A 72,089-nucleotide genomic window follows, 5' to 3' on the forward strand; every position below is an offset into this window, starting at 1 on the left:
ACCCCCAAGTGATGTGCAGGGGTGCTCTCAATCACCTCTTCACCTTATCTTTGGCATAAGAAGAATCACAGGCTCCAAATAAATAAATTTAATGGGAGCACAAGGAATGCAGATATCTGAATTACAAATATCTTATGTGAGATTTAATTGATGAAAGACAGTTAGAGAAATGTAATGTTAGAAAGCTAAAAGAGACAAAAAGAAAAACAAAGGACTTTCTAGACTTCTAAGGTAAGTTTGGTATTCAGAGCAGTTAAAACCAAATTACTAAAACTAGATTAAACTGAAACTGTTTGGAGTTCAGTATGTCTTGCAGGCTGTTCTCAGCCTCCATCCCTATTTCAAAAAATCAAATCTTCTGTTAATTAAACAATTTGACCTTCATTCTTCTTAGGCAACAACTTTCAGTTTCTATGGGATAATGAAAAACAAGTGAGTGGAACCAATGGCACTTCATACTCTACAGGCAAGAATGGAATTTAAAAGCTGGAAGATGTCAGAATTATTTGAGATGACACAACTACATAACTTATAAATGAGAAGGATGATATAAACTCAACTGGTACCTCCCTAGTTTTTAAATTTTATTGAACTCTATAACCTGGACTAAAATTTGCCATGTTTGTATTAACCACTTTTATTCTGATTTCAAGCAGAGCAGTTAGACATTTCCAAGAATAGGACTAAAGGACAGTATTTTTTTTTTCCCACATCAACAAATTCCTACAAGCTTTTCTTTGAGACATGCCAGCTTGAAAGGTCTTGAAATTTGCACTAGGGAATTTTTTAAGGATATAAACTGTCCCTGGAAAAAGTAATTTTAACTTAGCACACTTTAAAAATATTATTCAACCTTCAAAAAAAAGGTCACAGTTCATACATGCTGAATAGAGAATTGTTATAACTTTTTCAAGAAAATTTCACCAAAATGTTGATTAGAGTGAGAATCCTATGGGCCACTGTTGAGCTGGATTTTTATTCTGCAGGAACACATCTGAGCTGATTTTGTCCAGGTTAACAGCTGGAACCAATCTGTAGTACCTGAAGAGTACAGAAAGACAGGTTCAAATACTCACTTACTGAAAAGCCAGGTCAGAGGGAAGACCATACATTTGCAATGTTTGGTCTTAATCTTACATGATAGATTTTTTTATTACATTTTTTAAAACAGTAGTTTTGAAACATGTATGTTTAAGTTTACAAAGCTAAGCACTCAGAATTTGGAAATTAATTTGGAAAATAAAATTGGAAAATAAAATTAAAGTTTCCTGTGCAAACACATTTCAGACCTTTTTCCATTACTGCAATTACTTACATATGTGACCTCATATGATCAGGGAAGTTCAAGGAAAACTTTCCAAAAATATAGCCATAGAATTTTTTTCCTGTAATTTAGCCCATGTGTAAAGATATGTAATACTTCATGTAACTCTCAACAGTGTACTTTGTGTTTGTAGTATCTATCATGGTAAGTGCTGATTATCACTTCTAGCTTTTCCTTTTAAATGCCTCCTTCCAGTCTCCTAATTCTAGGTTAGAGCATTTCCTGTGATAAGCACATCCAGTTTTCATCAAAGGGAATGGAAATACCACATGCACAACTTGTAATCTGCACTTGTGCTTGCCACTTTCCTGTGATCATACAAGGTGACACTTGCATAGCAATGAGCATCTCTCCACGCTAGGAAGCCATGCTTCTGTTGAGCAACCCAAGAGTACATTGGTGGTATTGCCACACTATTCCTTTACCAAATCAAACCTGATTTTCTATCTGTCTTGTGTCCATATGTGCTTCCATTTTCTTACCAAAGATTAAGACTGACTGATTGAATTTATCCTTTTTTATATGGATTATTTAACAATTTCTTTATAATGAGTCACATTTTCATGTTTTTCTTAATCTCCTATTAACACTGCTTTTTTTAAATTTGCAATTAACATTTTCTTTAATTTGAAGATCTGAAAATGTTCTTTCAGAGGTGGGTTGAAACAGGTTAACAGTAAGTAAGCTTTTATAAATGTGTCACAAATGCAATATATTATATACAAAAAATTAGCAAGTTATTTATGACACAGAATTAATGAAATTTGACATTCAACTCATGTTTTGGACACATCAGTCTTCACAATTTGGAAACACACTCTGTTATAATTATGCACTTATAGACTATTCTTTCCAATAAGTTTCCCAATTATAAGCCAACTTGTATGCCAAATCAATTAATGCTCTGTCTAATGCAAAAACAATCACCAATTTGATTTCTGCTGAAAGATCTATTTTTCTACCAATATAGAAAAATGGGTTGAATTGTGACTATTTCGCAATATTTTTTCTCCCACACATGTGGAAGCTGGAAGGAGAAATGAAGTTGTGCAACATTAAGGCAGAGTCAGCGCTGAAGGGATGAGGAACTTCAGCTGAATCTTGAATAACGGTAAGACAACCTAGATACAGCAGTAGTGCATTTCCACAGTGGTTTTCATGATTTTACATTATTTCTGAATAACACCTGATGAAATGTCAAACCAGACAAGAGCAAGGAGGCTGTTAAGTTACCGTCTTGATGCAGCAGGCAGCTTTCAGTTTTTTCAGTAGGAAAAGCAAAATTTTTTGTGGGAGCTTAGCAGGCATACAACAGTATCTTTTTCATTGCTTCAGAAAAAATATGACTTTACTTTCATTCTGTGTGCTTGTAAAATATGCTATAGAATAAAACGGTTATTGAGTAACTAATAGAAACTTCTGAAAAGGGTTGTGAATCTGCCTATTCCCTCACAGCCTGGCAAGATGCTTGGAGCAGAGGGGCTTGCCAAAAAATAAATATGTAATCAGACCTGCCAACATTCACTCACTCAAAACTACATTCTTTCATACTGAATTCCTTGTAATGTTGTCAAGTTTTTCCCTCTAGGGAGAAGGACATTTACCATGAATATTATGAGACATTGACAAAAATCTCACTGCTATTTATTCCCTGGGGATACTGAATCTGTGATTGAGGAAATAATGTTTCACCTAATAGCCCACACAGGGACAATGTACTCATTCTGGAGTAATTCTCTTCATATCTAACTTTTAAAAGCCATACTCCCTTTCCATGTCAAGAAAAGCATCCTCCACAGACCTGCATCTGAATCACCAGCAGGGCCATTCAAGTATTTTCCTGTAGTCTAGATAAGATTGACGGAGAGATAGACAACAGGTTAGCAAAGTCATATAGAGCTTTCGAAAAACTCCATAAAGGAGTTTGGCGAAATAAACGCCTGAAGAAAAGCACAAAGATCAGTGTTTACAGAGCCACTGTGCTGTCTACTCTTTTATATGGATCCGAATCATGGGTCATCTACCACCACCACCTGCAACTCCTAGAATGCTTCCATCAGCGCTGCCTCCGTACAATCTTAAACATCCACTGGTCAGATTATGTGACTAATACGTCTGTTCTAGAACAAGCAGCAGTCACAAGTATTGAGGCCATGTTACTGAGAACACAGCTGCGCTGGCCAGGGCACGTCTCAAGGATGAAGGACCACCGCCTCCCTAAGATCTTGCTTTATGGTGAACTTGCCACTGGCTGCCACAAGAGAGGAGCCCCAAAGAGAAGATACAAGGACTCCCTGAAACAACATCTCAGCCTTGGCCATATTGATCAACATAACTGGTCTATTCTGGCCTCCAGTCAGGAGGTCTGGAGACACACCATCTATAACGCTGCTGATGCTTTTGAGAATGCACGCAGGATCACTCTCGAGGAGAAAAGACAACGCAGAAAGAATCGTGTCTTGCCGATACCACCTAAGGAGTCTTTCTGCTGTGCCTTTTGCAACCGGACATGTCTATCTCGCATTGGCCTTTTTAGCCACCAGCGCACTTGTAGCAAATGTGAGTAGAGCCCTTCCCACATCTTCATTCGCAAAGCCTAGCCATGAGGCTAACGCAAGGAGGGTAAAAAAGTTTATCTTGCTCAAAGCCTCTGCTCAGATCAACTTGTCAGATAGATGTTTTTGATAAACTGCCCTAATAAAAGCAACAATACCACTGAAGCAATCTACAGATCTTCAATAATAACTGAATTCTATAATATTGAATCTATTGCATTCTAAGAAAGAAACTCTATGAATAACCAATTTTTATGTGGTTTTTTTTTTGGTACAAGCTAATCAACTGTATCTTTATCTTAGTCTCTAGGAGAGCAGCTACATCTCTCCCTACCTCTTGCTGTTATTGGCTAGAACTTATTTTTTCATACTTTATCCATTTGTTTTAATACAAATCTCATATTTTTTACATTCTTCTCAGCCTCTGTCTTGTCAATACATCAAATCATGCAGTCCTATGACTACTAGGAGTCAGAAAGGTGTCTCCTAAATTTACAAAATCACATTGTTTTGTCTTGAACTCAAAGGCCTACATTCATGATGCATACAAACTACTGTTTTTCCAGTGGGGTTTGCATATGCAGCTTAGTGAAGTTGTAGAACTTGGTGTTGCTCAGACTGTTCAGTAAATTATCCACTTTGTCTTCTGATACAGCAGGCACAACCTCAGTGTAGAATTACCTGTAATACACACAAAAACCTTGTCTCCTACTTCTTCCACTTTATCATTCTTCCCTAAAATGGCCAGAGGGAAAAGCCCTGTTCTAGAAGTCACTTATCTCCCCAGGTTATCCCAGTCCAGTACACTTCATTCTGCACTGTCAGGTGGTCCCTAATAAGAATAGAGTGAACTCTCTTATCAGGTATACCTGGTCAGAAAATTCTTCCAGACATATATTTAAGTCCCAATGAGTTCTGCTTTCTGCGTGGACAAAAATTCCCTCAGTTCAATTGTCCCTACGAGTTCTGCTTTCTGGGAGTAGCAAAATTCTCTCAGTTCAATGTCCTGTAAGGAATATCTGACTTCAAAGAGTAAATCTGGCAGGAGGGAAGTCTGGGATGCCTCTTCACAGCTCTACATGATGTTCAAAGTTTCTGCACAGATACAATAGCTTTTTAAGTCTGCAGTGTGTAGGATCTATTGAATAACCTGTGTGAAGCTTTCCTGTCTTGTCATTAAGCTTAGTAACCATTTCAATAGCTTCAGAAAATTCCCATGCAAGAATCTGGGATCTTGTTAGTGGGTTGATGGCCATTCTCCAGACTCCCAGCAGCCTAGTACACCCCTCAGCTTGTGGCTAGATGTGGTTGTATCACCTCCACCAAGCCCAGCTCTGCCTTCCCAACACAGAAAGACAGTAGGAAGCTACAGGTCATGGCTTCTTGGTGCAGAACTGAAAGAGCAGCATTTCTATCAGCACCTTTTTTAGTTACAGGCATCCCACCCCCACGCTTTGGGCACAGGAACTGACCACTGTGTCCTTTCTGAACTCTGAGTACAAGAAACAGATTTATGAAAACTGTTGTCCACTACCGATGCTCATTACTAACAGGACTGTAATTCTTTGTCTTACCCCATATTTTGGTCAGAACAATTTTCAGACTCTGAGTCCTCTTTGCAGATAGCTTGCTCTGCCAAGATATCTTCTGACAGCTCCCGCTAGAAGACAGCTTCCCACTGACATCAACTTTCTCCATTCGGTTGACTTTTGCTGGAAATCTGCCTTCACACATTTTTAACTCTTCTCTGGCCTCTCAGGCTATCATGATGGCAATTTTTTGTGATATGTAGAATATATAGAATCCATACGGACCATCAATGGGCACTTTAAACTTATGGTAGGTCTCCTCATATGGCAGACCTGACATCTTAAGAAATGTGGACAAAGTTGGTCTGTAACTATGCTTAGTAAGTAGGTTTTAATTTATTTTGCTCTATCTTCTTTTCTTTATCTTTCTTTACCTTCATCTCATTCTTTGCTTCTGAACATTGTAATACATACACGCCAAACTCTCGCCTCTAAGTCAGCATCAGACAGTATTTTACAAGAATCTGAGACACCTTTCCTCATTTTGTTTGTCATCCCACATCTCCTATTACTCTGGAAGAAACACTATAGCATTCCTCAGGTATAATAAAATAGTTTTCCAGCTCTCTCTCTCTTTATAATCCATCTGTTTGAAGAGTTGTGAAGTTTAATAGATATTCAATAAAGCTTCTGCTTTCTGAAAACTTGAATTTTCAATTTCACAATCTGTCCAAGTTTTAAATAACCAGTAAATTATCTTTGGATAAACTACAGTTCAACACACTTCTTGGGTCTAAACTGTTTAGAAGAGATCAAGGTAGTCTTTCTGATTTCTGCTATTTAATGAACATCTTCCTTTGTTTCAAAACGTGTGGAATAGTTTTTAGTACCTTGTCTTGTCTTTTTTCTTTTTTTTAACCAGACTGCAGCAGTCAGGCAATATCCAGCAATACCAACATTACTGCTGGCTGCTTTGTGGCTCTATCTATTTGAGCTCTCCTCAGGTACTTGTTCAAACCATCTTTGGTGCCAATATCTGCTTCTTCAACATAGTTTCTGGCTGATTCCCACACCTCAGCTTTAAACCGAGTGGGAACAATCACCTGACGTGGCAGACTCTCTGATCACATTGCATTACCGACAACTTTAATCACTTGGGACTCTTCCAGTATCTGAACTGCTTTTTACCTAAGTGAAATTTTTATTATGCTTTCACCAAACTGTCAGGATTTGAAGTGGAACAGCATTGACTTTACCAGCAGGTTCTTCTCAACTCAGCGCAGATGCTCCCTTCTAGGCTTTGAATACCAGGGTGAAATGTATTCAAATGTATTCTTAGAGCATAACACTTCTGAGTTCACTGATCATTACACACACAGGAACAGAAACACACACATGCACACATGTAGAGAGACACTCTCGTTTGGCCTGCTATAATGAATTTTATCAGGTTGCTCCTGCCTTCCCCTTCCAAAAGAGCTCTAATCAAATCTGACTTTCATCCCTGGTACTCCAAAGATGATTTGGCAACTATTTTTCAGGTCTTAGGCAAATGACCAATTTTATATGCCCGGCTGTTTCTCAAAGACAATGAGACAGTTTTTATATAACAACCCATTCCCTGTACCTACAGATGCAAAAACCAGTACAAGCAAGAAAACAATTTTCCATATCCTGTGGTTTACATTCTCTCCCCAACCCCAATCAGATATTGTATTCTTTAGCTAACAATCCTACTATAGATTTATAGTGAAATCACTGTTAAGACACATTAAGATGAAAGAAAATACATTTATTTGTTAATGCATGGAAAGCAGACTTTACTGAAGTTCAAACAAAGCCCTGGTGATAAAAAGGCAGGAAAATTGTGCCTATTTCAAGATGACATCCAAAAAGCCCTCCAGAACCTGTGACAAGCTGTAAACCCCTAATCCACATAGCTGAGTTCTGAGGACATTCACAGGAGTGCACTTCACGCTAGAAAGCATGCTTACTTTTACATTTCATCTTCAGTTTTGGCTCTTCTGAGCTTGCAGCCAGCTTAAAATCCTTCCCTAGCCCTGCCTGCAATTCTTTCTTGATTCAGTCAAGATGATGTTTCTATCTATCAGCCTATCCATCTATCTATCTTTTCCCTACCAGCTTGCTGGCTTGACCCTCCTTGCTTTTAAAGGACTGGCACTCCCTGGGCACAGCCAAGCAGCAGTACAGGCAGTACCCAATCTGGCCAGCAGTGCCCCACAGCTGCATCCCAAAGACAGAGTCTCTGGTGCACCCTGAGACAGAGTCCTCCACCAACGAGCAGGGCAATGCTTAAAACCTCTCGCCATGCACGGTAGGAATCTGTGACATTCCCTATGATCACAGGAATTACATTTTATTCAGTCAAGTAAAACCTTGACAGGTTGGAGAGATGGGCAGAGAAGAACCTTGTGAAATTCAACAAGGGCACATGCAGGGTCCTGCACCTGAGATAGTATAATCCCATGTATCAGTATGGGCTGGGTGCTGACCTGCTGGAAAGTAGGTCTGCGGAGAAGGACCTGGAGGTCCTGGTGGAAAACAAGCTGTCCATGAGCCAGCAGTGTGTTCTTGTGCCCAAGAAGGCCAACGCTATCCTGGGGTGCATTAGGATGAGAATTGCCAGAAGGTCGAGGGAGGTCAGCCTCCTGATGAGACCACATTTGTAGGGCTGTGTTCAGATGTGGGCTGCCCAGTACAAGAGAGACATGGAGCTCCTGGAGCAAGTCCAGCGTAGACCAACAAAGACGATTAGGTGACTGGAACATCTCTCTTATGAGGACAGGCTGAGAGATCTGGGTCTGTTCAGCCTTGAGAAGAGACAATTGAGAGGGTACCTTGTCAATGTCTAGAAGTATCTGAAGGGAGGGTGCCAAGAGGATGGATCCAGGCTCTTCTCAGTGGTAGGACAAGAGGCAATGGGCAGAAACTAATGCACAGAAGTTCCACCTAAAATGAGGAAGAACTTCTTTACTGTGCGGGTGACCGAACACTGGAATAGATTGACCAGAGAGGTTGTGGAGTCTCCCTCACTGGAGATATTCAAGAAGCATCTGGATGCAATCTTGTGCCACGTGCTCTGGGATGACCCTGCTTGGGCAGGGAGGTTGGACCAGGTGACCCGCTGTGGTCCCCTCCAACTTCTGTGATTCTGTGATCCTGTGATTGCGTGGGGCGGGACAGCAGCACAACGTCACGGAGCGGCGGGAGGCGACGCCCGCGATCTCCCGCGCTTTCGCTCCCCTCCCCCGCCCTGCCCCGGCCCCGCGTCCCGGCGCGACCCCTCCCTGCCCGCACCGCCCGACCGCGGCGCTGACCAATCCAGCCCAGCCTGCCGGGGCCACAAACCAATCAGAGCGCTCCGCCGTCTCTGCCTCCCGCCCCCGGCGCGGCGGCGCACCAATGAGACGCGAGGAGACAACCCCCCTTGGGGGCGGTTGATCCGTCGCTCCGCGCTGTTCGCCTCGCCCCGAGCTGTCGGGACGTCAGGGGTAGGCAGGGCCAATCGGGGGCGAGGCCCCGTGCGTCGCAGCCAATGGGAGCGCGTCTGGCGTTGCGGCCCCGCCCCTCGATCCCCCGCCGGCGGCACGGCCGGTGCTCCCCCTTCCTCCCTCCCTCCCTCCCTCTCCTTCCCTCTCGCAGCAATGGCGGCGGTGGCGGTGGCCGTGGCGGAGCAGGAGCAGTTCTACGCTCTCCTCGGAAACCTGCTCAGCCCAGACAATGCGGTCCGCAAGCAGGCCGAGGTAACGGGGCCGCCGCACCCGCGGCCGCCGAGCCGGCCTGTCAGATTCGCCGGGCCGCGCCGGAGGGAGGGCGTGCGGGGGGCAGGGAGGTGGCGGGGCCGGCCGAGCCCCACGTGTGAACAGCGGCACCAGCTGCTGCCGGGGCAGCCCGGGCGTTGCGCCGGTCGGGGCGGCGGGGCCGGGCGATGGCGGCGGTTCTGCCCGGCGGGCGCGGGGGCCGCGCCGGCCCTTGGCCCCGAGAGGGCGCGAGGGGTCCCGTAACCCCCCCGCGCCCGCCCCGGCGCGGCCGGCGCCGCTCTCGCCCCTCGCCCGCCGTGTGTCCGCCCCGGGGCCCGTGTAGGAGCCCCCCCCGGGGTGCTGCGTGTCCCCATTGCCCACGGCTGGCTCCGCCCGAGCCACCAGGCATGACGGAGCGCGGCCCCGGCCCCGCCGCGCAGGGGGGGCCACGAGCCGGTGGCGGGTTGGGGGGGCCGGCGCTCGGTGGCTCGGGAGCCGGAGGGGGATTTCCCAAAGGAGGTCAGAGCGGCTGCCTGGCGTGATGGAAGCGCTTGTTATGTGTGCTCCCGAGGCGCCCCTCTCAGGGGGTCCGAGCCCCCCCTCGCGCTCCCCGGCAGGAGCGGGGCCGAGGTGCTCTGCTGCACAGTAGTTGGGTTTTTTAACTTTTCGGAATGGTCCTGTGTGTATTCAAGTGTTTCGTCAGCTAAGAAGTATTTCACCCAAAAGAAGCGTTTTCAATACGCTGAGTTTCTCTTGTTATCAGCAAAAAGTTTTCAGACGTGTTGTATCAGCTGAAATTCTTTGTGGCGGCTAAGCCACGTTAATTCCTTCTCTCTCTGTCGTGCTTAAGGCTCCATTGTCAAGCCTGGTGGGGAATCTCTCCCGTTGAATTAAATACTAGCGTCTAGCTTTAGCATGAATTCCCGCTGCATGGCTGCATCGGGTCTTTTATCGCTCTCATCACTCCAGCGGTCAGCAGAGTTCAGCGCATTGTTTGGTGAAGAATAAAAAGCATTATTCCTGATGCTGCAGTGAAAATTCTTCTAATATAAATCGAGAGTGAGAAGGAGGGGGATATATGTTTTTAGAAAGCTAGTAAAGTTCAGTATTGATTATCACAAACACTTTCTAGAGAGGCAGCAAGAACTGTTCCCACATTCCTGAACACAGAGCTTCAATGTAAGCCATTCCCTGGGAGCTGAATTTTTTTCTCTTCTTGACTGCCTACATGTAACATAAGAATATTTCTAACAACTTTGTGAACTTTATTAGAATTGTAACAAAGCAAATTTATTGGGCAGCTGTGTCATAATGCCTGTAAAATAAAATATTATTGGAAAAGAACTCTAAAACTTAGATTCTTACAACTGGCATACTTTGTCAGAAGCTTGCTTGGAACTGAGTTGGAGTACTTTTTAATCTTCATAGGTACGTAGACACTATGGTCAATCAGAATAAGAAACCTTAATTAACGTGATGTCTTTTCAGGTTGCTGGTTTCCTATACAAATACAAGCAAGTAGTATAACCTTTTACTTATTCAACTGCACTGAACCTAGCATTGGTTTCTGCATATTGTCAAGGTGTCTTGCAAGTATTTTTATGATTTAGGATTATTGAGAGTGGAAGGGTCCTCAGGATGCAATCGCCTGCTCAAAGCAGTGTCAGCTATCAGGTCAGACCAGGTCATGAGGGGCTTTATCCTGCTGGCTGTTGAAAACCTCTGAGAATGGAGACTACACAAGCTCTTTGAGCTACCCACTCCTGCTTGGCTGTTCTCATTAGAACAGAGATCTGAATCTCTTCCAGTCTGAACCTCCTTTTTGCAATTCACATCAGTTGTCTCTTATTCTTACACCATGCACAGCTGTGAAGAACCCCACTCAGTCTTCATAGTGTGTTAATGAACTTTTACCTAGAAACACAAATCTATCTCTCTACAGTGTAGGTAGATGGACTTTTTAAAGTTATCTGTTTCTTGAAGTAAGATTTCTTTGGATAAAGGTATTGCATAGCCTTTAAAATATTTGCTTCCTAGAATCATGCAGTACTTATATTTGGTTTTAAGCATCTGTCTAGTCCAGTCAGTTTTTTAAAGTGTGCGTACTGTAGGAAGGCAATACTGAGTACTTAAAGGATTCAAATAACTGCAGCTAAATTGAATAGCAGGTTCTCATTTGTATCCAATGAAGACTGGTGAGAATGACAAATATATAGACAGAGGACAGAAGGAGAGAGACTCGGGTTATTTCTGATAAGTCTGATCATTGAAATGAGGATGAGGGGTGTTCTGTTGAAAACTAGACTTGATGAAGATGTAGAGTCATATGCTGTCTGGGAGGACTCTAGTAAAAGCTGTAAAAAGAGAAGGATGGGGAGGAAGGTCTGATCACCGAAAACTTAATTTATGTGTATGGATCTAGATGATTCTCCCCATCAAGTCTGCTCTTGTAAGACCCCACCTGAGTACTGAGTCCAGCTCTGGGGACACCAACATAAGAAGGACAAGGACCCGATGGAATGAGTCCAGTGGAGGGCCAGGAAGATGACCAGAGGGCTGGAGCACTTCTCCTATGAAGTCAAGCTGAGAGAGTTGGGGTTGTTCAGCTGGAGAAGAGAAGGCTCTGGGGAGACCTTATATTGTAGCACATTCCAGTACCTAAAGGGGCCCTGCAGGAGAGCTGGAGAGGGACATTTTACAGGGACATGTAGTGATAGGACAAGGGGTGATGGCTTCAAACTGAAAGAGGACAGGTTTAGTTTAGATATTAAGAATAAATTCTTTACTCTGAGGGTGATGGGACACTGGAAGAGATTGCCCAGAGAAGCTGTAGATGCCTCATGCTTGGAAGTGTTCAAGGCCAGGCTGAATGGGGTTTTGAGCAACGTGGTCTAGTGGAAGGTGTCCCTGCCCATTGCAGTGGAATTAGAACTAGATGATCTTTAAGGTCCCTTCCAACCCAAATCATTCTGTGATTCTGTGCATGTGCTACCGTGCTCATAACTTAACCTGACTGGTTTGCTGAAACCTGATTTGTTCATTTTGCCATCTGTCCTATAATGTTGTCTGTTTCTTGTTTATGTTTCTGTCTTCTGAAAGAGAAACTTCTATTTACTTTGTTTTGGTAATTTTGTGCTTGTTCTTAAAGTGTATTTCTCAGGCTGGGGGCACCATGAGTACTGAGAGTAGATAATACGTATTTGCTTTCATGTGTTCTCAAAGTTTGTCATGCTGTGTGAGAAATTTGTACCTCTGTATAAGGTAGCTGAGGAACTAATTGTGAACTTAGAAGAATGAAGATGTAGCAGGATCCAGGTACATAGTTAGGATGTAGGCAAGACTGATAGTTACATGGGTAGTAAAGCCAGCAAAGAAGTCTTCCACCAGCCCAGAGGGAAGGTTCTGTGTTTGGCTGTGAGTTCCTCTTGCCCCTTTGCTCTAGCATCCTCTGAATCCAGTTTACTGAATTGACGGTTATGCCGTGAACCACTGCATAGGTTGGTGCCATTTTTACTGAGTTTAAACAACTCAAAAAAGAAGTTCATGATTGTCAGAATTGACATGAGGGAATCCAGCTTTTACAGTGCTTCAACTGTCCATAAAAGCATAACTTCAGGTCTGTGCTGGGCGAGTATTTAGAGAACCTTCATGTTTCTGTATTAGTTTATATTTGTAGATAATAGTGCAATATGAATATATACATTCATGGAAGCAGTTAACCTGAGGACTTTCTATTCTGACCCTAAACCTCATTTAATTTTACAGTCTCCATGAAAGGATTAGATTAAATGCAGGGATTCACTGGGGATTCAGAGTCTCATTGACTGTGAGTGTATATTGGCAACTAGAGAGAATGTGAAATGAGGATGGACTCTGAACAAGGCCTACTAGGAAGCAGGTACTGAAAGGGGAGGAAGATGATGTTTAATATTAAATGTGTGATAGCTAAACTACCTTACTGAAAATAGCAGATATGCTCTCAAGGTATGTAAGTTTGCTAGAGTATTGAAAGGAGCTGCTGCAGTGTCAGGAATGGGAAGTAGGCAGGCAGAGAACTGATTGAAATGAACCTGAGCTTTGCATAGTAAGCTCCTTGAGTTCAGGATGGGATAATGAATATGTGGAAAGGGTGGAATAATTTATCTTCAAGATTATGTCCACAAAAAGTAACTCAGAGTTATTAAGTATAGAACTATTTCTGAATGAGTGGTTACTATTCAGCTTGTAATTCTCCTGCTCTTACCTATGTTGGTTTAGTGTATTAGAAACAAGCATTTAGAGTTTCAAAATGCTCACATATACCATGTTTTGGATAGCAAAAGGTTTTTTTTCTATGTTTTCCCTCTAGCTTCTAAGTAACAATCTAATTAAAAAAGCGGAGGTGAATGAAATGCATGCCAGAAGCGTGTAAAACAACATAACTGAACTTCTAATTAAACTTTCCATTTTATTAAGAGGGTCTTCCAAGGGAGGAGACTAAATAGTCTCTCTTTCCGAAGTTCAGGCAGTTTAAAAATAAAAAATTCTTAATCAAAATGTGTAGTTGAGACATGTGGCTGCCCTATAACATGATAAAAGCTGTAAACAGGTTGAAAACCAGAACTGAACAAATTTTTAAACTATACATTTGTCTATTGGTCACAGCTCAGTGTCAAGCTTCCAAAGTTCTTAATTCTTTGATATGATAGAAGCTATGATGGATTCCCAGTAGGATATGTTCTGTGTATGTTGTATTTCTAGGAGTTTACGTTCTGGTTTTGTTGTATTTTGTAACTCATCGCATAAGTGGCATATGTAGTCATGCATATGTAGATCTTTCCAATATGGGAGGTCTTACTAGGTAACTAAGATTTTACTCATAATCTTAAAATAGGTCATAAATTTTTATTTTGATATGTTTAATTTTTTTCTGCTATTTTTTTTTATAAATTGGATGAATACTTATGTTGTTTTAAAAGGAAAGTCAGTTCATATTAATGCTTAACACATGCTTTCTAGTACATATTTGTAATAAGCTGCATCCATTTTTATGCAGGAGACCTATGAGAATATTCCGGGCCCATCAAAGATCACTTACCTCCTGCAAGCAATCAGAAACAATGCTACTCCTGAGGAGGTATGTCTCAATAACCTTTATTTCTGCGGATTTTCAAAGGAACTGGGAGAAGGAGGGAAGAAATCAGCATTGGTAATTTTCAGATAAATGAGCAAGTTTGGCGTTAACTGAAGCATCTTAATTTACTGCACATTTGTAAAGGGATCACTTATCTTGTTTGTTGCATGTCTAGTCCACTAGTTGAGACTTTTTGATGTAGGATATTTAGTTTCAAAAACAGTTTTTCATAAGCAACTGCTTAGATCTCCATTGTTTTCTGTTGTGTGTTTGCTTAATGAATGGGTTCTTTCCTTAAAATGTGTAACTAATATGTGACTGTTACTGTGGTGTTTCTTCAAGTTACAGTTGAGAAGTGCTTTCTGTTTTGGGATACTCTGCCTAAACATGTTAAACTTACATGTCATCTGAAACTTCTAATGCTTCTTAAATTGGAATGGGGGGAGATAAGGTTACAGATGTGTTGCATGTTTTATTCGGATGGCTTTTGCATTTTGTCCTGTGTGGGGAGAATATACTCATTAAGTCACCTAGCAGTATTATACAATGAGTGGAGAGCAGTCTAAGCACTATATAAATTTTATCCCTGGGTATACAGTAAAGGTACCTTTTACTTATTCCTTTATTTTGTAAAGGCTCTCAATTTTAGCAATCAGTTAAAGTCTTGCTGGTAAAACTGTTATTCACTTGGATATGCAGAGTGAAGAACTCTTAAGCTTTCAAGATGCTACAAATTTCAGAGCCACTTTAAAGTAAAAACATTTGACTTTTTTTGGATTTCAGATCTAAAGTTTTACTGAACATTGTAAGGATGTAGCATGTAGAATTTCTGAACAATATTATAAGAGCATAAGTGTGCTGTTTCTCTATGGATAATGATCTCTTCTGGTAGATTGTATTCAGTTTAGAGGTAGATGCCATTTGTGCTTTTTAATGCTAAGAAAGTATCATCTTACCCATACTGATGTTTATCTACCTAGTGTTCTTCCAACAGAATCCTTCAATATTATACTAGCAACCAGTTGCATAAGAAGTATCTGGTTTTCCCTCCTGCTCTCTGAGATGTTTCATATGATCAAAAACTGTAGAGCAGTGTCTCCTGGATTTAAATTTGCTGTGGAAAAGATAGCTGCTGCTCCTTTTGCCTCAGAGTAATAATCAGATAATGCTATGCCATAGGAGTCGTAGCTGCATTGCACATAGTGCTGTTTCGAACGCATTTGTCAAGTCTGAGTAGACTACTACAAAGTCGTGCTTGTGTAAATAAATACTTGCTCCATATATTTGCTGATTTTATTCCCTTTACATCAACTAAGGAAATAGCCCAGTGTAAAACTTGTTAAGAATCCTGCCGATGACTTGGATTTCAGCTTACAAAGTGCAAAGAAACTTTTCACCTACGGAAGTTACTCTTACTAAAGATATAAGAGGCGAACATCGTAAAATAACTTGACATTTAGCTCCACCAATACATAAACCAAAGAAAGGTTTAAATGTTAGCTCTTAACTAAACGTTGTGTGCTGGACTCAAAATGTCCTGATTAATAAAACCTACAAACAACCTCTCTGCCCTATAAATCAAAGTACTTAGTAGCCTTAGAGCCTAAGTGAAGTAATCCCCTATGCTTGATGTAAACATTGCATATAAACATGCTGGGAAACATTCTGTACTGGTATCAACAGGTAGGCATTTTGTTTCTTCATATGTTTTATATAGATCCAGATGTTCAGTAGAATATTGCATGTCAGCAGTGAATAGAGCTTTGGGTCTGGTATGTGTCCTCTGAGCACATTGAATGTATCAGCACCACTGAACACAGGGTGCTGGAAGGAGCTCTAGAATTTTAAAAATTCCTTGTCCAGGCTATGTGAAAGCTGCGTTCAGATCCCTCTTTATTTTAAAGCCTCTGTGTTGCTTTATCTCCTCCCAGGAAAACTAGGCTGAAGAAAATACTCCATCCTGTTTGCATGATTTGGGCGCCTGTGTTGTAGAGAATACAAAGTTCATAAGACAGCTGTTGGGAGAATCCTGGCTCTGCAAACTGTTAGCTTTGGCATTTAAATGGAGAAACGGATGCAGATCATACTCCCAGGACCCCTTGCATTTGACCATTAAGCTAGATTAGGAATAACTCTTCTAACTAACTGTGTAACAGGTTTTCTCCTAATCAGAGGCTAAACTATGGGAACATGTTTTTCCTCTGTTCTTATTTCATATTTTCCTGGTACCAGAGAAATACTGTTCACAGAAGTGGAGGGAAGCATCTGACTTAGCAGTTGGAACGCTTCTGTGCCAGGTGATATGCAAGTTTGTACACCTGAGGGTGAGGAGGGGGTTGAACACAGGTCTCCAGCTTCCTGAACATGTAGTCTCACTGTTATGAAGTTAGGACTCTACTTCTTCCTATGCAGCTGCATTTTAAAGGGTTGAACAGCAAGGTGGTTTAAATTCACAGCTTATTTGATGCATTTTATTCTCAGGATGTGTCTCAGGTGTTAGAGGCTGTTCCTTTGCAGTTTTGATTTACCACATAAATCTTAGAGAGGAGCAGAAGTTCTACATTTTCTCCTACATTTGTGTTCTTGGTTAAGTCTAGGTTGGCAGGTTTTGTGTCCTAATTTACAGATGACTGACACAATAACAAATGCTCTGTTAAACTGTTTCTGCTGTACTCCTCCTAGAGGGCTTTGACCACTCCCCATATTGTCGCATGAAGGGATGTGTTTCTCAGTCTGAAAACTGCTGCTGTGGACGGAGTCCTGTCAGGGTTTGCAGGGGAGGATGGCAGTCCAAGGATGCACCATGGTTCTGCCTTTGAGTTGTCCATGGACCTGAGGCACACTGCGCTTTGAATTCCACACGGCGCTAGATCTCTGAATGAGATTGTGCAAGTCCATCTTTGGACTGTGTCCTAAATATTGTTTACTTCCATTTGTGCATGTTTTCTTCCTTGAGGACTTAAAAGGAATAGTGAAACAAAAGTAAAAATCACTGTGACGATGCTACGCAAGGTGGTCAGTCTTTTTCTTACAAAAATATGTAGGATTACCTGGACACTTTGAATACTAGAGGAGAGCATGGTATCCCAGATAGCTGTTAATAATTCTTCTGCTGCCCTGCTCAGCAAGTTGATTTTCTTCTTGTGCCTTGGTTCCATCATTCATAAAATCCTAAAACATTTTTAAAGCCTTGTAAATTCTACAATAGGAAGTGGTATGTTGAAGTTTGAGTATTATGACTACTTTCTATGTTAATAATTTTGGCATTCCATTTGTATGTGAGCATGTCAGTAATTTAGACATGCAGAAGAATCTAATACTAGGAAAAAAAATCTGCTCTTTTTATGTTTCTTTGGTCACTGTGAGTTCTTTTTTGAGGATGTGCACTTTATGTCGGTCCTGTTCTCATTAAAAGCTATAGCCACTAAATAGCAGAATTTTAGAATGCTTGTTTGGCTACATGTCTTGTAATGCTTAAACCTGAAAGAACCTTTGGGGTGTGTGAAAAATACATACTTTCGTAAAGCAGAAGAAACAGCCCCAGAACTTTCATTAATCCAGCCATCTTTGTCATAATTAAATTGACAGTGATAGTTTTCATATATAAGTGAATATCTACTGGGGAAAATATGCCATTTATTTATTATTAGAAGTCAATTGCTCATTTGTCACTCTGTCAAACATTTGAATTTGCTTTAGGGATTTGGGTTTTTTTTTTCATCAGCTAGTGATGCCTCACTAGTAACTCTAACCAGGAGGTAATTCATGTAGTCCTGATCTTGTGTCTTTCTGTATGCCTTGTTACTTGTGTTTTTACTTTGCAATCAGTCTGTGTTTATCAATCTTTTAATATTTTAAGTTCTTTAGGGTTGGAAATTCTTCTCTTTGTTTCCATAAAGCATATAGTCTCAAGCTCTGGCCACATATTATTACTTGAGGGAAGAAATTGATACAATGTGATTTCAGTCATTATCAGATGTCAGGGAATACGCACTGAAACAGGATGCCTTGAGTAAGGGAAGACATTACACCAGAGTTTTTGCCTTGTTTAGTCTTAGTAAACTTGCTCCCCAGTCCAGGCTTTTCCTATGTAAGTTTACCATACTAATGAGGACAAATTTTAATCTTTGTCAATATTGGTGCTCCTTGGGGTAGGAGAAGGAAAGATACTATTATATTGTGGTACCATTGAAGTTTTTGGACACATTGTTAGTGAGATTCCCAGAGGCAGTGTGGAAAGAATCTCCTTCCTCATGTTCCCCATGTGACAGCCTATTGCTCCAGAGTCTTGGCTTATGATGGGAGCTACAGCACAGGTGGACACTGTGACTTTGTTCACCTGCTGACTTTTTTGGATCTACTAGGGAAGCTCTAATCCTTCATATGTCCACATATTAGTCCACACTGGAGCTGTAAAGAAGGAGATAAGGAATGATCTACAGTTGGGTTCAATTCTAGTCCTTCCCTCCGGCTAGCTATAGAAATGCTTTGTATGCACTACTCTTTAGCTATATAGAAGAGAGCTGAGTAGGTTGGAAAAAGACACAGTAAGTCTGGAAACTGCAGATCATAAGAATAGTATCTTCGGTGATGTTCTAGCAATACCTGATTTTTACAGGGTATGTTAGAAGTTGAGACATTGCAGAGGTTTGTGTTTCTTTTCTGTAGGTTATACTGTAGCAATGTAGTTGAGAGATCTTCCGGAAATTGCACTTGATTACTTCTGCTGCTCACTGAACACTTTTGAATTCCAAAGACTGTTATAAGTGAAATTGTTTTTCATTCAAGTACACATTAAGTAAGAATGTCTTGGGAAAAAAACTGAGTGTGTGTTGCATTGGATTATTTTTTGTGAGGATTTAACACATATATATAAGGTTTTGTTACATGTGTTAAACTTAAGAAGTTTGGGAGGTGATTTTTAATTACTGTTTGTCCTTGCTGAAACACTAGTTGGTGAACCTTTTATTTATTAAGTTACTCAAAGAGCTTCATGTGTCTTTTTTGCCTTTTCTGCGAGTGTTGCTGTATTAATTTTAAATTACTGAGCCATGTTTTTTGCTTCTTGTAGTTCTTGTAAATTGTAAATAAATACAGATATGTAAATGATAGTGTTGTAGAATTGCTGTATGCATGCAGGAAACATAGAAGATTTTAATATGTGGTATTGAGGTTCCTATGCTTACATTTAAGTTTAAAGAAAAAAGTTTCATCGTAGGCCTGCAAAATGCTAAAAGCTTTGTTTTGCGTTTGGGTTTTTTTGCGTGTGGGTTTTTTTCGGAAAATCACAGAATATGCTGGGTTGGAAGAGACCCACAAGGAGTCACACTACATGCCCGAGAGTTGTTGTTTAGAGCAGAGTTTTATTTGCCAAATTCTAACTGTAGGTTCCTGAATCATCAGCATGGAGTTAGGTTGTTTGAGAAAGTGAAGGAGGGTTTACAGGTTAATTATCTGACAGTTGTCCCAGTAAGTCACCTGTTAATTCAAAAAAACGTGTCTGGATTATAACGGTCTCAGTAGGCCATTTAAAATAGAAAGAATACATGCTTTAAAGATCTTTCAATAATACAGCTAAGTCCTTACCTTGCCACAAAATATGCCTCAGGTTCAGCTATACAAAAAAGCTGAATACCTCAGTACTATGATTACTTATTTGAAGAGCTGTAATTGTCAGAAACATGGTTGTAAGCTGATGTTTCTTTACTATGTTTTTTCTTACTGTCATATTTGTGTCTGTTGCTTGAGAGGTACTCCATTTACCAAATAAATCTACATAGTGAAAGCATAATTTGGAAGCATGATGTCAGTTGTCTTTCCTTGTAAGAGCATGATTATCATATCAAAACACTTTAACATACACACTTCTCATTCAATAGGCTCGGCAGATGGCAGCTGTCCTTCTGCGCCGCCTGTTGTCATCTGCATTTGAAGAAGTTTATCCAGCTCTGTCACCTGAGGATCAGACATCAGTCAAAAGTGAATTGCTGCTCTTTATCCAGATAGAAGTGCAGTCCACTATGAGAAAAAAAATATGCGACATAGTTGCTGAATTGGCCAGGAATTTAATAGGTACTTTATTTATTTCAGTGATAAAATGTTTATGTATTGATAGTAGTTGTATTTGTATCTCTTGTTCTCTAGTCTTGTGTAGGCATTTGCACATGATATGCTAACTGTTTTCATGGTTTGTAATAAAACCTAGTATTTGTTCACACTATTATTAATCAAATAAAAATACAGTTCTTCAACTCTGCTTTTTAAATTGCTTGAGTTTAGATGAGATTGTATTAAGGTTTATAAATCCAACTTTGTGTAAATTGTCTTAAATATTATGCTGAACATCTGCATCAATTTCTTTTTTAAGTGCTGTTGTATAACAGTAAATGGAGATAATCTGTTCTGGAATGCTTTTAGATTAAACATTTCAGCCATATTTTACCCTGTGACTTGGGCACATCTTCAGATCAGGTTTTTTTAAATGAATTTCAGTAGCTATGGCCAGCTTTCCTGCACAATTGTGATCTCAACACTCTTAAGTTTACTTATCCTAAAACTTTGTTGTATTTAACGTAGATGAAGATGGCAACAACCAGTGGCCAGAAGTTCTGAAATTCCTATTTGATTCTGTCAGCTCTCAGAATGTGGGTCTGCGTGAGGCTGCTCTACATATTTTCTGGTAAGCTTTCTGATGTTGCTGCATTTTTGCAGGGTAGCCAAATCATGTCTGAAAATGTAAGAAAACTGTCACAACTTAATTAACAAGCAATCATATTTGTTTCATTTATACTGTCCTATTGTGGTTTACTTAACTCTTACATGTACAGTTACAATCTGTAGCTTAAATAATGGATAAGTTTAAAATAGTAGTTAAGGTTAAACTTATGTGATATTTTAGTAATGTTTTGGTCTTATCCTCAGGAATTTTCCTGGTATTTTTGGGAATCAACAGCAGCACTATTTGGAGGTCATTAAGAGAATGCTGGTTCAGTGTATGCAAGATCAGGAGCATCCATCAGTAAGACCTTTATGTTCTTTTGGGTTTTTAATATGTTCTGAGCATAGAAACTCAGGCAGGTAGTCTCAAATGTAGAGGTTAAACCATAGATTTCAACCAGAGAATTACATTACCTGAAACTGATGTACTTTTGGAGTTTTGACTATGGTTACTGCAAAACAAAAGGCTCAAACCTTTGCTGACTAAAGCTGACTGGCTGGCTCGTGTCTGCATTGCTTAGGCCCAGACTCTTGCTGTTGTGCTTGGAGAAACCCAGTAGTGGCCCAAAACAGAGCTGGGGTTTTAGCCAGCCACATTGGGGGGTTAAATTTTCTTTCTGGCGCTCATGTTTAACAGTGTAAGTCTGTAGTGTCTCCACATGTAGCATCTGTATACGGTATGTCTCAAAACGCAACAGCTCCTTGAACTGTTTTTGCATGTTGTGCTGTAAGGGCATGTTAGCAAGCCTTGCTTTTCTGGAAGGCTTCAGATTTATTGATTTGTGCAGAGAATTGTACTCTGAAAATGTTTCTCTTGTTGTGGAAAATGCTGGGCAGGGATAGGAAACCCTGCTGTGGTATATGGGTTCAGTTTGCTGCTCCCTCATGAATTACTTTTTCTGACCTTTGAAAGTCAGCTGAGTAACATTTTCTGAAATACCACAAGTACTTTAGAAAAGCATGTCTTAAAGAAGACATGCTTTAAAGAAGCATTTCTTAAACCCTTAGATCACACTTCTTGAAAAATGAGACTGTGACACTTGCATGCACATTTGAAGTTGGGGTGGCAGTTGAAAACAATAGGGTTTTTTTTCTCTTTTCTTTCATTAAACAAAAGCCACCAAAACAAAACTAGGGAATACTTGCCACCTCATGATAAACTTTTTGTATCATAGATGCTTTACCTTAGTTTGAAGTAAGATGTAAAATCCCATGTTAAAAACTAATTGCTATATCTATTAGGACAATGTAGTCTCATAATAGGCCTAATGTTAAGAGAAAACAAAGACAGGTTTCATTACCAGTTTTTCACATTTCTTTCTCCAATCCTGTCTTCTAGATCAAGACTCTGTCTGCTAGAGCTGCAGCTGCATTTGTTCTTGCTAATGAGCACAATGCTCCCCTTCTTAAACATTTTGCAGACTTACTCCCTGGAATCTTGCAGGTAAGAAGCCAGACAAGTAACAATGTGCCATTACTGTCTGTACATTGACAGTATCCAAATGGAAATTGTTGGTTGGCAAATTTGCATAGTATGTGAATTTTTGCTGAGACCTGGATTAACTGTGTCTCTGTTAACCAGACATCAGTCACCAGCAAGATACAGTGGAGACTAATACCGAATTTTGCAAACACAAGATAATTGTTAGCATTTCAAGGAAAATAGTTCAATGCTGATTAACTTATGCAGTGTTACCTGGATAAATGAGTTAAAATTATTTGTAAGGTATTTTAAGTCAAAATGATACAGCTTTTAAGTTAACCATGATACTTAAATATAGTTTAAATATGGGCTACCCTAAGACTTCAAATAATCGGTAATTGGGGAATTCATGGACCCATGATAGCCTGTATCTCTTCACATCAGAGGAAAGCTTAGAATTATTCTGAGCATAGATTCTCAGACTGAGAACAACTGTCTTTACAAATGGTCTTTATTGTTTTTGATAAATTAGGAAATTGCAAACAAAATGCCTTTTTAAACTTCATATAATTTCTGAGGCTGGATTGGATGTCTTGGATGGATGAATCTGAGCAAAAGTTGAAATTCTAATATAAGGTTGTTTACTTTGGGGGGGAAGCCTATTGTAAACCAAACCAGAGACAGAAATGGTTTGAGCTCTGAAGGATGACAATTTCACAGTTCCATTTCTATATCATGAAAAATTAGTAACTAACTAGATGCCTTTAATAACAGTGGTAGTGTTCACTTTAAGTGTTCTTTAAAGTCACTTCTGGTGATTTTAAATTAGGCTAAAATTAGGTTAAAGACTGACTCTTTGCTACAGTCAGAACAGCAGGTTCCTGTTGACAGTGTGAGCTATAAACTTTGTATGTGCTTTGTGGCAAGCTGAACAAAAATTGTGCCAAAGCTACTGGCATCTACAACCGATGTAATTCTGCTTGATCTTAAATGGAAACTGAGAGTAATTTATTTAAATCAACTGAACTTGAAAATGGGCTATAGTGTGTATAAGATAAATGTTTTTATATTGAAGTCACTATTAGGTGTTTAGTCCCTGTCTGTGACTTCATCAATAACAATTGTATTGTTTGAAGTTGTAACTGGGTGACAGAACCTTGGCTAGATAGTACTGTATGAATGAGAGTGAGGCTAGGATTTGGGCTGGGCATGCCATTTATCTTGATGTTTAGCAATTAAATGGTATGCTGTTTTTAGACTTCGGACTAATAGTCAGCTTTGTGTGATATAACTTTCAATGCTACTATTTTAGACTGTAAGAACACATGCACTTGGCTTCCATTTTCAAGCTTTGTTTTACAAATACACAGAGCTATGCTATGAAATCTATCTTTTTAAAGCACTTACTGCAAGAAGGACTAGATTTTCTGGCTGTGGTAACATAAGATGGATATGAAGATCTGAGTCTATAAATAGGAGATGGGATGTGTTAGAATAGTGGTGAGTGACCTTTGGAGACAGTTGGATGCTTTTTTTGTTGCTGTTGAAGTTCATTTTGTTGAAACACTGGCGTGGTAAAAAACCTAAAAATAAAATTCTGACTTAGCAAATCAGTCCTTTCAGTGCAAGAGCTGTAATGGTTATGCTGGAAGTTGAACTTGAAGAACTGAGTTGAAACTTTTATCCAAGGGCTTAATTTTGCAGTGGAGGTGAAAGCAGATAGAACTTAACTGACACTGTGATTGTTGTTGTTTGATACTCGGAGAAGTGCATCTGCCTTTTTGGGCTCACTGTACACTTCAAACTTCTTTCTTCAGAAACTTCGGCTTGCTTTAAAAAACTGTCAGAGTTGCAATGGGTATAAAATACAGTTTTACAGAAACTTACAGTAAATATTTTATTATCCTTTGCCAGAATCAGGATGAGTGGTAACTATTAGCCCAAAAAGCCTTAACCATGAAGTAAGTTTTTTCTTTCAGAACATTTCTGATACTAGAAGATGCTGCTTCTGTGTTGAAAGTGTGGGCTGGTTAAGTGGAATTGTAAAAAATGTTGGATTCTAGACTTAAGTATTAAAAAACACCTAACTAATCACTTCAAAAAATGCTTCTACGTTAGGAAGACATGAAATACTTTCTTAAATTACTTTTCAGAATGTGTCTATAAGCTAGGAAAGACAGTTGCAAAAAGCTTGATTTCTTTTTCTCTTTGCTGTGTCCTGTGACCAAAGGCTGAAAGGTCTTTAATGGCTCTCCAGAGATGTCTGGAAAAAAAAAATTTAATCTTGAGATTCCTGCTGTTTATAAGTGTAGATAGGCTATTAAAAGCTCTTCTCATGTAACAGGGAAAAGGGGAGTTAGGCTCATTTTCCTTCTTTTGGGCAGAGTTACCTTATTTTAAATGGACTTTGAAGTTCTCGTCAAAACAGTGTTTTTGCATGTTGGCGCCTCTGATGTGTGGCATTGATTCTTTCTGAGTGTCTGCAGTGTTAGATTTGAACATTGTGAGCCATAACTTACTTTTAGAAAACTTGTAGTTTTGGATCCTGCATAGTATTTCATTGTTACAGATTCATGCACACAGACCGCCGTAGCAGCGCCTGACTCTAGGATCCTACTGAAACTACATAGTCTGAGTGAAGGCTTCCAATTAATTAGTCTTTTATTAGTTCTCAGGTTACAGCTCAAGCTGTGTGCCTCCATATAGGGACCCCCACCCCAATTCACAGCTCTCAATTATACCTGTACTGCACATCACCCAATCCCCAACCACTTCTGGTTGGTGGTCTCTTGATTTCTTACTGGTTTTCACTGTTGCTGGGCTGACCTTCTTCTGAAGTTACTTCATTCTCTTAGAATTGTCTCCTTGGTCCTTATCTTCTTCATTGTGCTTTTATCTGCTGGAATCAGCTAGTTCTTTGTTAGCAGCATTAGTTTCATGAAAAAGTTTGCTCTCATCAGTTCTTGTTCTCTAAGGCTTCAGCTACTTAGCTGCTGGTGCTAAATGACTGTTCAGAGAGACAAGAGTACAATTAATCAAATTCCTTCTATAACACTGGTCTGATTCATAGTATTGTTTGGTTTTATTTAATCTTATCTTCATCTTATCTTTTTATAGGCTCTAAATGATTCCTGCTACCAAAACGATGATTCTGTTTTGAAATCCCTTGTAGAAATTGCAGATTCTGTTCCTAAGTATTTACGACCACATTTAGAAGCCACGTTGCAACTAACTCTGAAGGTAAAGCTAAGAATGTTTTTTAAAAATCACTTTTTTCCATCCCAAAACTTTTGTTGTAACTGTTTGCTCTAATCTTCTGTGTTGTAGTTGTGTGCAGATACCAGTCTCAGTAACATGCAGCGTCAGTTGGCTCTCGAAGTAATTGTGGCCTTGTCAGAAACTGCTGCTGCTATGCTGAGGAGGCATACAAATATTATTGCACAAGCCAGTAAGTATTTTACTCATTTTCTTTGAAATAGTTGTCTTTTACAGTATTAAATCAACTTTACACGTGGTCAGTGGCAGAATCATGTCTGAGAGTTTGCCAGTGCTGATAACTTAAGAAAACTCAATTCAGTGTCACCCAATGGAGAAAACCCCTTCCTATTATGACTCTTCATAAATTAATCTTATGGTTGCTTATGCAGCACCAAAAATATGAATAAAAATGCAGTAGACTCTTATTAGATGTTTCAAGGAAAATACTACTTTCATGCTTTTATGCTGCCTTTGGAAATTTTTACTGGGAAAAAAAAAAGTAGATGCATTTAGTGCTGAAGTTCTACGTTTGAAGTTTGGTATGTAGGCCAGATACTCTGTGATGCTGGCAGCTGAAGACTGAAGGAATTCAGCATGCATGTTGAGTGTCAGTGTTGAGTTAAAGCTGTGAATTAAAAATCAGATGCTTGTATAACTACATAGAAATAATCTAATTAGTCTGTTTAACATGTAGATTGTAAATTGTTTGAAGAGGCACTTTTTAAATCATGCATTATTGTTTGAAATATTAAAAATAAATGTCTTCTGGACAGCCCTAGCAGCAATACTATATGCAGTGATGTTTCTCTGCCTTTTAAACCCTTTGTGACTAGTTAGATCCAGGCACTGACACAGCAGTATAGCCTGCTTTTCCCTACCTGTCACACTTGTATTTGTCTAGATTCGTATTTTCTGAAACTTGCATAAAAGGCGACTTTTTTTATCTGTGTGCTCAGGCTGGGGAAAGCTGTGTATATAGATGTCACTAAGATAATCATAAAACTTCTAGAAAACATTGTAAAGTGGACCTGCTTGGCTTAAGTGTTTAAACTATTGTTGAGAAGTTTTGTTTACTAGTAGAATAGTTTTTAAAGAACAGATTCTTTTAGAATATATTTTGAAATTTGAAAATTTTGAGAACACTGTATTTTCACTCTGTTGTGTAGCTTGTTGGAAATATTAACACTTGACACTTGCTGACCCCACATTATTACAAGTTTCTTATCTGGTTGGGCAACATAGCAGAGAAGTACCTCATACCTCTTCAGAATGTTTTGCTTTTCTGTTGGGTTGCTGTTTAGGAATGAAATACTTGTATTAAGATAAAACACTGTAAGGGAATGAAATGCTTTTGGTTTGCAGTTCGTTGTAAAATTGTTATTAATATATAGCTAAGGAGAAAAACATTTATTTTGCAGAGCTAGTAAAGCAGTTGTGTTCAGAGAAGGATAAAAAGGTAGCCCAAAAGGAATGCTTTTGTCTTGGTTTTGTGTCTTAGTTTTCTGGTTTCATTCAACTAAAAAGTGATAGATCACTTGATACAACTGGAACTGAGGCTTAGGGCAAAATTGTCATCTTATTTAGGAGTAAGCGTGTGTCCTGTGTGCCAGTTAGCTGCTCAGGAGTTCCATTTGGATTCACACTTCCGTCCTTGAGCTCAATATTCGGGATAACAGAGTGTTTTATTGCTCTTTCCCTACAAATCAGACATGCATTTCCCTACAGTCTCTAAAAAAAACGAAAAGTCATGGCATGCTCTGATAAGAAGCAGGCTTAGTGGTCTGATGCTTAACTTGTTTGTAAGCAGTCTATATATTGGCAGTAATTAAATTTTAGAGGCTTATTGGCAGAATGTTGAAACTTCAGTGCACAACTCTACATTTTTTTTAAAAAACCCTTTGTGAAACTACATTTACTGGCAACCACATTCATATTAAATATGAAGATATACTGATGGCCAGAAGCCTTTGAATTTCTGCTCTCAGCCTTGCTCGCTAGCAGCAATGGACACTGACATCAGTTTTTGGAACTGCATGGCATTTGTGGCAGATGATGGTTGTCTTCCATATTTCATAGGTGTTGTGATGATACATCATTCTCACACATGTGCTTATGCACATCTATATCTGAAAAGCTGGGCTGTAATACTTGAGGGGTGTTGGGGGCCTAGTAAGGGTATATAAAATTCTGACATGTGGGCATGATGCTAGAGAGTTCATATTGTCTATTAAGTTATCTTGATACATATATAAAAGCCCTCTGAAGGCTTTTGCAGACATGGTATAGTGTCTGTCTGAAAACACATAGCCACATCAAGCAAATCAATCCATAGTTAGATCTTTTCTTGGTACTTGCCCCACAATGCTGTCAGTGAGCAGTATTTTCTTCTGTCATTAGTTGACTAGAAGTTTCTCATCTGTCCAAATGTATGGTGGAGAGTTTGCTTAGGGTGATGCCTCCTTAGTGGTTTACAGTAGTGTAAGTATATTATGAAATACACCAGTTGCAGTGTCCTTGATCAGTTCCAGTAAATCACATTAACAGCATGGACAGTTACTGTATGCCTACCAGTTTTTCAGGTAGGTTACTGTAAAGGACAGTTAGCTATGATGACTGTTTTCAAGATGTGAGGTTAGACTGTCCTAAAAAGATTATTAAAGATTGGAGGTTGAGTATTTGACTAAAAACTTTTGTTTCCAGATTAAAGTGAAAATTTTTACATAAATGATGTTGGCTCTGCCAGGGGAAGTTTAGGTTGGATATTAGGAAGAAATTTTTTACACAGAGAGTAATCAGACATTGGAATGGGCTGTCCAGGGAGGTGGTGGTGGTGGATTCACTGTCCTTGGAGGTTTTTAAGATGAAACTGGATGTGGCACTTAGTGCCATGGTCTAGTAACCATGGCAGTGTTGGATCAAGTGTTGGACTTGATGATCTTGGAGGTCTTTTCCAACTCAGCTAATTCTATGATTCTATGAATTCGAACAACTGCTCTGAGTGGTTAGTGTGTACTACAAAGTAAAGAGCACCTTACTTTGCTCTGAAAGTGCAAGGTAGACTTTTCACCCCTTGTGCTTCTGAAGACACAGGAACCAGCAGACTTAGAACAGACAAATCTCGCTGCACTCCTTCCTACTGTGAGAACTCAGAAAAATAGGTAATGCTTATTGCATAGTAGTTTAGCATCACGATAGAGATTGTGTAATAGTCTCTATAAAGACTTAGACTGAGAAGAGCAGATAGGGTCAATCTACAGAAATAGATTGTAGAAATAGAAAATGGTGGATTATTATTATGTGCAAATATGTTCGTGAAACTAAACAAAAATTTCATTAAGTGGGGAAAAAGAAACATAAAGTTTTAAACCATTACATTATTGTAAAACTAAAGCTTTATGCTAAGTGACCACTGTACATATAGCAAACAAATTTATCATGTCGGTGAATGTTATGAACTAAGGGTTCAGTATTACTCTTTCATAATTAATAGTGTCTTTCATTAGTAAATGTTCTAAGGATGATGTCAGAGCTTCAGCAGTACTAATAAAGTGTATCTGAGTTCTTAAAGCATATAATACCGTTTTTACCTTTCAAGAACTTTATTGAGGAATTTGCTTTTTATAATTTTCATGACTAACAAAAAATCTTGCATTGCACTATGAGTCCTGGTAAGAAATACACTCAAGTATTTTTTACTCTGGATTTGAATGTTCTGGAAATACTTTTACTGCCAATCTGTTCTGAATTATTGGCTGATGCAGTTTGACAGACTTGGCCATCTGCTACTGAAGGAAGAGTTATTTTTCTTCAAAAATTTTTTGAAAGGAGAAAACTTAAAATTCATGCTTGTTATTCGAGAATCTATTTTAAGAAAGCAGCCTGAGTTTAAAACTGTGGTGTTTTTTATTTCAGTTCCTCAAATGTTAGCAATGATGGTTGACTTGGAAGAAGATGAAGATTGGGCAAATGCAGATGAGCTTGCAGATGATGATTTTGACAGGTAATTACCAAACTAGTTGTTTCAATATATTGTCAAGACTGTGGCCAAAGGCAGATTTTAAGTGCAGAATGCAAATGACTGCCCTGCATTACTTTTTCTTTACTCAAATGAACTGTAGTTTTGTTCCCTCAATCATGAGCAGTTTATATGTGGGTTACTTAGGTACTGTTCAGCAAGGAAGTAAACTATTTCAGTTTTCATATATTGCTGTAATTTGACAGGTTGCATGTTCTCTTGTCTGCTGTTTTGTACTGTTTCAGCTTTTCAAACTTCGGTTTCTTCTGTCATTTATGTTACTCGGTTCAGAAGTCAGTGCCTCCTAATCCTTTAAACTGAGGGCTACTCCTGAAGTTAGCTGGAACCAAAGCTAAAGCATACTGACCTTTTTAATCATCTACAGCCAATCTCTTTGTATTTTTCTGTATCTATGCCCTTGAAAAGGTGTTATAGAAAAAAGCTGCCTGTCATTGGAAGGATGTCATCATGCACCGTGGAACCTTGCTGGATTCCATCTAGCTCAGAAATAGTACATTTTGTTATTATTTTAAATCCCTTTGTATGTCCAGCAGTAGCTTGGTATTATTGTGTGATAGGTGAGAAAGAGCTAAAGATGTCCAGTGATTCTGATTTGCTTATTCCTACGTGCTTTGTAGCTTGCTCCAACTTTTTACTAGTATAATAGTGGGTTATCTACTGTTCCTGTTACATTTGCTCTTGTCCAGCTATAGTTAGAATGCAGTAGAAGCAAGCAGAAATAGGTTTAGGAGATAACTATCTCCATACTTCTCTAAAGACACAGATGTTCATTTACCAGTCTAGACACTTCTTTGACGTATCTGGCATCTCCTTCCAGACTCAAATGTAATTAGTGTTTTGAGACAGTTTATCACAGAACACTTAGAGATCTTCATAGGAAAATAGCCAACAGAAGAGATGTCAGTTTATCCTGAACTGTATAGCAACTTCAACTACATATCAGGCATATGAAGACACCTGCAGAACTGATGGAAGTAGGAGTAGGAGTTTATGGAAGAACCTGTTTAATCTTTGCCTTACTTGGAATACTTTTTTAGTTTCCTTTGATTATGAAATTGAAAGTAAGCTGTCTTTTCTTCCCTCCCTCACATAGTAGACCATACCCTTTTAAACTTACTTGTTTCCTCAGTGTTGAAATTTTGCCATACAGGTAGAACATCAGACGCCACCACTGCATTCAGGTTTGTTAAGTATTTGTATCTTTTCAGTCAGCTGAATTTCAAAGAGAAATAGAATATTAAGGTTTAAGTCCTTATCAAGCCTTTCAGGGTGTGGAAATTTATTCAGATGGCTTGCTTTAGGCAGCTTAGTAAGTACACTGAATCATCCACTTGAGGCATGCTGTTTTCTAACTTTGTTCTTCTAAACACAGCTTAACTGCCTTTTCTCAATTAGAAGTCACATTTAGCGTGAGCAAAGATCAGAAAACAAGTTATGCTCAGCAGCCTTACCTTGAAGGAGAAACGTAGCTCCTTTGGGCCTCAGGAGAGCTTGAGGCTTAGACACAAAACACTGGACATCAATTGGTCACTGGTGGTTGTGTGTGTGGTGTTAGTTTTTTCTTTTAGCAGTGTCACTCATAGTGCTACTGTGTGTTTCCCACCGTCGAAGTTCACCTTTGCAGAGAGCTCAGTGGATGATGTGCATGCTAATGTCTTCTGGTTCTTGAGTCTTTGTAGCTTCAAAAGAAGACTGGAATTTTTGTGCAGTCACAGAAATAGGCTAATGATCATCAGGCTGCACCCTAGTTAGGGTGTGTTCAGATCTGATTAAGGGGGATGTGAGTCAGCCTACACAAAAGCAGCAGGAAATATTTTAGTGTTTCCAGTTTTCTGTTGCTCTGATTTCATAGAGCAGTGAAATTCTAAAGGAGGAAAAGGTTAATCCAACTTCCTCTTTCCTTGACAAAGGCCTTGCAAATGCTGCAGAGAGGTGTGTGGTCATTTTTTCCTAGATGAACTATCTATATTTCCTCAAACTGAATGTGTGAATTAATGGTGGGAAGAAAGAGCTCAAAGAATGTAATTTCAGATGAAAGCTGCTATTGACTCTAGTGTTTGCTCCAATCTAAACAAATACAATACTGTCAATATCTTTTTGCAAATACCTTTGTTCACAGCGTGTGAGTTTCTAGACTATTTATGGTTTGTAACGAGACTTGGAGATTCAAGCGTAGTAATTTGAAGACCTCTGTTTCTGACCCAGCTGACTGATACTTTAAAGAACAAGGAGATTCATCCCTTTCTGAACCATTACTCAGCTTTTTCATCATCCTAGGTGTCTAGGATGGACTGTAATAACCTTGAGCTATTACAGTGCTAGCCATACCCAGACTGTGACAGTAGTTACCTGTGTCCTGGAAACTTTATTGCTTTTCTGTGGGGAATAATTCTATTGAGTAGAACAAGTCACTTTACATAGATAACATTTGGCTATTCATCTGTCTGAGACTCACAAATTCCTCACCTGGACTGGATGTTTTCTGCCTCAGTCCTTAACGAGAGAACATGCTAGTAGAGTGAGTGTACTGTAGCCATGTAAGAAAGGACTCTTATATCCCAAAGTTTGAATTCTTCTGGTTCACCTGCTTCATAGCAAGTCTGAACTAGTTTGCATTCTAGTGACAAAAAGGTGATGGCCAGTATCATTGTTTCATTTATTGCAAATTTAGGTTCATCTTTCTAGGTAAGTGTAACTGCTGCAAAATTCAGTCTATACCTTCACTGCTAGTGCTAGTAGACTGGTAGTAGACTTAATCAGTGGGCTGCAGATAATAAATGTTTCAGTGAAGAGTAAATAACTGTGACTGGCACGTGTGTTTTTAGGTTTGGGTATGGTTTATTTACTTAAGGATGGATACTCGTATTCAGATAGCAAAAGTTTGAAGACTAGAACTTCAGGGAAGGGCACTTCTGTGTCCTATTTGACTGCTTTTTTTATTGTAGATACTAAACCACTGATATTTCTGTAACTCATATTTAGCAATGCAGTGGCTGGTGAGAGCGCACTGGACAGGATGGCATGTGGCCTTGGAGGAAAACTTGTTTTGCCTATGATTAAAGAACATATTATGCAAATGCTTCAGAATCGTAAGTAACTACATTTTATTTTCCTTTCTTTTTTTTTTAACAGTTCTGTTCTTTCCAGGAACTTTGATACTTCTTAAATCTTCGTGTTTAGCTGCTTGATGTTTTTATGTTTCCAATTCTGATGTCAGCAGCAAAAACTGTAAAGACTGTGAACCTGGGAAGTTAATACCTTCTCTTAGACTGTGATTTATTAAGCTTATATACAGTGCATTTTTTTCTGTGCCATGGACAGCTGAACAAAACTTTTTTAAAACAAACAGCCTGTGAATTACATATAAATAAGGGAAGACTTGAGGTTTTTTACTTACAAATATTCTCTCTGAATCCCCATACAGTCACTTACAGTACCTTAAGTTTGTCTGAAGTGCCACCTGTTATTCTGTAGCTTGATGTTTTTCCTTCTTCAAAACGGCCCCTTTTAAATGAAATTTTAGTATGTTACAGTTCATATAGGGCAACTAGTTAGGTTTTTTTGCCTGTAACTTGATGCACCAAAATACAGAGGTCTTTGATAGGCTGGCTGTCTTTTGGTATGCTGATTTTTAATATTTGTTTCATGAGATGTTTCTGTATATCCTTATCAGTTGCTTTGTATGCTTCTTTTCCTCTTAAAATACCTGTAATGCTTGCTGAGGCAATTACTCAAAAAAATATTGTGCATTGCTTTCAGGTGCTTTCACTTGACCTTTGCTTTGCTTTGAGCCTTTGAAGTAGAAGATAATGCAGAAGTTCTGGGTATGATTTCTACCTTCATGGTTTAAAACCCAGCCCAGAAAAGGCTGCTACCATATTGAATATGGAACAGAGGGCTACTCAAGGTAGCACCTAGCAGTGTGTGAACACTTGTAATGCCTGTTTGGAATGAAGGCTAGCAGCTGCCTAGTTTTGTAGTACACGCAGAGAGATGTGGAGTCAAATTGCTGTAAAGACCTGACTCCTTTGAAGAGGAGTCATGCAATTGATGCCTGATGCTTGCTTTCTGCTGAGTCAGGGCTTCCCATAGCCCTTGGTGCTCTTTGGAGAAGGGAAATGCAAAAGATACTGTTTGCTTCAGGGGCTCTCACTGGTAGGGAGCGGGGGAGAAAGATGGAGACCTTTAGATTAAAACATAATTAATACACTCAGTAATCAAACTTTTCCTATCCCCACCACTTTTCTCACAAATGTTTATTGAGATAATAATTTAAAACTTCTGGGTTTGGATTGGGTAACCAGGTGGTCCAAAGTTGATTGCGTTTCATTTTGTAGATTCATTAATTTCAAGTTTGGAATGCATGCTAACAGTAATACAATGAGAGTAACGAGGTGTAGGCTTAACTAGGAACATCCAGTGAACTGAAATAGCACAAAATAAACTGCTGCTTTCCTGCTGTACCTTCTGTCAAGATGATACTTCATCTCATCCTGGTCAGACAGAAGTTTGAGTGTCAGGATTCTACTGCACTGAACTGTGATGTTGTTCATTCCTGGAAATAATACATTACCAGCAATAATGAAATATTGCATTATTTGGGGAAATAAGTTTTGTTACATGCCTTTCCCACAGGTTGTTTGATGAACATATTCATTCTTCTGGTGTTCTCTTCTGTAATCTCCATGGTTTCTACCACAGAGAAAGATTTTTGTAAAAAATAAATAAAAGAAATTAAAGTTTCTCACATGTTTCCCTTGCCTAAAGAAAAAGGAGAGGGGCATGAAAGGTTCATTTCAGCAATACCCACTACACTGAGAACATGCTAAAAAGACTTGGAGGCAAGGCAAGTCTTATACCCATAAATGGAATGTTACTGTTCTTACATAGTCTTGAGGGACACTCCTGAAAAGTTCAGTACTGATGATTTATTTGTTTTAAATTGGGATATTGTTTGAGTCACTAGACCTTTTTCTCTTCCTAATATAAAAAGGAGGTATAAACAGGTACAGGCTGTTCTGATGCCATTAAAACAGAAAAGAGATGGGAGAGCGAGAAATAGAAATAATATCTTGACGTTTCCCTGGTTAGTTCATTTAATTAAAATGCAGTTTCCAGGTGTTAGTACTATGTACATACTCATAATCAGCTGTTAAGAATTCATTTTTCTAGGTCTGGATTTGGCCTGGATTAGATACTCAGTTTTTTGTGCATCTCTGGAAGTATGTATGAAGAAAAGTGAAAAGTATTTAACAAATCATGTAGATGCATCAACTCCCCTTCCATCTCTTGTTCTTCAGTCTACCTCCTCGTGTGTCCTCACCTCTTCAAAGAAAAGGTGATTTGTCTTTGTGGTGCTTTATAGTTTCCAAAGTAGTAACATTTCATTTTTACTCTTTTGTAGCTGACTGGAAGTACAGGCATGCTGGCTTGATGGCACTCTCAGCCATTGGAGAAGGTTGCCACCAACAGATGGAGGGAATTTTAAATGAGATAGTTAATTTCGTTTTGCTATTTCTTCAGGATCCTGTGAGTATAGTTCTGTTAATGATTTCAAAATGTTCTCATTTCTGCTCTCATGACTACTTGTTAAATAATTGAGGGAAATACTTTTTCAGCATCCAAGAGTAAGATACGCTGCTTGTAACGCTATTGGACAAATGGCAACTGACTTCGCACCTGCTTTTCAAAAGAAATTTCATGAGAAGGCAAGTAGTAGAATAGTAGGAAAAAAAAGGTGATAAAATTATATCCCCTTCAGAAACTTGTTTTCTGAAATGTTTCTTTTTCAGGTGATAGGAGCTCTTCTGCAAACCATGGAGGATCAAGGTAGCCAGCGTGTTCAAGCCCATGCAGCTGCAGCACTCATAAACTTCACTGAAGATTGTCCAAAGTCACTGCTTATTCCATATTTGGATAATCTAGTGAAGCATCTTCATTCCATCATGGTGATAAAATTACAAGAGGTATAATATGCTGAACAAGTTGTGTCATAGAGGGTAACCTTGTCACATATGCAGAATAAGTGTAGCTGAACTAGGACCTCTAAAATGAACCGGTATACATATCTGTTGTTCATCTAAACTGACAAGAATTAGGATATATATAAAAGCAGATTTTTACATTTGGCATGCTTTTAAGTAAAATTTATGCTTTAAAAAATATAACACTTTCTTCTTCCTCTTTCCAAGTTGATACAGAAAGGCACTAAGCTAGTTTTGGAGCAAGTTGTGACTTCAATTGCATCAGTTGCAGATACAGTAGAGGAGAAGTTTGTTCCCTACTATGATTTATTTATGCCCTCCTTAAAACACATTGTTGAGAATGCTGTTCAGAAGGAATTAAGACTTTTACGAGGAAAGACTATTGAATGCATCAGCCTAATTGGTCTTGCTGTTGGTAAAGAAAAGGTAAGTTTAGATTTTAAATAGTGATCTAAATATATTTTAAAATGCCTTTGTTTTTTGAGATGCTAACATTGAATTAATGTAATCACTTGTTAAACGTATAGCTGATAACGTATTGTTGCTGATTTCTATGCTTGTTTTTGTGTTTTCATTTTTGAAGTGACTGTCTTGCTGTTTAGATTCACAGTCTCACAATAGAATCTTATTACAGCTTAAGTCATTCTTGTCACACTGAGCAGTGTTGAAAACAAGCATTTTTAATTCCTTTGGGTTTTTTTGCCTTAAGAGAAATACTGGAGCATCTCATTTACACAGTACCAAGGGCAAAAAGTATCTAGTTCAAAGGAAACTTAGTATAGTTTTTGTATGCACATGCCTGAAAAAGTTTAAATGTGCTCATAATAGAACTTGAAGTACTTGTTTGTCATGAGGCTTGATGTATTTGGCAAGGGGTTTTTTTGATAAGTTTGTTAAAACATGTCTCTCAAAAGATTGTAGAAACAATTGTGAAGAACTACAGAAGAGTCTAAGTGATCCTCTGACTGCAAGTTTGCATTATGGTTTATGGATTTTCATTTTATTGAGTGAAGAAAGCAAAGTCACACTTCAAAGTAAAATAATGCGATGTATGCAGTATAAAACTACTAATATCCCCCTTCCCCAAATTATCAGCTCTTTCATTTGACTTAGAAGGACTACCAGTAAAATTACCATGCATGCAAGTAAATTTCAGACAAATTTTAAACATAACATTTAGTAAATTATTCTTGGAGAACTAGTGGGAACTTGGGGAGTGAAAAGAGGGTAACATAATTGGAGCATCTCATGTGACTGAAAATGTTACTACCTTATGAGTAAGTAGCTCGTGCTGTCAGCTTTTATCCCAGTTTCATAATGGAGTCAAAATAGTAGGGGGATATCTGGATAAGTTAGAATTGTCAGATTTTTTTATATTTTTTATTGGTGAGTGGTAGTCATTTATGTAGTGTTTTATTTAAGTAGTCCTCTACTTTCAAGTATAAGAACACAAGAGCAACTTGGTGATGCTTCCAGAAAAAGAACCTGTTTTCATTTTTATCCACATTTCAGTCTGTTTCCAGCTTTAGCTTATGTCTTGATAGTGTGTTGGACTTAATGTAAGTGAGGCTTTAAGTCTCTTTGAAAAGTACCATCTTAATTTGCCTTTAAGAACATATAGTTGTTTCCTGTATCTAGTTTATGCAGGATGCATCAGATGTAATGCAGCTATTACTGAAAACACAAACAGACTTCAGTGATCTAGAAGACGATGATCCACAGGTATGTTAAAATCATGTCTTTATAGCTCATTGGTTAGTATTAAAAACATTGCTTGTATATGTGATATTTCTGCCCCTCACTTAGCCCCTCAGGCTAATTGTCCAACCTGACAAAAATTGACATTGATATGGCCCCAGAATCTATCACAGAAGCGTGGTTAGGAAGTGAGACTTCCAGGACCTATATTTGCTGAAGAAATTTGAGCATGTGTGTAACCATTCCTTGCCTGTTAGTAACTACTTTGTTTGGCATTGTGTGATCTATTTCCTTGCTGTCACCTTCTTATAAATAGTTCAATGAAACTTGTTAAGCAGCTGTTCTAATGAGCAGAGAGCTATTTTGACTTGTGCATCTAAAAATGAATACTCCTCTGAAAACACAGTACTCCACTCTTTTTTTGCCCTTATTTTGCCAGTTTCAGGAATGTGGCTCAGTGGTATTGTTTAAATTTGGGAAATAATTCATTTCAGAAAGGAACTTTCCAAGATAGTCATGATTGCATAAGTTTATCTTACACTGTCACATTTTTACATGTATAGCAGCTTTGATCAGAGGTACTGTCAAGGTGTTGTTAGAAAGAAAGACTTGGGACAGGTCTTTTGGAGATGCGTTTTTATATGGATTGCATTTTGGATGAGTTCTCTTTGAAGTAAGTGTTATGCACTGCCGTCAAAGTCTTTTTAAAAAGTCTTATGGTATAATGTTCTTCCTTCATGCTTTCCTATTAAATATGCATTAAAATAAAATGTGGGACATGAAAATTCTGACTTTCTTATCTTTTCTAGATTTCTTACATGATCTCAGCATGGGCCAGAATGTGTAAAATTCTTGGAAAGGAATTTCAGCAGTACCTTCCTGTTGTCATGGGACCTTTAATGAAGACTGCATCCATTAAACCTGAAGTAGCTCTTTTAGACAGTAAGTTTAAGATGATGATTTTCTTGAAAAAAATACAGAAAGAAATGATTTTGTAACACTTGTAGATTATTTTTCCTTCCTTTTGTATAACAGCACAAGATATGGAGAATATGAGTGATGATGATGGTTGGGAATTTGTAAGCATAGGCGATCAGCAAAGTTTTGGAATTAAAACTGCAGGTCTTGAAGAAAAAGCAACTGCGTGCCAGATGCTGGTAAGTAATAGAACAGTTTTGGTGACCTATGTGTTGCTGGTCAGTTGAGCCTGAAGCCAAAATGGGTAACAAAAATATTCTTTGTAGTATCGTGAAATAGTTCTGGGGTTTTTTGGGTTATACTGCTAAATTTATATTTCAGACACTTTGTGGCTTACTTGATTAAAGATACTTTTATTTGGTTTGGAGCTTAGAATTTTTTAAATGAACAGATAGTTCTACTTTGTTATCAAAACTTTTAAGGAACATGATGTGTTAAAAAAGTAGTTTGTTTTTGCAAATATTGCTGTTTCTGAATTCAGTTTAAGAAATATGGGCATGCTCTAAGAGTGAGAATTCATGCTGTCAGAGTTTCTTAAAATACCACAGTGGAGGGGGAAGGTAAATGTGTTTTAAAGTAAACTAAAAAAAAACCTTGCACTTTTAACAATGTTTCTCACCATTATATAGTTGAAAAATATTAGTATTTTCCTTTAAAGGAAGCATTTCTATGCTCTGTTTTTCAGGTTTGTTATGCAAAAGAGCTAAAAGAAGGATTTGTGGAGTACACAGAACAAGTCGTAAAGCTGATGGTTCCATTGTTGAAGTTCTATTTCCATGATGATATCCTATTAACAAATACTACCGTGAAAACAGAAACTTAGTTTGGAAGAATCAAAGTCCTGCTTACTTTTTCCTAAATGAATTGGAAGTGTTAGTGTTAAAATATTCTGTGGCTTTATAGCAGAAATTGTTTCAGAGAATGTTGTTTTACACACTGTTTTAGGCAAAATATCCTACTTTTCCCCATAGTTTCTTTTCAAATAAGCCATCAGTAGAGAAAGTGATGTTTGTGCCAACAAAGCAAAGGAATACTTGAACAGCTTTTCTGTCATGGCCTGAAACAGGCTTGAAGCCACTTGGAAATAGCAAACAGTTTAATTTTCCTATGATTTAATCTGTATCTACTTAAGAAATCAAATGCAGGAGACTAATAAAAAAAAAATTTGGGGTAGAAAACTAAGAGCTTAATCATAGTGGTGGATGCTTAAATTCAAAGCACTTTAGGTTGGATTCGATTACTTTGTTTCCTTAATAATGAAACGTGTTCGAGTGGCAGCAGCAGAGTCGATGCCCCTCCTTCTTGAATGTGCTCGAGTCCGTGGGCCAGAGTACCTCACACAGATGTGGCACTTCATGTGTGATGCACTTATCAAAGCCATTGGGACAGAACCAGAGTCAGATGTTCTCTCAGAAATAATGCATTCTTTTGCAAAGGTAATGTTATCCTTTACAGATTTTGTGGTGTTACTGCCCATAGCTTTTTGCCATGAGAAAGGACTGTGTTTGATGTTCATTTACACGGCTGGAATAAATGCAAGGCTTCCTCTACGTGAAATTTGATTTGACTTTAAATGTTACAGCTGACGGAAAAAGTTCTATTTTTTTTTTTTTCAAAAATATCAAATTATTAACCTAAAACAGTTATCAGATTTGTTAATTTTAACTGCAAGCAACTGAAGTTATGGGCATGTAATGTATAGTGGTGTTATGCCTTACTTGTATAATTTGAGCATTGATTACAGTATGAATGTTTTATTAATATTATTTCTGCCTTAAAGCAGAGCATGTATTAATTTTCTTTGGGTGCCTAGATTTCATTAAGACTGCTCATGTAACTTAAATCTGAAAAACTGATGATTTTATTTCACAAGTGTATTGAGGTAATGGGAGATGGATGCCTTAACAATGAACACTTTGAAGAACTTGGGGGAATACTGAAAGGAAAACTAGAAGAGCACTTTAAAAATCAAGAATTAAGACAGGGTAAGTTAACGTTAAGTCCTGTTAACATGTGATATGGCTGTTCTTTAAAGCACAACTCCTAATTATTTCCGAACACAGAAAAAAAGCTTAGTTTGGATTTCTTAATTTGTGTATTTATGTAAGGTAATTGGGCTTTGAAAAACAGAAGCCATGAGTTACATTCGTAAGCTCTGGGAATATGAAGATGGCATCATTTGGAGCGATACTGTAGTTTAATCAAAAGTTGATGGACAGATTTACTTGAAAGACAGTGCACATATCTTGTGTTGTCTTCTCTGTGGGTTTTTTTCATCTGAAGTCTTAACAGTTTTCTTAAAGCAATGGTAGTTTATTTCTAAGCACTTTTCATGTCTTCATGGACAAGCTGGTGTGTTTATTTAATGTGCTTTTACACATTCTTAAAATGAGCTGGCTTGTACCTGTTTTTCTGTGAAAGCTCTTTGAAGCTTCTTAAAGACAGAAAGTTCCTGTTGCATCTTCAGCTACTGTTTCCTGTTTTCTAAATTTGTTTCTGCATAATTTTTTTCCCTTTCACAGGCTTCTTTTGCACTTGTAGAAAGATAATGGTTTAATTTTTTTTTGAATTTAGTGAAAAGACAAGATGAAGACTATGATGAACAAGTAGAAGAGTCATTACAAGATGAAGTAAGTTGATTTGGGGAGCTTTTCCACTCATAAGCACCAGGATAGAAATACATTACACAAATATGCTGTGCTACCTGGTTAAAGCATAGTGCATCCTCAGAATTACTCCTTCCTAGAAGAATGTTCTGTTACTATAGTCCTTCAAAACTTCAGTAAGAAATGAGCCACATGACATGTGTGAATTAGAAAATATGAAAGGTTTCATTTTTCAGTATACTGAAATAAGAAGGTTGGGATATAGCTTTTTATTTTCTTCATCCTTTCAACAATTCTTAGATAACTTTATCAATTATACAGATTCAACAGCAGAATATTTATTCTAAGGCCTAGCCCTGCTGACTTGCTTTTTCTTTCAGCCTTATGAGCTGGGTGGCTCTTAACCTTGAGCATACCTCTGATTCCTAGACATATGGTATGTCACGTCAGGAGCCTGTCTCAAAAAGAATAGCCCAAAAATATTATCAAAGAAGGATGGCGGGATAAATAGCTGGCATAATGTGTTTTCTTAGGAGAGAATACCAAAGTGACTTTTTAGTTTGGGCTGATTGTAGAAGAGATATGATAGTTTTATTAGATCATTATTGGTATGGAGAGGGTAGTAGAGAATAATAAATCACTGCTGCTTCTAACAAAAGACAAAAGATGCTCAGTAAATTTAAGAACTAAGAAACTTTTTTTTGCCACACGATGCAGGTGTGAAGCTTGATTACAGGAGTTTAACCTGTATGCAGACTCCAGAATGTATCCTAAGAAATCATGCACCCATATGTAAATACTGTCTTTAATAACAATGCAGTTCTTGAGCCCCTTTCCTTTGGGAACATTAGGCCAGCCAGCATTCAAGAGGATAGAGATCTGTTGCCTTCATACTGCTTGGGATCGAAAAATAACAAATGTCAAGTTCTGAACCAAGACCCTTTCCTGATTTTTCTTCCTTTCTTCTTTGAAATGTTTGCTGTTCATTCTTGTAGAAGGTGACTTAGATGGTTTGGTAATCTTTTTTTTCCTTATGTTTCACTCTATACTGATAATGAAAGAACTGCAAGCAGCAATTTCAGACAAACTGAATCCATACTCTGCAACAGAGTTGCAAGGCATTTTTTAAAATGTTTTAATGTTTGCTGTATTTTTTCTGTAAAGTCTGAAGGAAGACTTGTCTACATTACCCTGTGGAAAGAAGGAGTGGCACCACAATGTCACTTGCCATATCGACAGAATTAGCATATGATAATCAGTAACATTTGGTTATACACCTTTGATCCCAGAGTATGTTTATGTAGCCCTTACCTCAAGGCCTTTGACAGGGTTTCACACTACATCCTTGTCACTAAATGGAGAGATATGGATTTGATGGATGAACTATTCAGCAGATAAGGAATTGACTGGATGGCTATGTCCAAAGAATTCCATTCAGTGCCTCAGTGTCCGAAATGAAATCAGTAACAAGTGATGTGCCTCAAGACTGTGGAACATGTTAACCTAGAGAAGTGCCCCATCCCTGCAAGTGTTCAAGGACAGGTTCGATGGAGCTCTGAGCAACGTGGTCTAGTGGAAGGTGTCCCTGTGTGTGCAGTAGGGTTGGAACTAGACTAACTTCAAGGTCCATCTCAACCCAAACCAACAGTTGAAATAGTGAACTTGAAAACCTTTGTTTTACAAAAAAAGTCACAAACCAACTTTATTCCATTAGTTTAGACACCTTGGCATTTCATGTGAGTTCCACAATTTTAAAGATAATTAGTCTGAACATGAATTGTATCCTTTTCCTTTCAGGATGACAGTGATGTTTATATTTTGACAAAAGTATCAGACATTTTGCACTCAATATTCAGCAGTTACAAGGAGAAGGTACTGCCATGGTTTGAAAGGTTACTTCCACTAATTGTCAACCTAATTGTAAGTACCTTGCTTTCCTTTGATTTGAATTTAATTTTTTTTTCTGATGTGGTAATAGGCCTTCCATGCTGGACTCTTAGAGAACTTGGTAGATAGAATGTAGCAATTGCCATTTTACAAAATAGATGTATGTGGTTGAAGAATCATTCTGGATGAAGACTGAAGTGATTACTTATGCTTTTTGAGCAGCTGCGCTGCTGTGCTACTTAAAATTTCTGATTTCAAGACCCAAGATCATTGACACATACAACTGTTTTGAGAAATTTAATTTTCCTGAGAGTGTCCAATGTTCTTTACAATGGATTTCAAGAGGAGGGACAAAAAAGTGTTGCAGACTCTTGGGGGAAAATTGCGTGTGAAATAGCGGTGTAAATGATTTGGCTGAAAATCATTATTCTTTCAGTAAGTTCAGATAGTCATCTCTATTTTGTTTTGTTTATGAATGACATTGCTACAAGTGTAACTGCAGAAAATTACGTGCTTGTAGGATTCAGTTTAATCCAGGAAGATTTTAACAAAAGTACTAGACCACTGTTCCTGTGATTGTTCTGTTGATATAATCATTGGCTGCATAAAAATTTTAAGGTGTGTAACATGTATTACTTCTTTTTGATGCAGTGTCCACACAGGCCGTGGCCAGACCGGCAGTGGGGGCTGTGCATTTTTGATGACATTGTAGAGCACTGCAGCCCAGCCTCATTCAAGTATGCAGAATACTTCCTGAGGCCAATGCTGGAGTCCGTGTGTGACAACAGCCCAGAGGTCAGGCAAGCAGCTGCCTACGGCGTTGGAGTCATGGCCCAATTTGGGGGGGATGGCTACCGTCCTTTTTGCCCAGGTACATACCTGCATCTGATAAAACTATTTGAATGTGTGATTTGGGTGAGAGGAAATAAAAATTGCTTGACTTTTGGTTGATGGGGTCTCTTCCCCTTGGCAGTGAAATAGATTGGCAGTATAACCTGTGTGGTAGACTAATGATGGCTTAATAAAGTACCTGAATTCCTTGGGCTTTTATTGTTGTTCTGTTTAGCATTTCTGTTGCAGCACTTACTGCTTAGCAAACTTGATATAACATATTCTTTTTTAAGATACGATCTGACATGCAAACGTTAATTTCATAAAGAACAGCTTTCTGATGCACACCTGTCTCGTAGATGCTTTTTATTAATACTAAGGGGGTTGCATATTAATGCAAAACCCCTTGGATGTCTGGAAGAATTATACAAATGACCTGTATTAAGGAATAGCCTAGAATACAACTAATGTGGCTCTCTGCTTTCCTGTTACATATGAAGAAAGAGCCTGATTTCTGTTAAGTAAGAAATGAAATGAGTGTGGTACTACTTATCTGAAATACTTGGCCTGCTTTCTTTCTGAATGTTTCGTATTTCTCTAAAACTTCAAATTCATCTTAAATTGAAAGAAATTATTGTCTGCTTGCACTCTGTTTGCCATTCACCAGAGTTAATTTTGCACACTGAGTAGCATCCTGTATCAGAATTTTTCCTTTTTTTTAAAGAAAATATTTAGCTAAATTTGTATTTCAAATATGTATTTCACATGAATCTTTAACAAAAACTGAATTAAACGATGTAAGAAAATACGAATCATCTGATAGGGATAAATCAGGACTTTAACACAAATCTTACCTACATCAATCAGGGTTGTAATTTTCATTGTTAATGTAAGTTATTGTTACATGGTTACAATCAAGATGTCTTTTAAAAAAATAAAAGAAAAAAGCAGCAGTGGCACATTAAGAGCATTAACATTTAGAATTGTTTAGACAGTTCTGATTTTGAAACTTTTGGAGCTTTTTAGCATCTGTTGAAGTCTCAATTTTATTTTTCATTCATTAGATTTTGCCTTGCTCCACTTAAACTTTGTAACATCTTTGATCCTTTTCTTAGTATTTGGACAAATAATCCCTGATTAAACCCAGACACTTGACTTCTCCTTTTATTGAATTTTAGATAAAATAACCTTTTTCCTTTAAGCATACATTTTGTTAGCAGGCACCTCAAAAGTATTCTAAATCCTTTTGCACATACATGAAAGAATTTTGTGATTTATTTTAATAGATGAAGATGTGCTGTGATTAGAAACAAAGCAAATCCATGGCATGAGAAGTTTTCTACCCCATGGGTTTTGCTGTCTTCTCTGAAAAACATCATGTTTGTGAGCTTTTATTTATAACTTAATTTCTTTACTGATTGATATATAGTGCTGACATATTGTTCTATTGCAAGTTTGTAGCAGTCTGTTCAGAAAAAGCAGATGTATTAATTTATTAACATGAAGCATTTTTGACAGTCAGTTGAAAAAATCCAGGAATATAGAGAGAACTTGTAAGTGGCACATGAGCTACATTATGATGAAACAAAAAGCACTAAAAACAGAATTAATAAAGAGCAAAGAAATAAAATGGAAGAAAAACAATGTAACTTTCTAAATAGGGTTACAAGGTTACAATTGATGTAACCATCAATGTTGCTTCTATTTCTTATGTTGGTGGAAGAATATAATCATCTGTTCTCTGTGAAAATGGTTTAATCAACTGCATGGACTTCTTCCTAAATCACATCAGTGCCCTTAAAATTTGGTGGAGCAATAATTGGAAAAAACCTATTATTATGATTGAAGACAGTCTTTCATAGTCAAAAGGGTTTTTTAAGGATTATCTAAACCAACACCCATGTGGAATGGGTCTATTGTATGGATAGGAAGAAAACTATCTGTCTGCTAATCTGTAGGGAGGAAATTATACAGATTCATTTTGATGCCCTCTTAATTTTACAGCTACAAGGACACGCATACCTACAAAGTCATCCATTAGTGTTAAGGAGTGAAGAAACACAGATGAGTTTTAGCTTCAGCAGTCATGAAAACTTGAGATGCAAAATGCAGACCCAGCTTGCCCTGGAGATTGTAGACTTCTTTGAAACAAATTCTGCTTTGCAGAATAATCCAGCATTATTATCCTGCATTTGATACACAAGCTAGTGAATCTGATGACCAATGTTTCTGCAGTTCTGTAATGTTTATCAGCCCCATGAAAGTATCCTTGTCTAGTTTAGGGTTAATGATATTTTTCCATGGCTGCTGAATTCTTCAAAAATATAATTCAGTGGAGTTAATATAGCAAGGGTGGGTCATTGTGTATTCTTTAACTGCAAAGCTGCTACTTACTCATCAAAAAGCAGAAGTGCAAGATCTTGCTCTTCCTCAGTAACTGGAGTTATTTTGAAGTGTGCTTTCTGCACAATTCCACAACCTGTTTCTGTGCTGATTTAGAATTTCACCTCTTTAGCATTTTATTTTTAGCAGAAGAACACAATAACAATTGTTCTGCATGCATGTAGAGTGCTCTGAAGTCTGCGTGGACACTAGTAACTAAACACATGACATTAATGTTATTTAGAAGTGTGCGTGTGGTTACCCATATGACTAATAAAAAATATTATTAGCAATTAGCAATTAATATAATTGCTATTAACCCAGCAAGAAAACTGGCATTTTTCCTTCATTGAAAGGCATTTCCTTTCCTTGACTTTTGCAATCTAAACCATGCTAGCTTGATTCACCAGATGAGATTACTCCTATGAGTTTTTCCTAGGTCACCTTTTAGTGGTGGGAGGTGTGTATGTGTACATATATACATACATATATATATATATTTATATGTATATTTTTTTTATGTATGTATGTGCACACAAGCAATAGATGTACAGCAGGCATGCACTACAGTTCACATTATTGTAAATGTCTCCTTAGCAGTGCTTTTCCTCATCCTGTGTTTATAGAGCCTATTAGATTAAAAAGGTAATGCTTGCTATCTATGTTTTTACTTAGAAATTACAGTGTCTTTTATATTTTAGATTGCATAACTCCAATTGAGAGACATAGGAAGATTTTTTTTTCTTTTGAACTTCTAAAGAAAATTCAGACTTTTGCACCAGCTGTTCTCTTGTGTTTCCTTGCAGAGCTTTATTTATCTGTTTGGTTTTCATATGATAATTATTGAGCAGAGAAGAACCTAGAAGTAGTTGAACATTGAAATGACTGGATTTTGGTACTTGAGACACAAAAAATACTGGTTTTAATACGTGCAATTGTCTCATGTAGAGTTTGTGATGTTAATAAAGCATACCTTCATCATACATTAAACTTTATTCTTGTATTGTTTAACAATTAGAGGCGCTTCCACTGCTGGTGAGAGTCATTCAGTCACCAGATGCCAAAACCAAAGAGAATGTCAATGCAACAGAAAACTGCATTTCAGCTGTAGGAAAGATAATGAAGTTCAAGCCTGACTGTATAAATGTTGAAGAAGTCCTCCCCCACTGGTTATCATGGCTTCCACTTCATGAAGACAAAGAAGAAGCTGTTCATACTTTCAACTATCTGTGTGACTTACTGGAGAGGTAAGGCAAAGTCTTCACACTAATGCAGAAAGTAAGCCTGTTTGCAGGTTATTTCATTACATTCTTTTTCCAAAACTGAGAAACTGCCAATTTAATCCGCATATGTTTTAGAGAAGATAATTTGAAATGTCAGAAGTGAGCCTTCCCTGATGTTACTGCTGTCTTTTTCAACAGCCATTCTCCTCATCCTAACGAAGGTCTGTATGGCTGGAAAAAAATTCTGGCTGCTTTATGTGTACATGATGGGAAAGGATCAGCAGAGAACTTATACAGCAAATTTCAGGAAAATTTTTTATACTCTTCTTACATATCAACTCTAATAACTGATCGGTCTTTTTATTTAAGAGCAGCATACATGCTCTTGCAGCCTTCTCTTTTTAACCTTCTAAAGTACTTTTGCAGCTTTTTGCTCTTTGAAAGCTAGAGTATCAACAAAGTGAAATATAAAGTAGAGAAATAATATGGATAAATTCATGGTACAGTGTTATTTCCCTTAATAAGTTTATGATAATTATTTCAGTTAGTATTGAAAACATCTTGTCCCATAGCTTGTTCTTTAGATTTGTGCTCCCTCCCATAGGTCACTGGATTAAAAAAAAAAAAAAGATAATTATTCTAGTGTGGGTGCAAGTTGCACTTCATAACTGAGTGAAAGAATGTCAGCCTCTGAGGCGTTATGTAGTAGCCACATTATGGTTGGCACTGTATTATATCTTAGGAGATAAATATAAAGGAAGTAACTTAGATTTCCTGAAGTCTCTTCTATTTTGTGAATATCTTGTATCTCTTGGTGCTTTATTGAGGCAAAGTCTCAAAATGAGTGGTGGCAACTGAGGTCCCTAGACTGATAATAGAACAGTTGTTTAGAGACACCATAATAATGCTGACAGTTGTGCATGCACACAGGTATATAGAAATGGAGAATTGCAGTACTAGCATACTTCTGTACCCGGCTCTGTGCAGGTGGCTCAGCCTGGCCACCTACTTCCCTGAAGATCTGCTAGTCCTACATTCGCAGCCTCTGTGTTCCAGCAGTGGTAGGTGGCAGGGCTGGAAGGTAGCTAATGTTTTCCACACAGATTCCTGATTGCTAATACTCCTCTACTCCAACGTTTGGCTTGGAAAGAGGGAGCAGAACTGCTCGCTTGCTGTGTCAGTGAGAGTGCTGGCAGAGAGCTGAAGTTACTGGTGCTCCTGACACGAGTCACAGAACTTCCTCCCCCTTGCAGCACTGACAGACAGAGGAGAGAGAGGAATAAGGCCTTTTAGGCAGGGTATTTCTGTCACATTATTTACAATTCCATCTGCATGGAACTCAGCTGTTCTGTAAAGTTCAGAACTTCATCCTGATAAAATTTAGGCTGATTAGAGAATCAGCTGGTTAAATATTAACAGTAGGGGGAACATTCTGTCAGCAGGTATAAAAGCTGTGTGTACTTACTCAGCTGTGTGAAACTTAAGTGTAAATAAGCAGCTTTAGAGTAAGATACAAAATCAGTCCTCTTACATATAAAATGCTTACCTTAATTAGTTAAGCATTAGTTTATTTGTAATCTATATGTATTTTGGTTGTAACAGCAATAACCCAATTGTCCTCGGTCCCAACAACTCCAACCTTCCCAGAATACTTGGTATAATTGCGGATGGTGAAATTCATGAAGCTATCAAACATGAAGATCCATGTACCAAGCGGCTGGCTAATGTTGTTCGCCAAGTGCAGGTAAATAAATGCTTGCTTTAGTGTCGAGGGACCATTTAGAATCTGTTTTCAGAAGTAACCAAACTGTTAAACCGGTTTTGAGAGCACTGACTCCTTGGAGAATAACACTTCAACCAATGCTCTTGGAGATCCTTGAACATTCCTTGAATGATTAATGATAAAACCTGGTGAAATTTGTACTTGAATAAAGCTTATTAATGAAAAAAAATGTAGTTATGTGCAGCTAGGCAGTTAACATGCAAGTTAGTGTTAGTTTCTTGTGCATTTTTTTCTGAATCAGAAAATAAAATCTGGAGAGAAATCTCTGTCCTTTTATCAATGAACTGTGTACTGCAGGGTTTGATTCAAGACATGATTTTTGTAAGGGTCCCTAGCACCCGGTGGTGACTTACTAATATAGCAGAGACTTGGATCCTGTGCTAGAAAATGAGTGCAAACCACAAGTAATTTACTACTGCCTTTTTTAACCCAATGCAAATACAGGTGGCTGCTCAGTGCTTTCCCTGCCTTTGGGGAACTGCCTTAAGGTTTACTTCCTTTATGCTATGAGTAACTTAATGGTGATGGGGATGTCCAAGTATTTAAGCAGCATTTCCCTACAGTGTTGTGATAGCGCAATAGGGCAGATCTCATATAGGGCCAAATGTTGTCGGGTGGATGTAGCACCTAATGCTAGAAAGAAGTGTGCTTGGCAAGCATGTCGCTCATAAAAACACAGGGAGCTCTTCTATTCTTGTCCAAGAATTTTAGGAATACTTGATGTTGGAAAGGTTTCACTTGGATGAGTGTATCAGTATCAGCCTGCGAGATCGATTATGTCTGGTAGAAAATTACTTGTTACAATTCTGAAGACATAAAGAGAATGCAATTGAGCAAAGTTTGAAAGTGAAGGTGGTGTAAGGGCTGCTCTAGATTCTGGCTGACAGATACAGGTCCTTGCTGTTAGTACTTAAAGTCTGGGAATGGAACTTTGTATTAGGGTATGCTAATGCATTTGCTCTCTTTACCTCAAATCGTCAAGGTTAGATAATAATTAATTCTTAACAATACAATGGCCCATAGATGTGTAGATTAGTTATGTACAGCAAAGTCTTGTTTTGGCCAGGAATGACAGGAACAGTAATATGAAACAAGACTTCATCATTGGCTAAATGATTTACCTTCATACTGTGGAGGAAAAAAAGTCATCTCTTTTAAAAAATACAATTTTAGCACGCTGTTACCAATTCTCTTTCTTCACACATAATATTTTGTCTTTAGTAAACCACTGTAAATCTTTTATCCTATGATAGGAGTTTTAAAGGCTATGTAGTTGTAGCAAGTCTGCCTGTTGCTGCTTCCTAGATTCCGGGTGAAAGACTTGACTGTTTCACTGCCAGTGTCTGACATGAGCAACATCATGGTCATAACTGGAATTGAACATAAACTTTTTTCCTCATGCTTAGGTAATCTCAGGCCAGAAATATTTCAGTGTGAAGTATCAATTGAAATGTTTTTCACAAATGCTGGAAGAGCACATTTAATTTTGCAATATTTCATCATAAATTGAGAGTCTAAAATGCCTAATGTTATTTAAAACTAGAAACCACAAACTTAAACTTGAGAGCCTTTGTTTTTGAATTTTGTGAATCCATTTTTTTAATTGTTTGAGAAAAGGGCATTATAATATAACTGGAAGTAAAATATAACAAATATAAATTAAACTTTTTTTTTTAATTTACTTCAAGTATACTGTTATCGCAAAAGTCAATCTAAAGACCTATAGTCAGTCACCTGCAATTTTTTTTCCTATCATCATCCTCAAGAAAGCAGGGTGCCAGTTGCTTCTAGCCTCTATTGATAAATGAACAAATACTTTTTTTCCAACCTTGTTTATTATCAGCATGTACTGATACCATTAGAACCAGCCTACTGATGGTGGCTTTAAAAGCTGATGTCTCAGCTAAGGGCTGTGGTAACACAGATGATGGATTTACCCAGATAAATGCTCTGTACGTCTCTCTGGGATGTAGTTTACCTTTCTTTTCACTACAGCGTAATGCTGTGTGTTGGCAGCAGAATTTTGCACATCTACACATAGCATCCATAGCATGTCATGCTGTAATCACAGTACTCACTTTGAAGCTCTGTTACTGCTGCACCAGTGCCCAAAACACTCTCGTGTGGAGGCAGGGTTCAGTTTGTCTTGATCATTGATCTGTTAATTTCAGTGCAGCACAGAGCAAGTGATTTAGGCTGTGGTTAACATAAAAATATTGGTTATCAATTGGCCCACTTAGTTTTAGGGAGTTCCCAGGAGTTTCAAATCCATTACTTTGCTGCTGTTCAGCCTTCTGGAGCATCTCGAGTTGAACCTCTGTAGCACCACATATAACTGAACATGTCAGTCTCTTCTCTTTGGCATATATATTACAGGAATAAGCTGAGTGAATTTTGAGCTTTGTAAACACAGGAAAGTTTAGGATGTGCCTTGGACGCTTGTCAGCCTGCATAAAGATCGCTTCTCATTTGTTTTCTAGACATCCGGAGGACTGTGGACAGAATGCATATCACAGCTCAATGCAGATCAGCAGGCAGCCATACAGGAGCTCCTAAACTCTGCTTGAAGGGCCTTAATTATCACCTGCAAGAAAACTAACTCCAAATAAACGTTTACCCTATTGTTTAGGTTTCTTTTGTTTCTTTTTTGAGTAAAACCAGAACTGTAGTGCGTGTAGGCCATTCTTCTGCAACCTACAGGCAGTGGCAGCAGGGAGAAGCATTCTTTCAGAATGGTGTTTAAATCGGTTTCTATCCCACACATGGAAGAAGTTTCCTGTAAACCCTACAATAGCACTGAAGAGTATTTTTCTAACGGTATAAGCCATCCATACGATGGTGAAAGGGAAACAAGATGAATTTTCTCATTAGACATAAGATCTTCAGCAGTAGATGTACGTTATAACAGATAAACGTTTCTCTACATCTAGTGTTAATTGTATTAATTGGAGTGTGAGTTTTGTAGGGTAGAAAGTGTCCTTCTGCCCAACAACTTAGTAGATCAAAATATGAAAAACTGAAGACAAACATCGAGCATGAAGACCTCATTGATTGCACTTTCGATTCCCAAAAACAACTTGTACAGTGACTCAATGAGGAAAGCTGTTCAGCTTCCAGCCCTTGAATGTGAAGTCTCTTTGGCATGTCTGACAGTATCTCATTCACTCCTCAATAAATGACATTGAAACACGAGAAGCTTGTGTAGAAGTTCAGTGATGTGTGGTTCTTTTAATTTACTCTTGTGAAAAAATGCAAATAACAAACTATACAAGTCTCGATTTTATATTTGAAACTTTGTATATTGTTGCCTATTACAGATTTTATGCTTTTTGTTTCTTGACTTTTTAACAAATTTTTCACCCGAATGTGTAGAAGGGAGACTTAATGGCATTCCTTGTATGACAGTAAATTTGCATATCTTGACTTTAAAATGTTTTTCATGTTCAGATGAAATTGCATTTCTTAACTTTATAAATTGTAGTGTTGTTCCAGCTGAAAATGTGCAACATGATCTGGCAGGCAGCAATCCTGTTACAGTAGCCTGTGTTTTGTTTAAAACAATCATGCAATCGACAGTCTGACCTGAAAGAATCAAAAAAACCTTCTCAGGTCTTTCTGGTACTGCGAAAGCAATACATCATTTACCAGCAAACATAAGCATAGAGTGTCTGATTTCTAACAAAGGTGAGTGATGTTTTTACAGTCTGTTACTTCAAAGCTGTTAGTTTATATATCGATCTTTAAAAACCTCAGTTTTTTCTGAAGTGTTCTTCAAGTCAACCTCAATTGTCGCTTGAAACAGAAAATATTTTCAAAGAGGGTACAAGTTTTCTTCCTTTATGACAAGAAAGGGTAGAACTTTACCTGTAATAAATGCCTCTCTTACTAAAGAATAAACTTAGTTTTGTCTTTGGAAATGTTTCAGAAAAGAAAACATTACAGAATGAGGTGTACCAAAACCAGCCCAGGACCATTATATCCAGATATTTCTGAGACACACTGCCTTAACCCTATGAGTTGATGGTGTAGTTTGTTTAGAGGCAACTGAAACAGCGCCACAAAGTTTGTGGCAGTTTTCTGGTCCAGTTTTCATTTTGTTCAGTATTGCTAATCTTGTATTGACAGAAATTTAAGGATTCATGCATCTCAAAGATACATGTTAAAGATTAGATACCAATACTATAAGAGAACCAGTAAGTCAGGTCAGTTATCTCAAGCATTGGTCCTGACTACAATTGGGCTATATTATATCCATCATCTTTCTTGTTTGCGGGGTTTGATTTTTTTAAGTATTTGTTATTTCAGTTTCCCCTCAGTCTAAAACATGTAATTTTTTCCCTGCGGCATACTTGTACTTTTTCTCAAAGCTTCAGGCTTAGGGTTTTTTTTCCTTCTTTGAACTAACACTGTATGGAGAAAATTGTAGTGCATTTGAATTGCTCTCCTAGTGGATCAACTAATCTTCTTTTCTTCCATTCAGTCTAAATAAAGAGAACAAATAGAACCAGGAGATTGTGTTGCTCTGTATGCCAGAGCCAGCACAGAGCAACTTTGTGCATTTTGTCAAAGCAAAGGGCACTGAGTCACTGTGTCAGCCTGCCAGGTAGGTTGGTTCCAGGGCATACCTAGAGATCTCTTGCCTGCCCCCTCTGAACTTGTCAGTGTTAATCGAAAATCTTCTGTAGCATTTTTCTCAAGTCTCACAACCTTTAAAAACTCTACACTCCCTTTCCACCTATTTAAAAGCTGTCTGGTTCAATAATCATGGCTTTTCTTGTTCCTTAATACAGAATTTTTAAGCAGCCAACAATTCTTGTTCTTCCACTGCACTGAAGTACTGTTGCCCAAAGAAAGTATAACAGAACAGTAGCTTTATCTGCAGCTATGAAAAATAGTGTCATCCTTAGGAAGGAGCTGAAGTAATCTTGACTGTGGTACTGATACAGGAAGGGCTGTAGTTTTAATTCAACCATTTTTCCTGGGTATAACTCCAATCTTGCTTTAACAAACTGCTCAGCTATTGCTTGGTTTAAGAGATGTACCTAATGTAGCGTAAAGGGCACTGCGGACAATAGCAGTGCTCTGCTTTGGTCAAACAAAGAGGTACTGAATCCACCCTGAACATCCACACAAGTGTTCAAAGTTGTGTTTAGCAGTAAAACACAACTAGAAAACTCCTCACCCGTTGGACGCTGTTCCAGCACTGGAGTTCCATTAGCTTATTTAATAAGCATATTATAGTAACTACTATTCATGAGCACTGCATTGAAAAGTACCTCATCTCCTGAAGCGTGGGTGAGTTCCCATCTAGACACCCATCTGTTCTTATTGTTCTGAAGGTGAAACTACTTGCTTTTTGTTTGTACCTCTAGGTTGTTCATGGCAGATATTCAGATAAATGTCTAGTCTAGTTTGCCTGGCTTTGCCTACAAGATCCCCCTGAGAATCCTGTGCAAAATCTATGTAAGAAAGTGACTTGTAGACTTCATGCTTTCAACATGGGGTTTGTGTACTGCTGTGGCATTCTGTCATTGCTTTTCCTCTGCAGAGACTTCAAAGTAATGCTGAGTGCAAGGGCTGGTATTCCCCAGCATAGAACAGTTGTTGTTATGCCAAATGTTGTCTGTTGTTCTCTACACACCTAGAACTATCAGTCTCATGTATGGAGTACATGCATGAGAGTAAAATGTGTCGCACAGTTGGAATTTTTGATGAAATAAAGAATTAAGGAAGGTGAAATTCCTATTGACTCTCTGTATGCATGTATGTATTGGCTTTGTAGCTGCCTCAGGCTCTTGAACTGGAGCTTTATTTTTGCCTTACTGGTATCTATAAGGGTGCACACATACTGAGTCTTCCAAATACAATGAGCGTGCTATTAAAAATAATACAAAAGTAAAGCCACTCCACATTTTTTCAACTTAGAAAAATTTTGGTTTGCATCTTTGGGAAGCAGCCTTAGCCTTTACTATTTAATAATTTGGTTTGCTCTTACTTTGCTAACTTAGCTAATGGTACTTACTTGTGTGGGGCTTGACAGTATCTTAAATTTCAAGAAATGCATTACTTGTTTTCCAAGAAGCAGTAAACAGGATATAAGCATCTGTTTAGTACAGATCCTTTCCCTTTTTGATTATAACGAAAGTGTTTGTGTTGCTTCAAGGAAGAACATCTCTCGGCACGGCTTAACATCTTTTGAGACTTCAGAGGTATGGGCTTAATATTGGATAAAAGTCATGGGATTCATTCAGGAAAAGGTTTCTACAGCATCTTCTATAATGCAAAGGAGATGAGGGAGGAATGGAGGCCAACTCAGAACATGAAAGTTGTGTGTTTCATATATTTGAATACAAAAATGCTAATCTCAGTCACAATATGCTTATTCCAGTAGAAATCTGGATTTCTCTCTTGAGTTTTAGATCACTTTTGTGTATCAGAGTATTTGCTTTTTAAAGGCACTGTCTTGTTCCTCGCAGACCATGAGGCCCAAATGTTTGGTCTTTACATTTGTTACGAGTTCACAGATTTTGCTCACAGAATTGATTCTGATCTTTTCAATTACCTGATAGAGAAGAAGCCATGTCACCTCTCAGCTCTCACCAGCCTGAGAGAGGCACCTTGGGATGGCATCTCCTCCTGATGAGCTCCTGCAAGGCTGGGGTTTGGGTGAAATTAATTTCTTTGGTTTGGAGGCAAGGAATTGCAGTTTCCGGTCTGAGGAGACTTTCTACAATCTCTGCAACAGATCTTTCCGTATCACTCTGGTTCAGACCAGTGATATATTTTCTATATGTTTTCAGGAAGGTAAGGTAGTGCCTAGGAGATACAAGTCAGTTATGGCTTTTATGATTTTTCTTTATTACTCCATAAGCTGCCCATGACCTCACTTCAGGTGCAGGGAATTTTTTTGCCTGTTAAACCGTGAAATCAGAATATCTTTTAAGTTTAGTATTATTACCAGTCTTGGTTTAAGAATAACTTAAGCTGATGTAACACTGATGTACATGCACACAAGTACCTGTAGTGGAATTTAACTTCCTTAGCTATAGATACTGAAAATTTAACAGGAACCAGTGAATGCTTTCGAGGGTTTTTGGTGGGTTTTTTTTTTGGAGGATGTGGTGGTGTGTGTTCTTGCTAGCAGAGGAGGTTCAAAAGTCCCCTGTGGCACCACATGAGCCATACTGGTTGCTGGAATGGAATTTTGGAATTTTTTTCCAGAAGAGTGGGAAGGATACATGTTAGCAGACACTCCCCAGGGGACCATTACCCAGGGTAGATAGTGAAGTGTTCCTGACTTAACAGTGACTGACAGGAATTAGAAATTTAAATTCAGTCAGTTTTGATTTGGAAAGTCATCACTTGTCTCTGCCAACACCATTACCTCTGCTTGCTACCTATTGCAGTTGGCCAGTGTCTTTTGATGGTGGGTAAGAAGAAAAAAAGACAAGGGATATTACTTCAACTTAGTATTTCTGCATTAAATATGTGGCTGATTTTTTCCTAAGTAGCAAGAGAAAGTTATGTTTTAAATATATCTGAAGTAGGGTTTTTCATGTAATGTGTGCTGTTAAAAAAAAATTCTGTTCCTTAATACCTGCATGCTCCTATCTTGCAGTGATAGGATTTGATGTAAATTAATTAAAAGGTTTAATATTCAATTCATATGCTGTCTTAAAAACTAATGCTAATCTTTCAACTAGAAAAAAAAAGCTCAGAATATAATTCACATTTTGGATTCCAGTTGGTGAAAAATAATGTAACACAGGATCTTGAATCAGGGAAGATAACCTTGCCTGAATTACTTGAAATAAATTGTGCAACATCATCATTTTTAAATATCTGAGAATAAAATACCGAGACATTTTTACTATGAAGTTTTGTCTGTTTAGGAGTTGGTATTCCTGGAAAACAAACAATAAAACCCACAAAACCCCCCAAAATTGCTAATTTTTTTCGGTAGTTAGGGCAAAGAAGTGTATGGATGCAGTGGTTATAGTTCAGCAGCTCTGTACTCCAGCTAGTTTCTTCTGGCCAGTAGATGGAGATGATGCAATTTACTATTAGAAGGCAATGTTTGCTACTTTACAGTCCCTGGTTTTTTGTGATGCTGTTTCTTAATAGGATCATTGTATAGGCAGTGTTTAACATTTGTTTACTGGAAAGCTGTTCACAGAGCAAATAGCTTGTCTTGAGAACTGTCTATTACAACCCTGGAGAAAGAAAACAAAAAGAAAGAAGAGCCAAACTCTGTCTTTGGAACCTGTCACCTCTCTTCCTCCTTGGGGTAAGGAGGAAATGAGTTTCATTTGGCATTGCCTGTCAGTCTCTGGGAGCAGGTGAACAGGAACTGCACCTCTGTAGATGAGCTCCTCTGCTCTGTATTAACATGAACAAGTGTGGATTCCTGTCCTTAAAATGAGTAAAAGCTTAAAGATGTAGCTGGAGATGGCAGTGTGGTAAGAAAATATTTCAAGTGGAAAGCTAAAATGGGTTAACTGATAAAAAAGTTATATTAAATTTTAAAAGAGAGTCTTCATCTGCCCTTGTTGCAATTAAAATACAATCCCATAATATTTATTATCCTTGGGAAAAAACAGACAAGCAAATGATCACCACAACCCAAACAAATTACATAAAAATGGCCTAGCCCAAATCTCCAAGTTGCCAGAATTGGACTCTTCTCATCATTCTTATACCTGAGCACAAGAAACCCATAAAAGCAAGCAAGATTCTATCAGATCATCTAAAAAAGAATTGTAATGAATTTTCCCCCAAATCCTAAATTTCTCTGGTACTACTGTAATTCAAAGAAAATGATTGCTTTAGTTGGAAAACAGGCACTGGTGAATGACTTTAGGCTGTTTTTTCTTGTAAGAATTCCTCTTCCTTCCTAAGGAGGGAGTTGAGCAGCAGGTGCTGCAGTTGCCTGAGCTGTTCTGTATAACCATCTGTGCACCTCTGCCTTGACTTCACATGCAGTCCTGATGCAGTGCCAGAAATGGGTAATACAGCAGAACTGGAAAGGTTGAGAAAGAAGTGAGAAGTTTAAGTAGGCAATGCAACCATCTGAGGTGGAACTGAAAAGGTTAGGGTCTTCAGAATAGGAAAAGCTGATGACTACAAGGGAAGCAGGACAGATGTCTACGCAGTTGTAAATATAAGGGAGTAGGTGAATCAGGAATGATTTGCTGTTTTTCACAACACAAGATCAAATACTACTCAAAATATTAAATAGGATGTTTAAAACCAACAAGGAATATTTTATCATACACTGTAATTTCTGATGGATGTGTCTGGAAGTCAAAAAAGGAGTTGGACCAATTACTCAGGGGTGTGTGAACAGTTAATAAGCAAGGTGCTCCTGAGGAGACTACTTGCTCAAGAAGTCCATAAATCATCGGCTGTCAGAAGCTGAGAGAGTACGCTAGGAAAGGGATCTCTCTACCTTTGTCCAATTTGTTGAATTCTTTCCCTCAAGCTCCCTTATTCCATCTCCCATTAGACACCCAATTCTCTGATCAGGCTTCACGTGGCCATTTGTACACATCCTTCATTACAGCACTCTTCACTTCTCCCTCACTGGTTTTGTTTATACAGATCAAAATCTCACTATGTTTGCATGGGGCTCTGGGAGAGAGAAATAATTCTTCACCCGGGTTGTACAGAATCAACTAAAACAGGAATCACTTCATGTAAAACATATCTCAGAGCTAATATGCATGTAGACACTTGCTCTGGGGCCTGAGAAGGATAAAAAAAGTTTTCTTACCTTGACACTGTTACATGTTACAGTGGATTCTAAATAAAAGACAAAAGAGAAATCTATAATCAAATCAAAACATAATAAAATGTCTATCCTTTATTTTCTGCACCATTTTTAAGGAGATAATGGATTTTTTCATATTCTTGGATTTTTTCATCATTCATTCAAGTGTCACAGATCTGAAATGCAGAATTTTTATAGCTTCCACAAAGGATCAAAGTGCAGTAAAAAGTAAGGCATGTGGTGAGACTCTCTGGCTTTCCCTAGTAGAAGATTAAACCATTTTAATATTTGGACAGTTTTATGAGAACTGCAGCTCCTTTGTTACTGATCTGCCTCTTTAGGAGGAGAGATGACAGCAGGAAATAGGGATTAAGATTTCCTCCCCTGTGCTAGAGGGAGATATGGCTCAGTACAGATGTGTGATACAAGTGTTATTATCAACTGCAGAGAAACTGTGGAAGGAAGAAACTAAACAGTCAGTGGTGAAGCAATTGGAAATATCAAAGAAAATAATGCATTTCAGAATTTAAAAACATGAGATAATGGGCATCAGTTTTATAAAGGACCAGTTAAATTTAGTACAGGCTGTTATTAAAATGCCTGGTGCTTTAAAACATTTCCTGGGAACTATTCTGGTTAAGCCTGTCCTGTTTCAGCAGGATGAATTCAATCCAGTTTAATATTAAGGTCATGTTCATTTTTAAATCTAGTATTTAAAAAATAAGACTTTTTTTTTCTTTTGATTCAATTGCATATAGCAAATGGTCACTGGAGAAAACAAGATATTTTTAAAGGACAAATGTGTCCTAAAGATTATGGATAAACCAGAAACAATTGCTTTCTGTGTTTCATTGTCAGAGCAAACAGTGAATCTCACATTTAAATTATTTATAAAGTGGGAAACTGTACCATAAACTGAAACGTATGGAACACCATAATGCTGACATGCAGACCACTAACTGAGAAAACAGAAAAACGTACTGTTAACAGACAGGGGAATTTTTTTTTCTCTTAAGTAGAATGGGAAAATTATCTAATTGGAAGTAGTGGTAATGAATTCTGAATGATTATATTAAGTGGAAAAAAACAAGCATAGAAAAACCCTTTCACCTGTGCTGTACAGCTCAGAAAATAAAGATACTGTAAACAAAAACTGTTCCCTCTCTGTCTTCAGGATCAGAATCGTGGCAACAAGACAGCATTCATCACTCATACTTGAAAGCTACAGGCAGAGCCCAAGTTGCTACAGAACAGGTTAAATAGTATCTTTGACAGTGACAGACCACCTCACGCATTTGCAGGGGTGGGGGGGTGGGATGTGACCAACAATTCTGTGTGTCTTTGTCAGCAAGTTGATTGGAGCTGATGGCAGGAAAGGGTGCACGCTTAATCTACCTGACCTTTAAGGAAAAATGGTCTTCCTGATTTGAAAGTAGACTGTAGTAGAAAGTAGACTATGTCATTGTAGATTATTTTTCTCATGGGTGAAGTGGAAATTATTCTTCATATTTTTTAATCTAAATTCTACTTTCTAGAGCAGTTGTTTCATTTTCATTCATTGGAATTTTATTTCTGAGAAAAATAACTGCAGTGGATAAAAGATAATAGGCAGGAAAATAAATGCTTTTCAAGTCTCTAATCATTTAATTATTTGATTTTATTAAACATAAATTATGCAAATCTTGCTAAGCGTTCTAAAATAAAATGTTATTTCTGTAAATTATTTAACGCTTTTCACTTTCAGAACAGAAAGTTTCAGAGATTCCTTTTGAAGAAGGAATTGTGTTAATTATATGAAACGCAGATAGAAAATTGATGGTCTTGTTTCTCTTCACTCTGCTATATTTTTCACATGGGAAGCATATAAATTGCCACTCTTAGAAGACCCGGCTTCTAGTCTGATATTTAGTAACAGGCTAATTTCAGAGGCTGCATTCTGAAATAGCAAAGTCATATGCTGAATTGATGTTTGCTTTGACAGGTTTTATAGTTGCTCTCCCCAACGAGATTCAGAGGTTCTAAACATTAAAACAGCAGAATATGACAATGGACAAGAGAGTAATTAAGGCACCTATTGTAATTAGCCATTGTATAAATAAAATGCCTATCACTCAGCATGAAGTTAGAAAGGGCACATGAGAGATCCTGAATGCAACAGAGCACTAGATAAGGTTCCCTCACCACCACTTTAAAGTGTGGATTATCCCAGAAGGATTTATTCAGACATCTTGATACATTCCAGAAGTATTACCTTGCAGGAGGTCACAGCAAAAATATTGGCAGGGGGATGCTGAGGAGAGCAAGAGATTATTGTTTTCACGGGACTCTTTACGTCTGATAATACTAAAAGCCATGTTTAATGTTCTATATTCTTTTCATTTGCATGTTTGCAAGGGGACTCTTTTCAGCTGTGTTTACTCATGGTATAAATACTAAAGGGCTGCAAAAATGAAGCACTTTTTTTGTTTAGAATCGTATGTACTTATATTAGTCCAGGTACTTTTTCATCACAGTGTTAAATGGTCTCAAAATCATTTAATGAATTTAGTTGCACTGTCTTTCTGGAAAGTATCACCTTTTTTCTTTCCTTCTCCTTTTTTTTTATTTCTTTCTTTAAACAGATAAACACTTTGTTCTGTCCAAAATTACAAAAACACTGGAAGATAATGAACTATGGTGCTGGGAGTTTTAGACTGAATTCTAAGGAGCCATTTCTGTTTCAAACAACACATTTAGTTTTCTTCTCCAAAGTAGTATTGAAAGATTAATGTCGTTGGTTGGTTGTTCATATGAAATCTTTTTGGCTCTGCAAATATTTTCTCTTTCTCTCTTTTCACCATGACAGAGGAGGTATGTAGTTTCAGGTGGAAATATTAGCATAGAATATACATTTTGTTCTGATATTTAGTGTTCTTTTTCCCTTCTTTTGGGAGAAAAGGTAAAAGTGAATTGTAGGAGAGGAAGCCTGAATATGAACAGCAAAATGGTATTTTTTTAAATTTACCAAACCTCTGTATTTTTCCTTGGCTTCTGTTTTTTTGAATGTTATGATAGTTGTAATTTTATAAATGATTATTTTATTAAATTATTTTTTTTCCACTTACATTGCAGTAGTTGACAATTTTTGTCCATTAATGAACACTTTGGAAACCTCAGTGTCATTTTAAAAATTAACATTTTTTCTCTACTTGAATTAGTGGATGGGGAAAAGCAAGCATGAAACAAGTATAAGCCAGCACAACCTATGTACTTTTGAGGAGTATAAATCGTTCATGAATTTCAAACAAACAGTTTAGATCTGGAGCTTCAGGGATGATTCCTCTATTAACTGTTGCACTGGTGATTATCTGAGCACAGATATGCAGCGAATGTAAGAAACACTTTAATCCTGAAACAGGAAGATACACTGGACAACACAAGGTAAAGATGATGACGTAACAGAGGCGGTGTTGTATGATGATGTGCTGAGTTTGGAGAGCGGGCCTTGTTCCAACAGCTTGATACACAAAAGTTCTCTTTAGATAAATTCTTAAGGACTTGGGAAACTTTTGCATACACCATTAAAAGGCTCTCTTTTAATTCAGGCCTTTATACACTTTGAGCAAGCAGTAAACAAAATCTGTTAACTAGCTGGCTTTAAGTGCTTAAATGGCTTCTTTTCAATGATTATTTCTTTCACATGGAAATACTGAAGTTCGATAATGGAAATTCACTCCTTTGTTAACTGGCCAAATATGTGGGTTTTTTCTTTGTTTTTGTTTCCCCTCAAAAGTTAAGACATGGTCTACTGGTAGTATTATACACTATTATGAAAACTGGAAATGACCACTGCTTCTAGCTGTAAGTTGGACGTTGCATTCCAGCGTGGAAGCAAGAAAGACACATTGGTTCAACATCAGAAACCTCACCAGAAGAGCTGGGGGAAATCTTAACAACTGATGACTGTAATAATATTTTGAGAAGATATGGACAAAAATATATCGCAAAAAAAAGCCTCTGAAAGGTGGGAATCCTGAATGCTACGAAATGTGCAATAAAAATAATGGTGGAAGAATTGGATGAATAGTTATGTCATGCTCTTGCATTGAAATTAGCAAAAACAGAGGAGTTAACACAAAGTTACCATATGAGAGCCTGACCAATCAAACACCGTAGGTTTGCAAGATTGAGCCCCAAACCACATTTATACATGAACACACTGATAAATCTAGCATGGAAGTATTTGCTGAAAGGGTCTTTGAAACAAAATTTCAGGCTCCAGGGAAAACATCTGTGGAATGTTTTATGAAAAAGAATTACTAGACTTCTGAAATGCATAGATTTCAGTTTGGGCAGAATCTTAGCATCTCGCCTTAATGAAACACAGGAAAACATTTGAACTCCACACATATTTTAAAGTGGTTTACAAAAGAGGCATAGATTGTAAGGCCAGAAGGACCACTGAAGAATCCAGTCTAATCTTCGTGCAAACCAGACCAAAGAATTTAGTCCGCATGCTCGGGGTTTATCCAATAATTTAGTCTGACAAAGCACTCAGATAGGCAAATAAGTTGGCACATGGCAGGTGAAAATGTCAATTTGCGGTTACTGTGCCCAAACTGCCTCATACATGCATACCTTCTAGAACATCACAATGAATGTCAATGAAAAAATACATGCAAATCTTTTCAGCACATGAGAGTTGCGGAAGAGTGAAGGCTTTCCAGAGATCTGTATTTGCATTGCATTGTAGCCATTGCTATTTCTTTCCTAGAGGGGGAAAAGGCAGAAGGCGCAGAGAGGCAGTCCCTCAAGATGACAAAATCCTTTTAGCATATGTCTCCCCTTCATTTTCCTTGGGTTCTCCTTTATCAGTAAAGCAGAAATGAATGAATCATGCCAGTTTAGTCTTGCTTAATCTGAAATACAGTCCCAGCTCTTCTCATCTTAGTCAGTGGATGCAGACAAAGCTTACCTGTTTTGTTTTTTCAGAAACATGAACTAACTAGAACCATTTTTCTAATTTCAGTGACTTTCCAAAAACAAATGCAGGCTGTTTCTCTCAAGTTCTCCTGTTTATGTGTTGTACCAACAAATTCCACATCTCAAACAACAGGGAAGAAATGCAACCCTGCATACTACTGGAAACTAATAGGAGCCATAAGCACTGTTCTCAGTTATCGCATCAGAAGAGTGCAAGTTGCTGCCATTTGCAATTTACAAGATAGAAATCCGTTTTAAAGAAAATCTGATGTCTTTTTAGATGGCAGTCCCTAGTTGTCACTGATACCTTCAGAAAAAATCGATGAGTTAACTAAGTAAACACATGCAAGCTTGTCCATGGCAATCAGAGAAATGATCAACATGTTACCATCTTAGAGGCTTCGGTAAGTGTACCACTGTCGTTTCACTGCTGCTTTTTTGGGCTCGGTAATAAATGACCAGTAGCTGCAGGGCAACCTGTTACTTTTGCTCAGAACTGAGAAATGAAACAAGGTCACACAAACTTGGAAGGCATTGAAGATGACCTCACTCATTTGGTGTAGATTACAACAACTCTTTTGTTAGGTGTGAATGAGGCATTAGTGATCTGAAGTGTAGATAAAAAGCACCAGGAAATTCTAAATGTTAAGTGCTGTGCTTACTGTAACTGCACATTCAGTAATAGTAAAAGCTGCTGACAAAATAAGTATTTGGGAAAAGGCTATCTTTTTTTATGTCAGTGTTTTTAACCACAGTTCATATGGTGAAGCAGTTGGACTAGTTGGTCATTGTAGGTCCCTTCCAACTGAAATTCTCTTCTCTTACTCTATTTCTATTCTATTTCCATTCTACATTGTAAGACTGAGAATGTAATCTTTCTTCTTGAACTTCTAAAGACGGTGCATTTTGCAGAAGTAGAAGTCTGGGGAAAATAGCAATAAATACTTTCTATCAAATATTGACAGCTAAAGAGAGTTTCCAGCTTTTCAGTCAGTAATGTATGTATTTTAGTTAAGGTTTCAGAGTTGATAAACAAGTTGATCTCCCGAGGTTAGATGGCACATGCATTGAGGTATTTTGTAGCAAGGCTCTTGTGCGTAGAGAGGCATTGCTCTTGACAGCAGAAGAATGTCTTTTGCAGATTAAGCAAGGCCAAGGCTTGGACAAAAAAAATTTAGTTCGCATATAATTTCTGTTTCCTCCAGTGATTAAAAACTAGATATAGTAGTAGGGCTCCTCAAATAACCTTTAAATGCTAGGTGCTGAGAAGCGTTACTTTACGCACCTAGTTTACTGCTCCCTCTTGGGTCACTGAAAGAACTTCAAAGACCTGAAGGGTCTCCTCTGCATCACTCATTTGCACCGCCCAGTCTTCTTCATGAAAAAACACTGGGTAAAAGACTGGAGAAGGCTCAGAGAGATGCATGCCTTAACACTTCAGTTATGCTAATATATAGCGGTGATTTAAGAACTGCTGTATGCAGACAACTCTGCTGGCCCTAAATGTGACAGCCTTTTTGCTGTAGCTCCAAATCTTCCCTGAGGGAATATACAGGGTCTCTAAAAAAGGCATACACCCATCCCTGGCCTCTGCCTGGTGGGCTCCTTTCTACTCATGTACTGGAGTGGAGACTGTTGTGAGACAGATCCTGGAGCCCAGATTGCTACTACTGGTTAAACTTCACTGTGCTATGATATGTGGTTGTCTAACGAGGAAGAATATAGAGTTTACGACGATCTAGTAACCGAAAGTGTGAAGAGTATGCGCACACACCTAGTCCTTTGGTTTCTCTGGCACCTGAGGCACGCACTTGGAGTATGATGAATATGGAGGAACGCCTCCCGGCACATGAAACACCGCTCTGTTCTCTGCTGTCTCCTGAAACCTCGCTCCGAAAGCAGAAGAGCTGGGGTATCCATTAACGCACACACCCCCTGAGGCAGTGTCCTGGTTCCTCCCGAAGGACCCGCTTAGTTTAACAGTCCCGCAGCTGCGGGCGAACCTATTCCCTCTTCAAGGACGGGTAGCAGGGGACATCCCTCCTAGAGGGTGCCCCGGTGAGCGCCTACGCCGGATGGTCCCATAAATCCGCAGGAAGGGGCAGGGACGCCGCGGGGCTTCTCGTTCCCCCTGCCCGGAGGCTGCAGCCAGGTTTAACCCTTCCCTTACACTACGGTTACCTGGGCGCTGCTCGCCCCTTCTGGTTCCCCGGGAGGAGGAGGAGGAGGAGGGGGGGGAGAAGGGATCTGGAGCCTCCTCGGCACAGCAGCAGCGCAGGGCGGTGGTCGCTGCGCCCTACGCCCCTCTCCCTTTCGGACTGCCCAGGTACCACCGCCGGGGCGGGCGTCCCGCTCGCTCCACCGCCGGCAGCGCGGATCCGACCGGCCGCCGCTGCCCATGAACGCTGGAGGGGGCTCTCGGCCGCCTCCTCCCGCCGGCGGCTCCCCCTCCGGGAGGGGGCAGGGTTAAGGGAGGGAGGTGCAGCCGCGGCAGAGCGGCGAGGAGCAGCGTCCAGTTCCCGCTCCCCCGGTCCGCGGGCGGCAGCAGGAGCAGCCCCTCCGCCGCCTGCCTCCCTTCTCCTCCGCGCCGGCCCGGTGGGCTCCCCGCGCTGCCAAGCCGGACATGGCGACCCTGCTCCTGCGAGCCCCTCGCTGTCCTCCTTCCCCCGCCGCCGCCGCTCCTGCCGCCGCCTTCTCCTCCTCCTCCCCGCGGAGCTTTTAATGGCTCGGACCTCCGGCGGCCAAGCGCGACTGTCCCTGCACCAGCCGCAGCAAGGAGAGCCAGCGGGAGCCCGCGCAGCCCCAGCCCCGCGCACGGTAAGGGCGGCACGGCGAACAATGGGGCCGGGCGGGAGCGGCGGCGGGTGGCGGCACCGCGGCCGGGGCTGCGGGGCGGGCGGCGGGACCCGCCCGCGGGGCGGCCGGGGCGGGAGGCAGCGGGCGGCCCGGAGCGCCGCCTCCGGCACCGCCGCCCTCTCCCCGGGCGGTGACAGCCCGGCGGACACCCCGCTCGGCCCCGCGTAATCCCATTACCGCGGGTAATCCGCGGGTAGGCTCCGCGCTGAGCGCCGCCCGGACCGCCCGTCCTTCCCCGCGTCCCCGGGCCACCGCGGCCGGGCGCAGTCCGGGCGGCGGCGAGGGCGGATGAGTAGCTCCTTGCCTTTTGTTTCGCCCTGAGCAGGGACCCGGCCCCCGACCACGGCGGCGGGGCGGGAGCCCTGGAGGGACGCGCGGTGCCGGGCGGAGTTGGAGGGACGGCCCGAGGAAGGTTTTAGCCCAGGCCGGCAGCCGGCGGGGAGGTGCCTCTCCGGGGGGCGTGCGAGGGCAGAGCGCCTCCCTCCCGCTTCGGTCCAGGGCGGCCCGGCGGGGACGGGACTGGCTGTTGCTCGTCCCCGGCCAGTGCCACCACCCCAGGTTCCCCGAATGGCTGTAGCGGCTGCGGCCGCCTGGTGCTCCCTCCCTCTGCCTTCACACCCAGGGGTGCGCAGAGATGGATCCAGCCTTGTTCCCTCGACGCCTCTGCCACCACCTCGCCCATGCCCGAGCTGGAGAATTCGCCGCTTTCAAACCGAGTGTTGCCTGCTGTTCATTATGATCAGCTTTTGCCAGCCGGGAACTGCTGGGGAAAGTTTAGAGTAAACTGCAGTTTATTTTCAGAACAGGAGCTCATGTACAATAGGCCTTAGCTTTTGTGATACGGCTGCTTTCTCTCTTTTTAAAGCAGGCGTAAACTCTGTAGAGTTTATTTAAAGTTGCCGGAAATACTTGATTGCTGGCATGACATTGCTACGTAGTTTATATTTTTCGGTCACAGCCTTCAAAGCGATTTGTCCCTGGAGAGTGGAAAGGTGATTGCTCTAAAGGAGCGGTATCTCTCAGCTGTTCTATTATTTGCATCCCTCAAATATTTTGACTCCTGCTCCGTGTATTGCTTCCAATTCACAGCAAGCAGCTGACGTTGGAATCGATCCAACAAAATAAAATTCTGAAGGGGACCTGTTAAGAAAAGCCCCAAAAGTTCTTTGGAATTAAGGTATCTCCTTCCCCTACTTATGGATGCTTATGCAAGAATTGAGATATCTAGCTAATTAGTGGATCTGAGCCTTTTAAAAATGGTCCCTCAACCAAGAAGGTACAGAATCCTCTTAGCTATGCCTCACATGTCCGACCTGCCAGGGTCTCGAAACTTGGGGCTGGCTGACAGGACAGGACCAGGGCGGGAGCTGTGTATGCTGTGCTTGCTGTGTTGCACCCTGGGGCTCACAGTTACCCTGATGAGCGCATGAAGTGGGGACTGGGCTGTTAGTGAAGTCAGGTGAGAACTGGTCTTCCCCCTTTGCCCTGGCCTTCCCTAATATCAGAATTGTAACAACTGTGTGGGGCAGGGATCCCACCTAATGTTTTTGCTTCCTAATTTTGAGCTTCATTCTCGTCTGTTTGGTTTTGCTCAAGGATTCAGTAGAGTCTCTTTCTTTCTTTTACAAGGAACAAAGACGAGATGTTATATGTAATATACTGCATTATGATGGCTATTTTTAAAGGCTTATATCTGGCTATATCAGTCCAAACACAGTGTAAATTCTTTTGTCCTTACAGAATTAAGTTCAAATCTAGAACTGTGGATACCTGTGGGAGGGATAGTTGGCAGTAGGGCCAACTTGTCCTCATCATGGGAAGGGGTTAGAAAGCTGTATTTCTCAGCTTGTTTTTTGTACAATCTTGTATATAGTCAATGAAATTATTGTCTTTTTCTTCTGCATTCTTATTTTTTTAACAAACTAGGGAAGTGGGCAGAATGTTTAGCAAACAGTAACATGGAACTTCAAAATGTCAAAAGTTGGTATGAGATTGAATATGTAATATCCAAGCCTGACTTTTATTTAATGGTTGGACTTTAAATTGGATTTTTTCCTTTTTTTTTCCCCCTAGGTTGACACAGTTCATTAGTCATTTTGTAATCAATATTTTAAAGCATGCTACTTGTAACCAAACTTTTTGAAAGAAAATTGTGAAAGATAAATCACCTACGTGAAAACATCACTTAAATGTGATGGTTTCAAAAAGAAAAGAGGAAGACTTGCTCTAAGAGATGTATTTCTGCATTAAAGTTCACATAGAGAATTCTAAATTTATAGAGCTATTGAGTAAATTTTCCCTGCTGATTTTTAGATTAATTTGACTTAAGGAAAAATCCAACCTTCTTCCTAAAAAATTCATATAAGATGATAACTAGCAGCTCTTTTAAAAAAATATAAAAAATTTTGACACTGATGAATATGAGGCTGCCAGTTCTGGCACCTTTTTAGATTATGTATGCTTCATGATGGAGCTATGCAAAAGAAATGGTTCTCTGGTTTGAAATATCCTTGCATTGTCTTTGACTTGCTCTTGGGCACGTATTTCTTAAATGACTGCTGCAGTGACTCCAAAACTGGGATCTGTTAGGGCATGAAGCTGGGGAAGGTGGTCAACAGGACCGTATTGTTTTCATAGTGTTCGCATGACAAGTTGGTTGTTGGGCAGAGACACTTAAGAGACTGGACTAAAGAATCACATGTGTGCGCATCGCCAGCTGAGTGCATCCCCTCAGCTTTTGCAAGGTGGAAAACTGTGCAGGGAACAATATTGCCTGTTCCCTGGTTGTTAATGGTTGTCCATCCCCCTTTCCTGAGACTGGAATTTGAAGTGCAGGTCAGTGCTCTGACCTTGCCCTCCCCTCTGCTTCGTTTAGGGAAATGCAGATCTGTGTCTCGCTGACTGCAGTGGGGATTGGAATCCAGAACTTTAATGGAATTGACTTAACACATCTTCTTAAGCTTACATTCATATTAAGGGAGTATTTTTTGCAACTGTAGGATTGTGTTGCAAGACCTGATTATAGACATAAATGAAACTCTAGTGGATGTTTTCAGCAGCTTAACCTCTGTATTATTAGTCTTAGTTAAATTCTAGTGCCAAATCAATATATTAGCATTGTACATTTCATGCTGTACTGTTAACTATAGGGACTAAACTTACTGAGTTTGGTTTCTGGTTTGATTTTTCCCCCCACTGTTTTTTCATAGTGCTTGTCTATGCCAGTGTCCTTATTTTATATTGTCTTTTTTAGAAAAGCATGATAAAAATGCTGTTTATTGAATTTGGGTCCACCAACTTGTTCTGCTTTTTCTGTTTCTTCTTTTAGAGATTGGCATGTTTATCTTAAAAGGCCCTCTCCAGGCTCTATTCCATGACTTTGAAAGGTTGCTGTTTGTATATTTTCTTTCTTTTTTTTGTGTACTTTTCTGAGTGGCTGAGTAGATGGTGAAGTTTCTAGTTTACAGATGGACTGCTGAATTAGGGAGCGTGGAGGGGCATCTTGTTTTTCTGGTTGGAAAGGCAAAGAAGGCTAATTACAGAGGTATAAAAGGTCATCAGGCTCAAGTCAGCTTTGAATTTGTGCAAAATGTCAGTAAATTTGGCCTGCAGAAATGTAGGCATATCAGACAATTAGGTCAGTCTTTATCGGTTGTGGGCACTGTCTTGTTTGTCATCAGTTGCAGGATGATGAACTTTCTGGCCTTGTCTGTAATGAAGTAGACTTGATTAAATGTTTTGAGAAATGAAAATATGATATGCCTTTGGGGGGATTTGAGAAGCAGGGTATGCAACTACATTTTTTTTTTATTCTGGAAATATAGATGAGGGAAATTGTTTCTAATGTTTGGTTGTTGAAAAGGACTGAAAGAAAAAAAGAATGGTGGGTCTGTTAGCTGGTACTCAAATAAAATGAAGCTTTGTTGGTGAAGTCAGGAAGGTGCTAAAGTTCTGTTTTCTGTTGATCTCAGGGGAACTGGTTTTTGTAATGTGCCTTTTAGTGTTACACAGTTAAGTCTGTACAGTAAAATCTGATTCTGTGTCACTGTATAAAACGGAGGAAAGAACTTTCTCAAGTCAGGAGATCTGGATACTGAGGTTTACAGGAGAAGATTTCTGTACAATACATGTTTGTTACTAGGCATGAGGAATACTGGGGGGTTGGGTGGTATTTTAGTATAAAGTAGGGATAGTGTTTCCAGACAATGTTTTCTTTCCAAGGTTATAAATTGAGTGTAGTGGTAAAAGCCCATTGAAAGGTGGGAGGTGGGAGGCTGTGTCTCCGAGAGACATTGTTGCTGCTTCCCTTACCGGGAATGCCTTGCCTATGCACTGCTCTGCTTATCATTAAAATCAATTTTTTGGCTACCTTGGCATCAGCGCTGGAGATTGCTGACCTATGGTACAAGATTTATTAAATGATAATAATGTTAACAATGTTAACATTGTTAGCAATGTTAACAATGATTTCCATCCACGTTTTCTTCCAAATATGGTGACTTGGGGTGGGGGCAAAGTAATGGTGTGGACCTTGCAGAGTGATTGAATTTGCCATAATGGAAGTCTGTTAAGAAACTATTACACTCGCATTTGACATGGGATTCTGCTGTCTTATAAGGCTCTCTAAAGTGCTGTTTCCAGCTCTCTCCCTTATTGGGTATGTTAACACACAAGTGAAAAGTCTATGCTGGGCAACCAAAGGGGACCTTCCCGTCCTCCTTTACATATAGGTGTCCCCAAAGCATATATTTCTATAACACAAAAGGTATTTGGGTATATAATACACAAAGTATTATAGAAATTCTGCAGCAGGAGATGTCACATGGGCTATTTTATCTGAGGAAAAGCTGTGATTTTCTGAACAGAGATGCTAATATCAAGCCATCCCTGCTTGAAACAACTGGGCTTGAGTGCAGGGACTATGTTCTGTATACATAGGGAATATGGGATTGCTGCCTCAGGGACAAGCTACTCAGATACCTGGATTGTCTTGCACAAAATATTGCCAGGGAAGAATACACATTTTTATAGGTCAAAAGAAGACTTACTTGTATACTGGAAACCCTAGCAGTAAAGAGAGTTGGCATCATTGGATGCTTCCTTTTCTGATCTGGGGCTGCTTGTTCTGCTGACCACTATTGGCCTTTCTGTGTCTTTCAGACCTGATTATTTGCAGGACCAGTAGTTTGATCTCTCGTCACTAACAATTCTGACAACTGCATCTCCTTAACCAACGACCCTTATTTTCAGTTATCTGCAGCACAGGCACAGGTCAAGAAGACATTTGTCAATGTATTCAAATAGCTAGTGTGGCACAAAGAGTCTAGCTGCTCAGTAACCTATGTGCATTTAATTGGCTCTTTCTGCTCTGCATTGGGCATTTTTCTGTTGGCTACATTCTTTCAAATAATTTA

The 72,089-nt window shown here is 39.0% G+C and overlaps 2 protein-coding genes across 8 annotated transcripts in view; both read left to right on the forward strand.

Moving 5' to 3' along the window:
• The first annotated feature begins 8,971 nt into the window (after positions 1-8,971).
• Positions 8,972-52,300, forward strand: IPO5 (importin 5). The gene is made up of 26 exons (XM_017821089.1): positions 8,972-9,172; positions 14,205-14,285; positions 20,162-20,354; positions 20,859-20,961; positions 21,204-21,300; positions 22,339-22,443; positions 25,540-25,662; positions 25,750-25,870; positions 29,593-29,680; positions 32,699-32,805; positions 35,121-35,245; positions 35,335-35,424; positions 35,509-35,682; positions 35,908-36,126; positions 37,339-37,422; positions 38,208-38,340; positions 38,434-38,555; positions 39,062-39,158; positions 39,640-39,812; positions 40,250-40,361; positions 40,951-41,006; positions 42,780-42,902; positions 43,521-43,740; positions 47,101-47,329; positions 48,908-49,049; positions 51,569-52,300. Exons 1-26 carry the CDS (start codon positions 9,074-9,076, stop codon positions 51,653-51,655), a joined length of 3,303 nt encoding a protein of 1,100 aa, XP_017676578.1. The 5' UTR covers positions 8,972-9,073; the 3' UTR covers positions 51,656-52,300.
• A 14,096-nt stretch (positions 52,301-66,396) lies between these two features.
• The window catches only part of FARP1 (FERM, ARH/RhoGEF and pleckstrin domain protein 1), a 207,261-nt gene continuing 201,568 nt past the window's right edge, over positions 66,397-72,089 (forward strand). For 2 of the 7 annotated variants that reach the window (XM_017821062.1, XM_017821063.1), the window contains exon 1: positions 66,397-66,636. The gene's annotated coding sequence lies outside the window, so the exon portion shown is untranslated. The remainder of the gene's footprint in view (positions 66,637-72,089) is intronic. The other 5 variants (XM_017821054.1, XM_017821060.1, XM_017821061.1 and 2 more) reach the window with 4 other exon arrangements.

The sequence above is a fragment of the Lepidothrix coronata genome, unplaced genomic scaffold, assembly GCF_001604755.1.
Source record: "Lepidothrix coronata isolate B3197 unplaced genomic scaffold, Lepidothrix_coronata-1.0 Scaffold88, whole genome shotgun sequence".
NCBI lineage: Eukaryota > Metazoa > Chordata > Aves > Passeriformes > Pipridae > Lepidothrix > Lepidothrix coronata.

Coding starts and splice junctions, on each gene's coding strand:
- IPO5 (XM_017821089.1), top strand. CDS start 9,074: ATGGCGGCGGTGGCGGTGGCCGTGGCGGAGCAGGAGCAGTTCTACGCT. Junction 21,301..22,338: donor AAGATCAGGAGCATCCATCA/GTAAGACCTTTA, acceptor CCTGTCTTCTAG/ATCAAGACTCTGTCTGCTAG. Junction 49,050..51,568: donor ATGTTGTTCGCCAAGTGCAG/GTAAATAAATGC, acceptor TTTGTTTTCTAG/ACATCCGGAGGACTGTGGAC.